The 72,089-nt window shown below is 41.6% G+C and overlaps 1 protein-coding gene across 1 annotated transcript; it reads left to right on the top strand.

Moving 5' to 3' along the window:
* Positions 1-19,269: 19,269 nt before the first annotated feature.
* Mael (maelstrom spermatogenic transposon silencer) lies at positions 19,270-53,193 on the top strand. Its single transcript, XM_055624637.1, has 12 exons — positions 19,270-19,441; positions 19,614-19,706; positions 21,054-21,153; positions 22,402-22,557; positions 23,840-23,881; positions 30,910-31,034; positions 31,702-31,756; positions 31,866-32,007; positions 44,993-45,055; positions 46,552-46,684; positions 49,674-49,749; positions 52,918-53,193. The coding sequence occupies exons 1-12, from the start codon at positions 19,310-19,312 to the stop codon at positions 53,103-53,105; spliced, it is 1,305 nt and encodes a 434-aa protein (XP_055480612.1). The 5' UTR covers positions 19,270-19,309; the 3' UTR covers positions 53,106-53,193.
* The last annotated feature ends 18,896 nt before the right edge of the window (positions 53,194-72,089 follow it).

Genomic DNA, 72,089 nt, shown 5'->3' on the forward strand with positions numbered 1-72,089 from the left:
CAGGCCACCTAGTCCAAAGTATTTGCCTCCCTCTGTCCCACGGTGAGCACCCAAACTCATCTTCCAAAAGCTTAATGCTAATCCATTGGTTCTTCTGAAAAATCTCAACAACAGATCTCCCTTCCTAGCTGGTGTGTGTGTGTGTGTGTGTGTGTGTGTGTGTTTTCATTCTAATCACTAATTAGAATGGAAAACTAATTAATGAAGAAGAATTAATTAATGAAGAAGACTGAGATTATCTCAGTTTTATCCACTGGGTGAATTATAAAAGGATGAATGGACCTGTCTCTCTTGACCTTTGATGTTCAGGTCATCAAAATTAAATGGAGAGAAAACTCAGACTCAGAATTACACAGCCAAAAGTCACCCTAGAAATCACCTACTTTACAGACTATAAGACCAAAACATAAACCTGCCCAGGGCTATGCAGCTATTTATGGAAGAGCTAGTCCTTGAACCCAACCTTCAAATCCCAGGTCAGAGATCTTTCCATCCACCAAGTTCTAGTACTAAGACTGCTAACACTAGACCAAGCACTAAGTACCTGGAATAAAACTACTAGCACATAGGAGCACAGACCTCACAATAACACAAGTAATATCCATACTCAAATCGTTGCCAATCAGCCACTCAGCAGACTCACATGTCCAAACTGTAGGCAAGTGATAAGGGTACTAAAACAGCCCCCTTCTTCAAATCCCATGAGAAGAGCCCAGGCAGGGGGATGGTGAGTATGGGGTGGCTATGATAAAGTATTGAAAGAAGTTTTGATATAAACAATGTCGCTTCTGAGGAAGGCAGAACATAGAAGGGAGGGAGTGTAGGCACTATATGGGACATGAAAGGGAATAATGGAAGTTGAGGTACCAGCAATCTCTAGGAGAGTCTTCCTTTCCCAAGATTAATAACACTTTAAGTCTCTATACCCACTATCCTGGTCATCAGACAGCAAAGTGCCCTGGGTAACAGCCTTGACGCAGTAACCTCCCTACCCCCTCCAGACTGGGTTAGGAGGTTTTCTTAGGCACTAGCTAGCACTATCATCCACAGTCCCACAACCAGTGTCTCTGCTTCTGGGTTGGGCTCCTTGAAGGCAGGGCTGTGTCTTACACATCTTACTAACCCCAGTGCAATGCCCAGGACATGGCAGTAACTCACTGATGGCATGAAAATAAACTCTCACTTCAGCCATCACTTCTTCGGGAACTTCATTTCAGAGTCAGTTTGGGCTGGGATCCCATGTTTTAGATTGAGCAGGCCCATTCCCCATGACATAGCTACCTATGTAGCTTACAGAACCATCAACCACAAAATTATCTGAGTGCTCATTTGAATCACCATCTAGACTGACCCTTCTCTGAGGGCACGGGTTGTGTCCGTTGTCGCTCTATTCTCAGCACCTCCAGGGGCACTCAGAAACCACAGGAACTGAGTACATGCCTTCAGAATGGGTTGAGAAGCAATGAAAGAGTGCCAGCAGACACACTGATGGAGCAAGCAGTCTCCACCGCAGAGACACGCTCAAGAGAGCCTCCAGGAAAACCTATGGCTAGCTCTATCAAAGCAGAGCCCTGGCATGTCTCACAGCCTCCGATGCCAGGGAAGATGAGATGTCACCTTGCTTGGAACAAAGACTGAGCAAGCCCTCCTTCGGGTCTTGTTGCTAGATGGCACCTGTTGCTGAAACAGCAGCTGGCAAGCATTTTGTTTTGCTCAAAACAACAACAAAACCAATCTACTGCAGGATGTAGCACCACAGTAACAATGAGAAATCAGGAGGCTGAATATATACAAGGAAGAAGAGGTATTGGGTTTTAGCAGTGAAAGACAAGGAAGGAGCTATTACAGCCTGAGGAAAAGAACCGGAGTGTTGATTAGAAATCGCTCAGCCTGCCTTAAAGCTGAAGCAGGAAAGTAGAATAGTGAAGAGAGAGAGAGAGCATGGGGGAGGAGGGAGCGAGGGAGGAAGAGAATGAATGTGGTTTGTTCTTGGCTGTTTCATTTTTAATCTGCTTTTTCCTCTCTCCCTCCCTTTTTTACCGTGTCTCAACAGAGAATTCATTGATTGGGCTGGGCCGAAATCTCTTACCTTTCCTCTATGGTTCCTGAGTGAGGAGTGAGTCTAAAGCCCTCTCATTCCTGGCTCTCCTCAGGCCCCCTCCCCTGGCAGCCATTGTTAGCTCCTTATACTTTGCAGAGGCTGAGAGGCAACCTGTCCATCAGCACCTCTGACAGCAGGGAGGGGGTCAGGGGATGCCAAGGGTTAGTCAGTGGCATCCCAGGGGTCACTTGTAGACCCCCCCCCCGCCATCTGACAGCTGAGACGCCCGGGTAACCTGTTGCCTGTTTCCGGGCAAAGCCAGCTCTCCAGGTGCAGGCAGCAGAAGGCACAGACAATGCAGCACCTCCCTCCAAACAAAAATAAAGCAACACAGCCTCCTACAAGAAACCCGGTGAGGCAGGTGGAGCTGATGCGGGTGAACTGGCCGGGCTCTGGGAGGCCGAGATTTCACCCCCCCCCCCCATGCACACCGGTTCTCTGCACTTCTGTTTCTATAAATGGGCTGGAGGGGCTGAAGTAGATTTCCTGTGGTCCCTCCGCTAATAGGATTCCATCTCATAAGGAACTGTTGGCCATCTAGAGAGACCATATGTTCTTCTCCCACTCTGTGAGTCCCCAAACTACTCCTCTTGGGCAGATCCAGTAGGGGGGCGGGGGTCCAAAAAAGTACCTCTGACTCATGGACCCCTCCTAAGATGACTGCCTGATTCCTGAGAAGCCACGGGCACAAGCTTCGAGCCCCAATCCCCCGCCACACAACCCCCTTGAAGATGGCAACTGAGCCATAGAGACAACTCAAACAGTTAGAATCTGTGAGGGTGGCAGTGGGAAGCACTGGGAGGCCAGAGGAGGGAAACGCTCGGATCAGCCAAGCCCTGGAATTAGATGATTCATATTTGAATAGTGTGGGAGGGATGAACTCAGAGCAGCCACGATAAGAGGCTAACTGTGCTGACGGTGCCCCCCCACCCACCCCCAGCACCGTATCCCGGCTCAGGGTTAGGGCCTATCATTTGCAATGGGGAGAGAACTCAGGCAACCGACAATTTCATTCGGAAGCTACAAGAAGATGGGGCATTTGCCTTTCTTCCTTCTTAAATTTAGTTCCTCCTGTTTCGGTGATTTGCTTCGGGTATCTGGGTATCTTAGGCTGGTTCCCATTTCCCTAGCGTCTTGATCTCCACCCAGCCCCTCCCACCCCTAACCCACCCCCAGCTGGGGGATGCCCCAGAGGACACAAAACTTTTTTTCTTCTTGCTGCTCTTTGCTCTTTTCTCTTTCGACGACGACCACCACTAGCCCCCCTCCTGTCCCCCATGACCTTTTGACACTCTGTCTCTTCGGTTGCCTCTGACCGCCCCCCCCCCAGCCATCCAGAGCCTCTTCGCCCTGCCCCATCTATCTTTCAGCAGGGCTGCTCTGAGAATGTCTCTGAGGTGCCCACCCACCCAAGGCCACTTGTTCCTTAACCCAGAAGTGGACAAAGTGTTACAAACAAGGGCCTCTCCTCAAACCAGGAGACGGGAAGAAAGTTCACAGAAGGCAGACCGGTGCTTCAGAGACACCACCAAAGTTCAGTGCCTCTGAACCGCCATACAAATTAACCTTATTGGGGGAGGGGCGTTGATCTGTTGTGGGGGTTGTCTTTTCTCTTCTCCAAATGGCTCCAGTGAGACTGATGAGGCCTTAAATTTCAGGACCAAGCATGCCTGCTCTTCATCTTCCCAAACCCTTTCTCCTTCAGCCAGAGAGCCCCCAGAGAATGTCCCTGGGTCTCCCTCCTTCTCTAGAGAAGTAGCCTGGGAGACACTCCCCAGCCCCTCGCCTCCAGAAAACGACTGTTCTTAATGAATCAACCCCTTCAGAGCTTTTCCCAGGCATTGCCCAGGACCCAGAGCCTAACAAACTCAGGGGAAAGAGCGAGGAAGAACCATTTTCTGGAGGGGAAAATAGACATCCTAAGAACAGCCTCATAGCGTTAGTGACTCAAACATCTGCATCTCTGTCCAGCTCCTAAGCAATCGGGCTTCTTTCCTGCCTTCCCCAACACACACACACACACACACACACACACACACACACACACGCAGGCTAAGCGCCTTTAACACAGTCAAAAAGGAGGAAAACGAGGGTGGAGCGTAACACCACCACTATGGGAATACATACAAAGTTACCGTTTGCTGCGACTCTTACCTGTTAACCAGAAGACAGCGGTCCACCCCAACACGACCCTATCCATCTTCCCCAACTTCCCATCCAGATCCGGAGTGGGGAAAGTAGGCAGCGGCTGGCGCGCTGGGATCCGGATGACCTCGCGGCAGCAGCAGGCAGCGGCGGCGGCGGCGGAGCGCGGGGCCCCCCGCGCGTCCCTGGCGCCGCAGCCCTCGGGGCTGGCCGCGCAGCCGGGCCCGGGCGCTGGACGCCGCCGCCCGCGAGACGCTCGCTGCCGCCGGCTCCAGAGTCCTCTCGGGCTGCGGGGGCCGTTCCCGCACGCACAGGCAGCGCGGCGCGGGGCGAGCGTCTCCCCGCAGCAGAGCTCGCCGCGCGGGGGAGCTCGGCCGCCGCGCCGCCGCCCGCGCCGCCGCCCGCCAAAGTTTCTCGGTCACGTGTGCCGCCCCTGGGGCCCGGAGGTCAGAGCCCAGGAGCGAAGTCCACCCCGGAGGGGCTGCCGTGGGGCCAGGGCTGCAGTCCGCGCTCTGCCCAGGCCACCGCTAGGGATGCTCGCGGCGGCCTTGCACCTTGCATTGAGTGACAGGGGCCGGCTGCAAGGACTTGCCATAACTTCTCAAGGGGCTTAGACTGGTGAACTCCCTTAGGCGGAACGGAACGGTGTCGTTTTCCCATCTGGTTCAAAGGACCAAGAGACCTCAGCCGAATTGGAATCCGTAGGGGTGAATCTCACTACGCAACCTTTTTTTTTTTTCCTGTTAAACCTGTGGTTTAAGGGTCCTTTAATGGAAAAAGAGTGAAAAATGGAATTATCTGTTGGAAAGGAGTTCCAGTATGTTGAGAAAGAGCCCAAAAATGTGTGCTTGGGTTAACAAATAGATACTAAGGCTCTACCAGGCCTTAAGAACGAAGGCTACTGGATGAGCCTGTATAGACTCCCTGTCCTTGAGGAGCCTCACCTTGGACCCAGGAGAGGAAGAAGGCCAGGCTATGGGAGGCATAGTGGATATTCATTGTAGAAAGTGGCCGATTTTCGGAGACATTTTAGGAGACATAGGGAAAGGACCCCGTGGACAGGGGAAGGAGTCCTTAGGGTAGGGCTGCGGACCACAGTAACGGAGACATCTGTGTTAGCACTTAAAAGATGGGACAAGATTTGGGCTGCTCAGGGCTGCTGGTCCCGGTAAAGGAGCAGGCACCATGTTCTGGCCGTTGACTTCCTGAAGCAGAAACACCCTTCCCAGAAGAATGATGTATGTGACAGCAGGGATGATGTACACAGGGACACGTGTGGAATACGGGGGATGCTGGCCTTTGGCCACAGCCTGACTTCTGAGTTCCTTTGGCCAGAAAGTGTGCTCACCTCCTGACCACCAAAGCTGGAGCATAGGCCTTGGCCCCAGCATGGCCAGAGTGACCTCTAACTCACGGTTTTCTGAACATGGACCAAGTGTCGCAAGAAGCAGGGACACTGGAGAATCTGGGGCCAGGTCCAGGGGTGGTGGAGGGAAGTCAGGTGGCCACACCGGAGGGGTGTGGACTGAGCTGCAGTCCTAATGTCCCCTCTCTGGCTTCTTACTTGCCTCCTGCAGCTGGATCTTCAGATTTCCTAGCAAGTCTTAGAACCACTCGCTACATTTTCATGAATGGTCTTTTTACTCAGTTTGAATGGTTGCTAATGCATGCCATTAAGAACCCCGAAAAATAAGCTCCATGAGATAAATTCGAGAGCTGTTTCCTTTAGCACTCAGAAAATTTCAAAATAAAAGTGTAGGTTTCTTATTAGGGTCTAGGTGTGGTTGTGGATGTTTTTCAAGATTTCTCATTTAATCCTTATGAGGAAACCTGGACATAAAGATTGTATCTAATGCTTTTAAGATCAAGAAGCCAGTGAATGGTAGAGTTAGAATTTGACCTCAGGTCTTCTGGCTCCAAAATTTATTCATTTTTCTCCTACAAGAAGTATATCAACATGAAAGGGTTGAAATATTAATGTGTTTGTAGTATACGCTGCTACTCAGTGTACGTCTATGTTCTTACATACAAGGGCTGGTTAAGAATTTGGGGCAAAACTTAAGACATAGGAACAAGTTTCTACAGAGGGGATGTTTGGGAGATGGGCTGAACTGAAAAGTGAATGCTCACAGAAGTGAGCATTGAATGTGTGTTCAGAGTATGTTCCTATGTGTATGTCAACGGAGTCATCAGGAGTCTTGCAGAAGAGCTATATCACAGTGAGTCACAGAAGGCAGGTGCCCTGTCTTCCAGCCCAGGAACTGTTTTCAGTGTATCACATTGCACGTGTACTTCGCAACTAGAGAGATATAGTGGTCTGTCTCCAATGTTCCCGAGCGGTTGGGACCCTGAGCTACATTCTAAAGTGAAGTATGTGCTCCTCCCAAATGCACATCAATATGGAGGTGAAATGGCCAATAGGAAAACACTAGGGCTACCTCCCCCTAAAACACGCAGCCTAAAGGATACAGCCAGAAGGATGCTGCTGTTATGGGATTATTTTTGTCATATTGCCGGTAGATGGTAAAATACAGTACACCCGGGATCTCATTGTCTTTATTTTTTTGGACTCAGAGCAGCAGGATTTCTGTACAGTGTCTGCTTACAAGGGAGATTCCAAGTTCAATTAAAAAGATTGAAATCAAAATCACCGCACAGCCTGGAAATCTGCATTTTATTTCCTTCCTCAAGTACTTTCAATGAAGTTTAGTTTTTAAGAAGTGGTGCTTTTTCTTTGCCTAGGAAGCTGCTGATATTTGCAAATTAGCCCATAGTATGGCTAAATTCTCACTGTCTGTTTGTACTAGCCAAGCAGAGCAGGACTTCAGGTAGAGATTGGTTGATCACAACAAAGGGAGGGACCTGATCCCCAGCACTTCACACTTCCTCCTGTAATGAGCCATGTCAAAACAAGCTCCTATGATGGACCAGAGGAGGAATTTCAGAAAGTCACGACTAGGCTTGAGTTTGGTGGTGAGAAGGGATAGACAAATAGTCCACTTTCTTCAAAGTTGCACACTTTAGAACAGAAACCAGGACACAGAGAATAGAGACGTGAGCCATCACAAGAAGACACGCTGGGAGCTGGGAGCAACACACAGTTATAAATATAATGCAGCTGAATCCTCTTTGAAACCTGATTTCATTGCAGACACACAGGCAGGCATGCACATGAATCCTGCCTAACGCGGGTCTTTTTAAAGCACACAGATAAAAAAAATCATATTTCTGCCTCTTTCTGATTTTTGTTCCAGGAGGACTAGATGATGCAGGACCTTCTATATTTAAAAACAAAAACCCTAAGTTTGGTTCATCTTTCTTTTTTTTTTTTTTCTGTGCTACCTATTGCGTTTGTTATTCCCTCCATCCTCATACTGTCCAAACCACACCCGGTGAATTCTGAGTTCAAAAATTAAAAAGTCCTAAACCGGGACTCTACTGGACATGGAAGCATTTTCCATCTAGAAGGTTCTTTTTAAATAGGAGATATGTTGTTTTATTTTTAAAAAAGCTCTAAAGACTAGCGTGGTAAAGTTCATGATGCCTCCATGTCAACTGCCAAGAACAGTGGCAAAGGACTGGGAGAGTATGCTTATAGCTCCTGAGTTTGTGTTACGTTCAATCTTAGAGCCTGCCTCTCAGACTCCCAATTCGGGTGATACTGGAGGCTGAATTAAGTGATGCTTTTGTGCTCCATCTGGGGTCAGAACCCCTTCCACGTGAATTAGCCCTCTGAACGCTTTTCCCAAAAGGGTCCACACAAGGATAATGTGCAGAAAGGAAAGAGCAGAGCAGCATGATCTCAAATACGGGGAAAAAAATCCTTTTAAAAGCAACAAAAAGATAATCTCTAGATAATACCTTAATTCTTTTATACCTTATTTATAATTTTCTGTACACTGTTATCTCTACAATGTGGAAAAGTTTCTGACTAAAGATCCCTCCCAGAATTTATTCAGTGTATGGGTCTTCTCTGAGGAAGGAGAGAGGCAGAGGAGTGGCAGGTGTTTTGTCAGGCCTGTATTTTTAGCCAGATACCAAGCTCCCAAAAGTGCACCTGCTCTCATTATGTCTCAATTGTGATCCACTAATCAAGTTAATTGTGAGGGCTGGAAGTCCTGGGAACACTTTGACTAATACTTCATTCCATAAAGTGTTTGCAATTTACAGGGCCAGGGATGAAGTAAGGCTATTTCTCTGTTATGAGCCCTGACTCTGATTTTGGCTTGTGTTTCTGTCTCTATTCCAATACTAGCATCTTTGGAAACTTGACTGACACTGGCAGCTCCCAAAATGGAGAGTAGAGTGACTCTGATCCCAAACGGTGTCTGTCAGTCCAATAGAAGAAGAAAGGGGCCTGGCCAGCTGGATGTTTCAAGACCAGAGTACCTTGAACACTAGGATCTTGACAATTAAGGTGAAAGGCTCTTACTCAGAGGCCTAAGCATTTTTCCAGAGGCCTTCCCTGACCCCAATAACAGACAGAAAGAACCCAAGGGATAGAAGTGAGCTACAAAAATTCATCATCTGATGACCTCACCCCCAGAATATGGGAAGATGCCTCATCCAACACAGCTCCAAGGTCAGACCTCACTAGGGCAGTGAGAGTATGGAAAAAAGATAGCACACAGAGACACGTGGAGAGAAATCTTGGATGGGCTGGATTGGGCTCTCAGATGGAAAAACCTCCGCACACTGGAAGTTCAGTACGTTGATGATATAGGGTTGAACATATAGGCTGGGTTCTAAAATGTAGATTAAACAAGGAGGCAGGGTTTAGGGCTTACTGCTGGATCAAGAAGACTGGCTTCGATCAAATGAGCGAGAGTGGGGCTTGCTTCCCAGAGCATGTGTTCATAAGGGCAGAGGGACAATTATGCTGAAGGTAAGCTGGGACCAGACAAGGGAAATTGGGCCACAAGGGCTGGTCTTGGTAGAAGCAGTCTCTGCCAGGGAGTGGTCCTTAGGCCGTGAATATCCATGGAGAGAAAGCTATGAGGGACATTTTCTGTACACACGGTTGATATCCACACTTGGACCAGGGGAAGGTTTCCCCATCCCTCTAAGCCTTGGCTTAGGTTGTTGGGAGAAGGCTTTGGTATTTTCCCATAAGACCGAGGCTATGGTCCTTGACACGGCCATGCCAGTGTCAACAGCACTTGCTCAGGGCTTCCTCTGTTCCCCACACACAGGGGTCAGGTGAGATGGAACACAAAGGGCAGAACACTGAGCATCGTGGAAGGAAGCAGCTGAGATGAGCAAAAGGCAGATGAGCACTCAAAGGCAGTATTATACAGCATCTACCTTGACCTTGGAGTTGTGGGGTGAGGATGCCACAATCAAGTGTGTGCACTGTGCCCATCTTCACCAGTTCTAGATGCCTTACACACAGAGAGAACCAACATACACCATCTGCTCCAGAAGAGTCACCTTCCCTTTTCCTTCTTCTTCTTCTCTTTTTCATGAAATCGTTCACTCCTTGAGTACCTACAATGTCTCGGCCTATCAAAGAACTTACAGATGTGTGGGGAGAGAGGCAAATACGATGGCATGACAGGAACTGTGCTAGGGAATGTATCAGGTAGGATGTAGGAATAAAAAGAGAGAGAATGGGCCATTTGTGTGGCTCAAAAAAACGTTCTCATTGAAAGGTAATCCCGATCTTAAATCCTGATCTCTAAGGGCAGCAGGTAGAAGCAAGAGCGGGGCTTGCTTCCCAGAGCAGGTGCTCACATGGACGGAGGAGCAATAATGCTGAGATCAGACAAGGGAAATTGGGTTTCCTGGTCTGGACCTCAAGGCAAAGGAACTCGTGAGAACTTGTAGGCAGAGCAGCATCAAGCTTCTGTTTCGGCAAACTGTCATTTCCGGCCACAGAATATAGGAAGACTTGAGGAGAGAGAGAACAGATAGAGGCACTCTCCATGGGAGAGTTTATTTAGACCAGGTAGAGACCATCCACCCAAAGTAGGCCATGGCACCCTACGAACAGGAGTTGAGAGAAATGTTACAGGGTAGTGCAAGAGCCAAAAGCCACATGACCAACGAAAGGTTATAGGTATATAGACGCAGCCTGCAGGAGGAGTTGAGCAGTTTGGGGTTCATTTACTCAAAATGTAGAAGCACATTCGGGAAATGACTAGAAGGAACCCAGAAATCCCATCTTTGTCTTGGTAAACTTTCAGATCCTATAAAAATCTTAGAGCATCAGTGATAAACTTGTTATGAGATTGTTCAAGTGTTATGTGATCTCGTTGATCTCAGTCAGGGGCAATGTCATCTGGGGAAGTCAGTTTTCCACCTCTTGGCTCCAGTCTCCCCATCTACACACAGGGCTAATCAAGGAGCCTTACAGTTGTGAGGGAACGTTAACCGCCACTACTTTATCAGAACAAGATGGAGGCTATACACAGACAGTATCGGGTATTTGACACAAACCAGCATTGGCTAAAACTCAGCCCCATTTTCCAAGAGCCTAGTATACTGTCCTTGGGTGCTTTTCAGCACATTTAGCTGAAAATTACACCTCCTATGCTCATATTAAAAATAAATAAATAAATAAATAAAACCCACTGAAATCTCCAGGGGCCTTCCCTTATTTAGACTAAAATCTACATTTTTATGGAAGCTTCCTGTAAGTCTTGCATGGCCTGGCACTCATTCACCATCTGCTATTTGATGTCCATACCTTCCACCTTATTCCAGCTGTCACAGTGGCTTTGCTGTTGTTCAGACACACCAAGCACTCCCATCTCCCCCGAGCACTTGCTGTCTCTCCTGCTGGAAATGATCTGTGCAACTTTCCTGATTTGGCTTGTCAATCGCTTCTTGTCTGTTTACCTTTTGTGGTCTTATCCAGGGACTTTTCTGGCCACCCTAAATTTCAGGCTCTGTCCCTTACTACTCCCCCATTATTCTGTTTCTCTTCCTCTGACTTTGCCAATATGATGTTCTGCCATCTAATTAGAAACATAATTGTTTATTTCCTTATTGTCTGTTTTCCTCATTATAACCTTTGTTTTATCAACCTATTCCTTTGCCTACTGGCTCTTATTAAGCCTGAATTGAGCAAATGAAGTGCTGGAGTCACTCATCCCTTGGTTAGTCACCTTTACCTGCTCTTCTATGACTTCCAAATGTTTATGTTCCTCTGTTCTCCATCTTTGGTCTTTTTTTCCTCTCTCTCTCTTTCGCCTCTCCACTCTCTCCTTGGGTTATCTCATCCATTTCCACAAATTTATATACCATATGTGGCTTACTTCCAAATTCTATCTAAAGGCCGGAACTCCAAACTTATATGGCTTCTTGCCCAACTAAATAGCTTCACTTGAATATATAACAGGCATTTAGAAATTAATGTGTCCACAATGGAACCCTGAATCTCCAGACCCCCCCTCCCCAATCAAAGTGAAATTTCTGAACAGCATAATTGATCTGGTTGAAAGGTAAATAAAGTTGTTGTGTTTATTTAGGACTTAAGAATGAAAAAATATATGTATGGAAGAATGAGCAGCTCCGCAGTGCTTTGGATCCACACACCCCAAACCCTGGCACTAGCATCGCCTCCCTTTACTACCAATTTCTCCCAAACATAATAAAAGCACTACCTGCCACTTGGTTTCTGAAGCACATACCTTTAGGTTACTCCATTTCTCTTTTTCTGACATGCAACCTGTAAGTTCTGCTTTTCCCTGAAATGTAATTCTAGCCATTCCTTGCTTTCCCTATCTGCCAGTACAGTTCTTTTCGAAGCCGCCACCCAGGTTCACTTGTGCCTAGACTTCCTTAAGTCCTCCAGGTACTGGGGACTCCATCTTCACAATCCTAAGGTCTTGCACATGCTAGGCAAGAACTTTACCATTAAGCTATATTTCCAGTCATTTCCAAATTTTGTAGTTTTGAGTCTAGGTCTCAATAAGTTATTCAGGTTGGCCTTGAGCTTGTGATCCTCTTGGCTCTTGTAGTATTCATCTGGACTCCCTTTCCCCTCCTTGTGATGCTATGGACAGCAAGCACGCTACCACGCAGACGCACCCATTGCTCTTTTCCCTCTACTCTTCAAGGAACCTCCTAACAGAGCTTACCCTGCCCATTCTTTTATTTTTTAAGTTTTAAATTTTATGTATATAGGTATTTCCCTGAATGTATGTCTGTGTAGCCTGTGTATGCCCCTGAGACCAGAAGAATTGGATTCCTTGGGACTGGAGTTACAAATGGTTGCGAGCAGCCATGTGAGTGCTGGGAATCAAACCCAGGTCCTGAAGAAGAGCCCCCAGTGGTCTTGACCACTGAGCTGTCTCTCCAGCCCTACCGTGCCTATTCTTACTGCTTATTAACATATATTTATTTAGGGGATGGGCACATGTGAAGATGAGAGAGCAAGTTTGTCAGAGTCAGTTTTCTAACACCATGTGAGGTCTGAGAGTTGAACGGTTGTCAGGCTTCTTCACACCTTTAACAAGGAGCCATGTCACATGCCCTCATTTCTCACCCCCATGAGTCATTCTCAAAAGAGTGCTAACACTGGCCTTAAATGGTAAATCATATCACGACATGTTTTTTAAAAAGCATTTCAATAATAATAGATTTCTGGTCTGGGGAGATGGCTCGGCAGGCAGAGGCATTTGCCACCGAGCCTGAAGACCTGCATTTGACCCACAGAACCCACACAGTAAGAGGAGAGAATGGATTCCTGCAAGCTGTCTTCAGACTTCCCTTACACACCACAGCACATGTGCATGCTACCAAATAAATAGATGTAATTTTAAAGAGAGGTTTAAGGTGCTCTCACCACACTCAAAACAATAAATATACAAGGTAATATATGTATTAATTAGCTCAGTTTAGCCATTTCATGGCTAAACATTTATCAAAATAGAATGTGTATACAATAAATCTATGCACTCTGTCAATAAAAATAATATAAAATAAAACCCTTAAGTGACCATTTTATTGAGAATGCAATTTGAATTTTTCATAATGGCCACACCCAAGTACCCATTCATTAATCCAAACTCAACATACACCAATCTCTACCCTTATAGAATCACCACACCACTACCAAGCAGGTTTTCACCTGTACTGAGAACATGACCAGATCTTTTTCATCTGAGTCTTTGTGTATCTATCATGTTGTCTGGAATTCTCTTCTCTCTGTTCCTTTCTATTCTTTCCATTTTAAAAGTCACCTACTTTTCAGGGTGATCTGTCCTAAACACCTATATAAAAATTTAGTAATTGAATATAATGGAATTTTTTTTTAAGCTTTAAAATGAGAGAAAGTCATTTGGATCAGAGTGGAGTAACAGAGAACACAGACTTATCCAACAGCCTGAAGCCACTACAAACCCAAATCTATGGAATAATGACCTCAGACACTAGGCATCAGGGAGCCCGGCAGCTATCACTTAAAGAACAAACACCGTGGCTACACCAATTGTTGCAGGACGGGAGATCCAGAATGCAACACCAAGAAGGGCGAACTCTCAGAGCCTTAGAGTCTCCTTGGGTTGAGAAAATGTAGCCAAGTGTCCATGTTGGCCAGAGCAAGAAGAGCTTGCCAGCAGAGTACCAGAAAAGAGGAAGCAGCATGAAGAAAAAGAAAGCCAGAAGCACCCTGGAGTTCTGGGGAGGATCTCCCTTGAAGCTTTAGCTGAATACTGATCAGTGCCTGTGTGGGAGGAAACTACACAGTGCCAGGGAAAGAACAACTTGAAAGGATTAGAAGGAACAATCCTTGGAATTCACACAGGGCTGGAAATAGTTTGTGTTCTTGTCAGCCAGAATGGAAAAGCCTCCAAATTCATGGGCCATCAGGTGGAGTGCTCAGAAGGGTGTCACATCAGTAGAGGAGAAAATTAGTCTAAGCAGTTGCTCTGCCCTGAAATAACAAAGCATAAGAGCAAGGAGCAAAAGGAGCAAGAGTGAGCATTTAACTGTTTCCAAGTAATAAATTATATCCCAGAGCAAAGCACCAGAATACAGAAATATGCATCATTTAACAAAGCAAAATGACTAGCATCCAATCAAATATTACCAAGCAAAGACATAGGACATTAACTCGTAATAAGAAAAAACTCAACCTGTTGAGACAGACCCAGAAATGACTCAGATGACAAAAGAGTAGACAAGGACAATTAGTTATTACTATAACTTCTATATATTATAACTCAGTTCTGTGTGGAGGAAAGTAAGAAAATGGCTATGTTAAGTAGCCATTTTAAATAGGAGATATTTTTAAGAGATTTAATTAACTCCTGCTGATAGAAACAGAATAATCTGGTGTGAAAATATCCTGGTAGGTCTAACATCAGATATAGAAGAAAATCTGAGTGAACATGAGGACATAGCAATGGAAGAGAAGTATGCACAAAGAGACAGAAAAAGACTGAAGGAAAAATTAGTAGAGAGCTGTGGGATCTTCATGCCATGTGAGGGGCTGACGAGAAAATGGGGATGGATATGATCTTTGTCTTATTTGCAGGCATAGATTTACAGGCGTACAAATGTCAAAACTCATCAAACTTTATATCTGAGATATGTTAAGTTTGATGTATGTTCATCCGTTATCAATATTGGTTTATTAAAACACACACACACCACCCTGAAACTGTCACAAGTGGTTGGCTATGGGCTCTTTTGCTTTACCTAAACTCAATTGCAGAGAGCAGGAGGTGGCTCTCTGATGTTGCTGGTCCTTACTTCTGGAGGCTTATGAACTAGGCTTATAATGCAGAGACAGATAGCTCCAAGCCTTGAGCCAGACAGGTATGAGTCCAAGCCTTCAATGAGAAAGGCTTACGGCTGGGGGTGCTCAAAATGAGCCCTTTTTTTGAGCTTGGAGGACTAATGCTCAGAGGCCAGCATTACAGTTTGGCTCTTTAACCTTTAGTGGATTTTTTCAGGCACTTCTAGCAACCAAGCCTTGCTGTCCTTATTGTCTTGGCTTACAGCAATGTCACCTTCCATGGACTTTACCACCCTATTTCTAACATTCTTCTGGTATTAGCTTATTGTAGCTTCAGCCCTTGATGATTATCTAGAAACTCTCAGCCACCTCTTGATAAGGCACCTCAGAGCCTAGATACCAGGGCTCTCAGCTCACAGTGGCTCGTCTGGGCCTCTTAACTGCCTCTTTTCTGCTACTGCTATTGTTGAGTCTGCTCATCATGAAACGTGTTCAGCCTATTATACCAATGATAAAGACTATATGTCGGCCAAAGACCATTCAGGGAAACCTCACTGTGTTCAATGCTGCAGTCCTGGAGACAGTACATGGAGAAAATCCTCCAAAATGAACTTGAAAGGTCTGAAAATCAGCCTGCTTATATCACCAGTAACAGGTGTAACGTGCCTACGCATAGCCTGTGACTTTACCAATCACAGCCTTACATGTGTTTCTAGTAAGCTTTACCTAAGTACCAATGGCATGACTACAATATAAGCACCAAGTTGCAACTAATTTTTTTCCTGAGTCTCCTATACCCTTTCCATTCTGAGAACAGCAGCAGGAAGAGAAGCCTTGTTCAGGCTGATTGATAGTCCTGCTACTGACGGAAGATAGCACAGCTGTGCTGAAGTGAGACCTCCTGAAGCACAAATTGTAGCCTTGGGAGCAGCCATGGTTGCAGCTGGAGTGTAGTTTCCTCAAGACGTTCTGCAGTGGGAGTACCATGATGGCCGTCCATCCCGTCAGCAAACATGAGGCTGCTTCATTAACAGCTCCCTTCAATGACTGGGCACAGGAGCCTGTAAACTGTCTGGGGGGTGGGGGTGGGGGCTGGAGAGATGGCTCAGCAGAAAGAGATGCTTGTACAAGCCTGATGACCTGAAATCAATCTCCAGATTCCACATGGTGAACTGACTCCTGAAAGTTGTCCTCTGAACCCCACACCCTATCTATGGAATGAAGAAAAACAAAACAAGTAACTTTGAAGTCGGCAGAGAAATACTGATCAATCCAACTAAAGCAGAAGCAAGAGAAATAAACCTATAAAAATAGACACTGAAAAGAATAAAATATATTATTCCAGAAACTAGAAAAAGAAATGCAAAACAGGATGAAATAAAAAGGATGAATACATTTAAAGCAGAAAGGGGTAAAAAGAAAAATGTTAAAGTTTCTCAATAGAACAAAATTCCAATTATTTAAATGATCAATAAAACAGTTAAAAATATTAAGAAAAGGCTTTGGGGACTGGAGAGATGGCTCTGTGGTTAAAAGTACTCACTACTTTTCTGGAGGTCCTGAGTTCAATTCCCAGCACCAACATGGTAGCTCACAACTGTTGATTCCCTCTTCTGGTATGCATGAAAACAGAGCACTCATATACTTAAAATAAATAAATCTTTAAAAGAAAGAAAAGGCTTGGAAAGTTTAAATAATATTAGAAAAAGAAGAAGGTATGTAATTTTTTAAATTATAAAAAAAGTGTTGCATTTGTCTTTATGCCAATCTTTAAATAAATTTTATAAAACTGTAGCGTATACAGAATGAAATGCACACAATTTAGAGGCTGGAGAGATGACTCAAGGGCTAGAAGTTCTAACTGTTGTTCCCAGAGGACCTAAGTTCAATTCCCAGCACCTACATGGCATTTACAACTATCAGCAACTCCAGTTCCAGGGCATCCAGTGTCCTCTAAGGGACATAGACATACATGCAGAAAATACACAAATGCACATAAAATACCTTTTGAAAATATGTCTGTCTCAAAATATAATTTGATGAATTTTGACATGTCCGCCTTGTAACCATTAAAACTGCAAAGCACAAAGTAGTTTGCCACCTCCAAAGTTTTCTATATAAGTTCTGTTTCTCCCCCAACCTCCAGGCCTCAGGCCACTACTGATGATCTGACGTCTCTAACTATGGTCTTACCTTTCTCAAGGGTTGGATCTACCGTGTCACAGAGAATGGACATTTTTATGTATGCTCTCCTCCACTCAGCAACATTTCAGAATTCATAGAGTGTCGAGATTAGCTCAGTTCTTTCTATTCCCCTGTAGCCCAACATGTTATATACCACAGTTTACCAATTCAACTGTTGATGACTTTGAGTTCTTCCGTGTGGGGCTTTTTCCGAACAGAGCTCTCACAAGCCTTTGCGTGCCTCCATGCCTCTGGAAGGGGTGACGTTGCTGAGTCACGCAGCTAAGTATAAGGAGATACTTTCAAGCTGCTGTCGCATCAATATTCATAAAAGTTTCAGTAGCTCCATATCCTCACCAAATTTTACACCGATATTCTTGCAGCCCCCAAATGTTAACACAGGTTTCTAAGAGAATTGGCTGAGGAAAACTGCAAAGACAACCTGTGCCAGACGCCGACCGTCCCCTGCTAACCTCCAAAGGTTGTCAGTATCAGAGTTTAAAGGAGAAAATCTACCAAATTTTCAAAGAAGCAGTAATTTTCATCTCTTATTCAATTCTAAGAAGAGAAAAAGGACGCTCACCTTATGAGACGGTAATAACCCAGATACCAATATTTAGTAAGGCAAGCTGCCCAATCATGCATGGCTTGGGTCCTGGGACCTTCCCTAAGCAGGGGCAGAGAGGGAATGAAGAAAGACTTGACGTAAGGCCACACGGCCACACTCACAGTGACTGGGACTGGGTAGGAGTCGTCTAGTCTGGAACCACAGTGTGTCTATTAGGCACAGAGGAGGGGTTGGAGTTAGGAGGAGGTCTCTGCAGGTCTTAGACTGTAAAGATCCAGGAGGAGGGAGCCACGAAGTTGTTTCCACTGCTCAGTCACTCACAAACACTGTCATGCTCTCCAAGAAAGCCTTATCGCGTCTCTTGAGCCTGGCCCATACAGAAAAAAACTTTGCCAGTTTCTCACCAGTCAGAGACCTTGGGACAAGGCCCTGCCCACGTCAGTCCACCCAGCATGGACTTTCAGGATGCCACTCACTCAGATATTCCTCTGATCCCTACAGAAAGTGCCACAAAATATAAAACAAAACATTTATTTAATTATTTATTTAGTATCAGCCATGCCTCAGGAGCAAGAAGAGTGTGAGCTATAAACGTGAGGCTGGGGTTCAATACCAGAAAAATCTAGCAACATTATTAGCAAACAAACTGTGGTTATCTGAGAAGATAAAAAAATTTCAAATGTATTTTCAACTGCCTTAAAAACAAAACAAAACACAAAAAAACATGCTACATAGACATAAACCTGGTAAACTGAAAAGGCACAGGAATTTCCCAGTGACAAAACCCAACTGAATCGAGCATTATTTAAACCAGAGTGAGAACTCCCTAACTACACAGGATTCAGCCTTGAGTCGGCAGTTAACTACGCAACTTACGAGATGAGAAAAGCATTTCACAGTGACTCCAAAAACGCCACCCAGCAATAAAACTAACCAAAATAAAAACTACCCAGGCCTCATGAGAGAGCCTGTAAAACTTTATTCAAGGATGCTATTTGGAATCTCGGCCTCTCGTGCTTCCTTCCTGTGGACCACTGTAAATCCCGCTGGAAAAATTGGGGGAAAGGGCTGAGAGCGCAGTTTGTTGGGGGAGGACTCTGATTCAACCCTCAGCTCCCCAAATGCTAATGACTAACAAAAGTTCTTAAATAGGTCGGGCTGGCTATCGCCACCATTTCCCTGTCAGGGCTCACTCTCGCCCACCCCGGCTGCGAAGCACCTAGGAGACAATCAAGCTAGCCCTCTGCCTACCAACCAGGTACATTACGCAACAATATACAAAAAAAAAGCACCAGGCCTTCCACGTGACAATCCCCGCCCACCAGGCATGGCAGCCAGCCAATCGCGGCGCTCCCCGCCTCCGCCTCGCTCCTCCCCCTCCCCGCCCTCTCCGCCTCCGCACGAGGTGGAACCTTCCAGTTTCAGGCTGTTGTTTGTTTGTTTTTTTTTTTCCTCCTACCCACCTCCAGCGGGGGGGCCAATGCGGCTGCGCGCTGCGCCCTGATTGGCTGAGCACGGGGCAGAGGCGCGCGCAGCCACCCAGCTCGGTTACTAAGGGCGGAAGCCCGGCGAGGGCGCCGGCGGCTTGCTGCGTCTCTGAAGGGCGTCGAAGCCCGACGACGCCATGCCCAACCGCAGGGCCAGCCGCAATGCCTACTATTTCTTCGTGCAGGAGAAGATTCCCGAACTGCGCCGTCGAGGCCTGCCGGTGGCCCGCGTGGCAGACGCCATCCCCTACTGCTCGGCCGACTGGGCGGTGAGGCTGCGGGGCAGTTGGGCAGCGAGGAGGGCGCGGTGGGGCCTACGGCGCCTGGAGAGGGGCCGCGGCCCTTTTTCCCTTGGGCCGGACCAACCGACAGAACCTTCCAGAACCGTGGAACGGGCGCCTCACCCGCTTCCCCCTCTTGTCTTCCCCTCTTCTCCCAAAGCTCCTGAGGGAGGATGAGAAGGAGAAATACTCAGAAATGGCGCGAGAATGGAGGGCAGCCCAGGGAAAGGATTCTGGGCCTTCAGAGAAGCAGGTAAGGGTAGCCCCTTCCCACCCGCCCTTGGGCTCCCACCCGAGGAACCGTCGGAAAGCCACCAGGGAGTCCCAAAACCCCAGGGGCTGGAGGCCTTGGTGGCCAGGGCTTACACTAAATGGCCTCCCAGAGCTCCTTTCAACTCTTTAACGGTTAGACAGCTTAAAACACAAAACAACAACAACAAAAAACCAGACTTCTGGGTACTTAAAAAGTAGCTGAGCTTGCATTTTTAAACGAGTCCTAGAAGCAAGCCTGTTACACTGAGCTTTAAATACTAGAGTAACAAGAAGTAAAAACCCGAGTTGGTGTTTGTAGAGCATATACAGACAACAACGTTAAGCAAATTCCCGTGTGGTGGGATAGTAAAGTACTGAATAGACGTCCCCCCCCCCCCCCGCGCTCATTTCTGTTAGAAAGCACAAGGTAACTGAGGTTTGTTTTTTTTTTTTTTCATTCCCTCCCTTGTGTTGTTTTATTCGATTTGTACATACTGAGATTTTTCACTCTTAAAACTAGTGACATCGGACTGAAATTCAAAAGTTTGGCAAGTTTCTGTTTTTTTTTTAAATGCGGTAGATTTATTTATGTTTTAAGTTGATGCCTTGACTCAGGTGGATGTATGAGGTTAGCTTTGTGCCTACGCGTTTTCTTGTCGTTATAATTTCTTATAAAACATTCCTCCTCAAGGGGCTGTCGATGGTTCATATGTTAAGAGAACTGGCTACTCTTCCAAAGGACCCAGGTTGGAGTCGGTGCACCCACGTGGCAGCTCAGAATCATCTGTAGCATCAGATCCAGGGGATTCTGATACCCTCCGCTGGGCCGCACTGGCACTGCGCACACGTGACACGTGACATGTGTGGCAAACACCTGTCTGTACACATTAAAAAAATTCTCAAAAATAAGTCTCAAAACTTAAGTATATATTGTGTGTGTGTCTTGTGACAGTTGGAGACAAAACCTGCTCTGGTTTTTCCTTTTAAGTGAAATCCACAAACAGTATTACCGTATTACAGAGTGTGTGGTTTTGCTCTGTTTTGACCACCAGCCCGGCTTCTGATAGTGACTTGGGGAAATGAGATGATCATTAGTGAACAGGTGGCTTTGATCTGTTGTCGTTTATTTACCACTCACCTTACTCATAATTTTTTATAGATTTGCTGTTGTCTTCCCTTAACTGCTGGTATGACTGATAAATATATTTGTTTTTGTTGGTCTTGAGGGAATGCTATCTCAGTGCACAGGATTTTTTGAGGTTACTTTGTTGTATTTAAATATGGAAAGTAAAGTATGCAGCAATAGCTGTGTTTAAAAGTGTTTGATTGGTGATTCTCTCATTTTCAGAAAATCGTATCTACACCACTGAGGAGGCCAGGCATGCTTGTACCAAAACCAAGCATTTCTCCCCCTGATATGTCAAACTTAAATATAAAAAATGATCAAGGTAGAGTATTTCTAAAATGTTGTGCTTTAATAGGATGGCAGAGTGGGTAATTTTTAAAAGTCTTCTGTATGGTATGGGAAGATGGCCATAAAGTGTTCGCCATGCAGTCCTGAAGACCAGCACTCATACAAACAGTTCCAGAGGTGCTGGTTTATAATCCCTGCTGGGGAGGGAAACGGTAGGATGGCTGGTCAGACTAGCCTCATTAGCAAGCGTCAAGTCCTGTCTTAAACAAACACGGACATACTCATGCACTTACATCCTACACTCAAAATGTGTTTTGCTCATTTTGATCTTACATTACAAAATGATTGATCATAAGGGTTTAAATATTATAGCACTAATGTAATGCAAGATGAACTAATTTGCATTTGTTGAAATAATATTAAAAAGGTTTTTGTAATAAAAATCTTTCTTGGTTTCTACTAATTCATACATTATTAAACATAATTAAACTTCTTTGTAGCTCTCACACTTAGGTTATAGACATAGACAGGAAGAATAAGAGTTTTGACCTATTACAGCTTGGTAAGAGTAGTTTTAAATTTTGGACTAAAAAAGGTTATGGATTGAAGGATATGTTAGTTAGCTTGATTTAATCATTCTACAATTTATAAACACATTGAAGCCCCATGGTAACCCATAAAGATGTGCCATTATTATTTGCCAATTAAGAATAAAGAATTTTAAAATATTCTGGGGTTGGGTAAGCATGAAGCAAGGATGAATACTACAGTGCCTTAGAAGAGAACATAGCTAATAAAAGGCCTTTTCTGGCCATACCAGCTGGTTTTGTTGTGTTGTGCCTTTGTTTAACACAAGCTTTTCACATTGGCCTTAAGTGGCCAGTTCTAGTCCCACATTTTTCTCTTGTGTTATAGTTGGTCTTCTGTATATTAACAGAAAGTATAGAAGCAGAGAAGTAAGATTTCCAAAGCGACTGTTTTATTTCATTTGTTGTGTTGGACTTTATTTCTCAAACCTGTTAGTTGCCTATGTACAACTTAGGTGGTTGCTGAAATTCAGTGCGACTCTATTGGTAAATCATAAAGAGGCTGTTGCAAGACTGAAAAATTTTGTTGCTTTATATAAAGAATGGTTGCTACTTAAATTTTTGATAAATGTGATTGTGAAGTTTTTACTTACCTGGTATTGAGTTTTTTATAATTCACTAACAAATAACAGGAACACATACTTGCACAAAAACGGTTCTAACAGTCTTGGGTGTTCTTTTGTTCTGTTTTTCAGCTCTCCTTGGAGGTATTTTTTATTTTCTGAACATTTTTAGTCATGGTGAGCTACCTCCTCATTGTGAACAGCGCTTCCTCCCTTGTGAAATTGGCTGTGTTAAATACTCCCTCCAGGAAGGTATAATGGCAGATTTCCACAGCTTTATCCATCCAGGTAAGTAGCTCGTGTTTGATCCTAGAAGTATATTTGATTTTAAAACTGGCTTTGTTTATTAGTAGTTTTCTTAAAAGCCAAAGTAAAGGGTGAGTTCCTAACAAAAGTTCCTAATATGAGTTACTAATATTATGCACATGAGCATAATACTTAAGTACCCAACGATAAGCAATTAGATGTTGGTGTGGCTGGTTGATTGACGCTTTTCCATTGCGTGAACATTAGAAGTCAGGATAGAATACCTCAAAAATGCACAACCTGCCATTTATTTACCCGTAGCCTTACATGTTGAGATTTTTCTGCGTTATGTCTTGTTTGTTTTTTTTTTTTCTTTTACTTTTTCTTTTCCTCAGTAGTCTTTAGTGTGACACTGAACTGCTTTGTAACCTTGAGAAAACCCTTGGAACCAGTTAGCTCATTCGTAAAGTGTATATAGTAACTATTGAAACAGCCTGGAGGTAGCCCAGTACTCTAAACATCTTAGCCATCTCCTTTCCACTACTCAATGTCTACTAAAAGGAGCATAGGCCAGGGGAGACTCAAGCCTGTGACCTCAGCACTTATTCAGGAGGGTGGCTGAGACAAGAAGGCTTAGGCTAAATAGTGATACCCTGTCTCAAGAAACAAAATGTAAGATTGTTTCAAAGATAAAGGATCTATTCAGTTCCCAAGAGGACAGAGAGCAGTTGAGGGGCCCATCATATCCTTGAAGTCAAGAGGGGAACGTATCAAGAAAGAGCTTTAAACTTGATTTGGATGAGTTTATTCTCAGAGAGCAGCAGAACTAATCGTCTTGCTCATGCTTATGGACGTTGCTGCTTAAGACAAGTCATACAGTTTTTAGGTTTTGTGAGGTGGGTGGGGGATGTGGATGATAAAACACTGAAAATGTAAATTTTCAAGATTTTCTTCATTCTGAAATACTTGTGCATGCTTGCAGTATCATAGGCTCCACCACCCTCAGAGCCCTTCATAGACCCCTAGTTAGAGAAGTTCTTTGGCATGAATTTTCTTTCCCTAGTATAATTTCCCTGGAAGGAACAACTGTTGTGAAAAGCAGTTTGGAAAATACATAAAAATTATTTTGAGGCATCTTTTACTTAACCACCAAGACAAAAGGATACAAAACAAAAACAAGGACACTGTGAAGTTTTAATCTTGAAATTTTGTGTTGTAACAAAATAACCCACATTGAAACTTGGTCATCATGTGATGTATGACTATAGCACAAGTAAGAGAATGTCCATATTTTTGCTTCTCAGCAAAACACTTTGTATTATAGGTGAAATTCCACGAGGATTTCGATTCCATTGCCAGGCTGCCAGTAAGTATAAAGGAATTGGGATAAGAGGGACTGAGTGTGTAAGCCCTGTTAAGACTCACTCCTTTAACTTAGAAAGTGTAAGCTTCAGGGAATGATAGGTGGAATGATCTATAAAGCTTTTAACCTACACATGCACACCTGCTGTTGGGGATTGAACTGGGGTCTCACATGCTAGGCAATCATGTGACAGAGCAGGACTCACAGCCCAAACGTTTTAAAAATCTTTACTGACTTGTATGTATGTGTGAACTCTTCTTTCCACAGCAATATAATTTTATTTTCCAATTGCTACATTTCCATTGGTTTCCAAGGTCAGCTGTTGGAATAGTGGCCAGGCTCTTAAGAAAGTCAGAAGTTCCAGGTGATGCAGACTTAGGCCCACTTATGAGCAGTGTCTATTTTAAAACACTTTTAGAATTGATGCTTCAAAAATAATACAGTTCAGAGTGGAACAGTTTTAAGGTTTGGGTGAGGAAATCAGACTTTTAAGTATTTTTGTAACCAAAAAGTTTGACTATGACTAAATTTATCTAAGATTGGAGCACAACTCATAGAAACAAGGTTTTAAGCAGCTTCCTGCATGATGAAAATGAAAATCATGGTAATTTTACATTAAATTGAGATTAATTCAATAGATTGTTTAAGGGATCATTTTATTCCTGCATATACAGTTTAACCTTAAAATATCAACTAACCTATAGAAGTATTAGAAATATTTGCCGCGCTTACTATAACAGGCATGTTGTGACTTTCATAAAGCTGCTTGTGTGAGTGCACCGTCATGTGCAGATCCAAGGACAGCTTTGGGGAGTCAGCTGCTTTCTACCTTCTTTGCCACTGTGAAGCAGGCAGCTGGGTCATGAGCTTCTGGCAGATTATCTTGCTTTGTCGAGTTTGATGAACTAAGATAACCAATATCTACTGGCACATTCGGTTTTGTTTTTTTAAAGAATGTAGGTTTTAGGGATTGAACTCGGGTTGTCATGATTACAAGGCAAATGCGTTTACCTACCTGTTGAGCTGTCTCTGGCCCTGTAATGCTGTTTTAAACACAAGTATTTTGTACTTTCCCTTAATTTGAATTTTTCTGGTCTTAGTATATTAAAAAAAAAAGTGTGGATATGTTGTTTGCCCTAGAACCAAAGTTGTAATCTGTGAATTAAGGAGTGTAAGATTTTCTAAAATGTTTTTATTGTTTTGTGTGTAGGCGTTTTGCCTTTGCATGTATATCTGTGCATCATGTGTGTGCCTCATGTGTGTGCCTGGTGCTCTCAGGCCAGAAGAGCCTGTCAGAGCCCTGGGACTGAGTTACAGGTGGTTGTGAACCGCCAAGTGGGTGCTGGGAATTGAACTCTGGTCTTCTGGAAAACAGCCATTGCTCTTAACCACTGAGCCACCTCTCAGATGGCTCAGCAGTTAAAAGCTAGGCTCACAACCAAAAATACAATAATTTTTTTCAGTTATACCTCATATTTTGAAATAGGAAAAGAAGGTTATAATACAGAAATTATATTATTTGAGGTCATTGTGCTACTAAATAGATGGTAGTTAAAAACAAGTGGAGAATCTAGAGAGGTGGGTCAGCAGTTAACACTTTCTAGAGGACAGGCCAAGTTCAGTTTCCAACATCCACACAGGCAGCTCATTGCTGTCTAATTCAGGGGATCTGATGCCTCTTCTGACTTCTAGGCACCTGTACTCAAGGTTCACGGACACATAGACATAAATAAAAGGGTTTTTTTGTTGAGTCTATAAATGAAACCAGGTACAGTATGCTTGTAATTTGATAGCTTGAAAGACTTAAGGCAGGAGGATCTCCCACACTTTGAGGCTAGCATGGGCTACAGAGAATTCATTGTCAGCCTGTGCGACAGGGCAAGACTTAATACTCAACAAACAAAAATCCCAAATACAAATTTTATGAAACCTAGTTTCTAATTTAATTTTCATGTTTTAACTTGAAAATGTGATTTCAGTTGGTTCATCATTGAATGCATTACCTTCCTCCTGTGTGTCAAATCATTCATTGAGAACATCATTGGCTTACCATTTCTGTGGTATTTTGATGATGGTAAAACCTTTTATTTAATTGCAAGTTTTTGCAGTATTTTCACATTAAACAAATTAACAGAAAGTATACTTCCTTTCTTAAAAGCTGTCTCTATCTTATCTGTGTCTTACTAAGGGCCAGAAACATTTTTTTTTCCTCATGCTGAGGATCAAACCCAGGCAGGTCCTTGTTGAGCTAGGCAAAGGCACTATGCTGAGCTGCACCCACAGCTGGGAATGACTTTCAGCTAATTGAAACAGCACAGTTTCTCATTCAGACAAACTTAAAATGTTTGAAGCTTGCCAATTTAAGCACGTTTTAAGTTGCCAATTAAACAACCCTGGGAAATGTGCCAATTAAATAAGACAAATAATGGTTAGGGTGACAGCTGTGTTGACATAGTACCTAAAAATGCCTGTGCTAATGTAATTGTACTGATTTGGAGAAGACCAGGTTTCATAGAATAACCTACCAAGCTAAATTTACATATTGATGTGTTCTGTTTAGCCAGTCGTCAATGAACAATGCACACAGATTTGTCAAGGCTAGTGAGATGGCTCATTGGTAAAAGTGCTTGCTACCAAACCTGATGATCTGAGTTTGATCCTTATGACCCAGATGGAAGTACCTCCTTCTTAAATACTTCTCAAAGACATTTTGCTACCTGGTCTTTCAGGTAGTATAAATCAAGTAACTGCTGCATGGGCGTTACAGGTTATCATGTTAAAGTAGTAAAGAATTGCAGGGCTGAAAGGCATTTTAATACAGAGTCCAGCAGTGTACTTAGGTTCCTCACAAAGAGGTGCTTCAGGCTCTGCCTGAGCTTGGCACTAAGAGGTCTGGACTCTCCTTCCTTACTTGAACAAAAGAGCTTGACTTCTGTTCGTTTCACTGGCTAATGACTTTTCTTTAGAGAAGTTCTACTTTAAAAGAAGCAAAGCTTTGAATTATTATTGCAGCTTTCTATATGAAAGATCCGTCAGCTTTACAAATGCATCTTCATCCAAAATATACAGTACTGACTTAAGTGTAGCAAATGCAGTGTACCTACCAGTCAGTTGAAAACACCATATCACCACCAGTACCACTACAGTCTCCTCCCACCCCCGCCCCACGTCTTTATAAGAGAAATATTCTGAATTTTGTGTTACTAATATTTTCTGAATAATTTTACTATGTACATATATATATATATATATTTAAATGCTTTTGTTTTTATAAGCGTGTTATTAGCATTCCTGTACCTGTATTTAAGTACATCTTATAGAACTTTTCTGTTGTTAAATTTTGTGAAAATGCCTTTTCTCAGCTTAAGCCTTGCATTATTCACTCACTATGAGGCCTGTTTTTAAGTTTTAGTACTAGGGTACTGAACCCTAGGTCTTGAATATGCTGAGCAAGTACTCTACCACTGAGCTACATCTCTAACCCTGTGTCTTGCTTTTTAATAAGCACAAGTGTTGGGTTTTAGTTTGGCAAGTCAGTCAGTTTTTATCAACTGTGAATCTTAATAGCTTTTTGCTACCTGAAAGTTAGTCACCTGTTCTAAACTTTGCAAAGTCTTTTTTTGTAACTGATGTTTATTCCATCTAGTGTTTACTTGTGTATGCTATGAAATGACAAGTTATTTTCATTGCTTTCTTCTATAGACAACAGTTTTCTTGGCATCATTTAAGTGAATAACCTGTTTTTTCCCAATATGCAGTCTTTCTTAGATCAGATCATTCTTCTTCTTGTTTTCTTTTAGTGGCCTACTAGGATTTTGGGTTTTTTGAGGGGTTTGGCTTGACTGTTGTGTTCCTTAATTAAGTATAATAGTTTGAAAATGTTTAGATAGCTCCCCTGATATTGTTCTGTAATATCATTGCGATTTTGACCCCTATTTTTCATCCACAATTTGGAATCAGTTTTTCATACTTCACCAAAAAAAGCCTTGTTGAGTGATTGGGATAACTGTAAATATTTAGGTCAGTTTGGAGAAGATAAATGCCTTCATAATGATGTCTTTCTGTGAACACGGAGCTACTTACGTCTTCAGGTCTATAATTTCATTAATAAAGTTGTTAATATTTTAATACCTTTTGTTTATTTGTATTTTTTTTTAGATAGTCTCACCTTGGCTAGCCTAGAGTTTATTTAGAATAGGTTAGCATCCTACTTGGGACAATCCTCCTGCCTTTCCCTCCTGAGTATCTACATTACCATACCACTTTTTTGTTGTTTTGTACATGCTGTTTTGTATGGTGTCTTCTGAAGTAAACACTTCATTTTGCCTTAGTTCATGGAGGCTAGGATCTCTAGTTTCCAGTGTTTGACCAACAGTAATTTGCTGTAGTTTCTTCTTCCTTGACTGCCCTTACTCTTCCTTGTGTACACTTTTATCAGAGTGAAGAATTTTTCTGTTTTCAGTTTAATTACAGATGACAGTTGAATATTTTAATAAGGATACTCTTATTAAAGTGTAAGGATACTTTTTAGTAAGTCTCTGCTGTTTATTTGTATGGTGATTTATCATCTTTTAAAATGTTTCAGCAGTGGTGGCTCACACCTTTAATCCCAGCACTCTGGAGGGAGGCAGAGGCATGTGGACAGCCAGGACTGTCCACAGAGAACCTGGTCTCAAAAAACAAAAACAAAAATTTCCAAACAAGCAAAAAACTTGTTTTTGCACTTTGCAGTAAACCCAACAAGGTAACAATAGGTCTCTTAATTACTACTCGGTTTGGCATGCTCATGCTTTGTCTTAGGCTCTGTGTATTTATGTTGCTGTTGATGTCGGATTTGGTTGTCAAGGTTACTTGCTATAATGAAAGATGGAGTTGGGGAATGTGTTTTCATTTATTTTTTTTTAAGTTTGGTTTCTGGTACTGCAAAAGTATTTAATAAAGTTATTTCTGAGGGCTAGATATTATAGTCTTATGTTGATCTGTTTTCATAGTTCCTTGGTTATCATGTTTATCAGACATCCCTCTCCTTTTGCCTCTCCCACTAGAGTGTGTAGGTGTAGCACACAGAGAAGAATCACATTAGTCATATCTAAGGAATGTTTATGGTTGTGTCTGGCAGAAAACTGGAGTCACCAGGCATCTAAGATTATCTTAACACATGGTCAGAAATTGATGTTACTTAAAGCTATGCTTCAAACTTTACAAAACTAACCCATCTCAGCTCTTTACCCAAGTCAGAAGACAATAGATTTTATTAATATTTTTATTTATAGGGTCTCTTGAAACCCAGTCCGGCCTCAAAAGAAGCCAAGCTCCAGCTTCTGCTCTTCCTGCCTCAGCCTCTCAAATGCTGATACTATAGTTAGGCACCACCACACTCAGTGTTTACAACACAGAGTAATACAAAAACATCTTAAATTTTTACTGAGTCTGCTAAGATTCTGTCTCTAGTTTATCAGCCTTTTTAATTCCTTCCTCCGTTCTCCAGTTTTTCTTCTTTTCCAAGATTCCAGGCTCCTAATTCCTTGTTGCATTATTCTCTGTAGTACTTTGAAGTAGAATTCCACTTCTTGAGCCTAGAAAGTTGCACACTAAAGAAACTTTTGGGTACTTTTCTGTGAATTTTGTTTTTGGTTCCCTTTCCAGGCTCTGTGTACCTGCTTTTCACAATAGAGTGTTTGAATAGAAGGAATGCCAGAGTTAACTTAGGGCCTTTCTTTAGAGAGGTGTATTTGCTTTTGCTAATGCACTTATTGGACTTAAAAATTTTAATCATAGGTTCTGAAAGTGTTGCTCAACCATTTAGCTGCTTGTAGAACTGACAAGTGATCTAAAAGCAGCCCTAGAGAGTTTCCTAACTTTTCTTCTTCATCAGTAAGTCTTGACTACTGTGTATGTATGTGCTGCTAATAATCTTCAAGGTCACTTATTTTTTTGTGAAGGGTTCATCTAATTACTTGATCTGTTTTGTTTGTTTGTTTGTTTGTTTGGAGTTGGGGAGTTTATCATTCCTGTCTTTAAAAAATGATTTAGTATTTAATGTTTGTGTATCATGTGTGTGCCTGGTGCCCATTGAGGGGTTTGAGTTCTCTGGAACTGGTAGTTACAAATGGTTGATAGCCCCTATATGAATGATTGCATTAGAACCTGGGTCCTCTAGAAGAACAGCTGGTGCTGCTTACCACTGAGCCGTTTCTCCAGGTCCGTGAATGGGCCGACAGTATAGTTCAGGGGAATAATGGCACTTGTTGCTAAGCTCGAATACTTGAATTCAATCCTGGAATCCACATGGTGAAAAATCAGCTTCTGTAGGTTGTCCACTGAACTCCATGTACATGCTGTGTATGGTTACACACACATACATGTGTGTATGGTTACACACACACAGTAAACAATTTTTTAGATCCCCAGAACCTACCTAAATGCCTAGTGCCTCTAATTCCAGCCTCAGGCAGAGACAGTGGATCCCCAGAGCCTAGCCATATTAGCAAGTTCGGGGTTTGTTTGAAAGACCTTGCCTCAGGAAATAAGGTGGAAGAGATCAGGTATGATTCCTGATAGCACACTCCACATCCATAGGCATACACATGCTTTTACACGTTCTATTCAGGCAAACATCCATATACACATGCACACATACACACACATACACTTACATGAAAATTTTTAAAAATTACTACTATGAAGTCATCTAGCCTTATTTAACAAAATGGTTTTGAAAAGCATCATGGGAACAGTACAGACATTGTAGACTTGATCATTAATCATGGGTTCAAGTAATCACTCCATTGGTAACTATTAACTATTTCTAGGAGTCTCTGTGGTGTTTTCTTAATTTATGTATTTCCCACCTCCTAGAGCAACCATAAGATTTTTGTTTAGAGTATGTAAAGTATCTAATGAGAACCAGGCTTGGCACAAAAGCCTACATGTGAATTATCCACTGCTCTCCTGTATTCCTCCTGTCTCACACTTACCTGATAATATTTGTCTTGTTCAGTGGTTGAATTTCACATCTTTATTTCCTTCAGGTGATTCTAGTCACAAGATTCCTATTTCAAACTTTGAATTCGGGCATGACCAAGCAACTGTGTTACAAAACCTTTATAAATTTATTCATCCAAACCCAGGGAACTGGCCACCTATTTACTGCAAGGTAATAATCCAGTTAGAAGTTCTTTTAAGATTATTCATTTAGACACTAGAATACCTGAAAAGTACTAAAAGAATTTCAGTTTTGTATTTGTTGTGTGTTTTAAAACATGCTCATTCTGATTTGATTTCTGTGCAATTAGTATGGTCTTTAAATTCCTAAATTTGAAGGCTACCAAAGCTGAGTATAGTATTTTTTTTTCAAATCCCTATTGAAATACTTTCAGTATTGTTTTATTCCAATGAATAGATTCTCCATTCTGTATACATACAAGATTACATGCTCCACAAGATTACTTTCTATTAAAAGCTCTCTTTTTGTCAGATTCTCTTACCCATTGTTTTGTCGTATTTAGAAAAGACCCTTTTTGCTTTATCTAAATTCCCTAGGAGAGTAGTCAGGAATTGGGTCCTAAACTTGCTGTTATATTACTACGGCCATATCACATTATCTGAACATTGACTTCTTTATTGGTCTACTCTAAGTCCCACTTGTCTTTCATAAAGTGTATTAACACACACATCCCCAGTTAATAAGAGCAATAGTATATGCTATTTTTATAGATTTCAGTTAGTGTCTGTCTTTCCGATACACACCCCAATTTGAAAGGACACTATTAAAGTAATTCAAAATAGGTGAAAAATAACAAGTAATAATTTTCCTTCCACAGTCTGATGATAGAGCCAGAGTTAACTGGTGTTTGAAGCGTATGGAGCGGACATCAGGTGAGTAGAACTTGCATCATTGCGGAAGTGCACTGTACACTTTGTTCTGATAATATGTGTTCTGAATGCCCAGATTCACTCATTGTATTTTTCTGTTCACTAACGGAAGAAATCAGGCAAGATCTAAAACTTCTCACTGTAGAGGACCTTGTAGTGGGAATCTACCAGCAAAAATTCCTCAAGGAGCCCTCTAAGACCTGGGTTCGAAGCCTCCTAGATGTGGCCATGTGGGACTACTCTAGCAACACAAGGTATGGATAATGATTTTGTAATTCACTGATGTTGATTCTTTTTCTCAACTATGTCTGAGAAAATAGGTTTGGACTAGGTTTGGGGCTTTGTGGTTTGTTTCGTTTTGAAGTACTTTTCAGTTAAACATCTAAACTTGTAAACATCTAAAACTATTTTTTATGAGTATGAGCGTTTGTCTATGTGCACATCACATGAGTTCCTAGTGATCCTGGAGGCCAGGCAAAAGGTGTCAGGTCCTCTACAGGCAACTCTTTACCACTAGAGCCAGCTCTCTAGCTAGGGAAGCTTACTTTCTTTAGATGTTGTTTTTCATACTATGTTTCTTAGCATACAATAAGTGATGAAAAGATACATTGCTGTTTTTATACTAAAAACAAAAATACTGCTAAGTAAAATGACTGGTCTTTACAAGTTAGAATTTCTGTACTGATGAAAAAAGAAAGTTTCTGATTTATTTAGAGTTTTTATTAGTTTTTAAAATTTCTTTTTAGGTTTTTTTTTTGTTTTTTTTTTGTTTTTTTTTTTGAAACAGGATTTCTCTGTGTAGCCTTGCCTGTCCTGGACTCTGTAGACCAGTCTGGCCTCGAACTCACAAAGATACACCTACCTCTGTCTCCCCTAGTGTTGGGATTAAAAGCAAATGCCACCATGCCTGGCTTTAGACTTTTATTAAATTGTTTTCATCGTGTATAATTTATGCAAAGTGGTTCATAAGTGAATTAAGTTGGCAAAAGTGTTTATTTTTTATTTTGAAATGATCTTAGCTTTACTGAAAAGTTAAAAGATTAATACAAAATAAACATTACTCTCTTGGTTTCCTTAATTAACATTAATACATTTTTGTTATAATTTGTTTCTAAATACATGCACACTTTTTTTTTTTAAAGCCACTTGAGAGTAAAGTCACCCTGCTTGTTTGTGTTTAGGTACTCGGATATTTCCTAAGAATAACATTTCTCTTACAAATAGTGTAATTAATTACCAAAGTCAGAACATTGCCACTGACACACAGTACTATTTCCTACGTTGAAGTTCATAGATTGCCAGTTTTTCCACGGTAAATAATGTCTTTTATAGATAAAACACTATGTCGAGTTCAATCCTGAATCACATATTTCATGGTCTTCATGTCTCTTACAAGTGCTTTGATCTGTAACAATTGTTGGTCATGTATGTGCATGTGTATTGCTAGGGCTGACCTGGAATTCATGATCATACTACTTTGCTTCCCAATTGCTGGCATTACAGGCATAAACCACCACTCCTGGGTCCTTGCTTTCTTACAGTTTTGACATTTCCTTAAAGAGTGAAGTTCAGTTAGTTCATAAAGTGTTTCTCAGTTTGAGTTGGTTTATATTTCCTCATTGACTACACTAAGGTTACACACTTGAGGAATACCATAAAAATCCTGTGTCTCCTCAGTATGTCACATTTGGAAGTATCTTATGTCAGTCGGTCCCATTCCTCATACTGAGAACTTGGCCACTTATCTAAGATCTGTTAAGAGATACCTTTGAACAGTTACTTTTGTGTGCCTACCTCGAGGGTTGTCAGGCAGCTCAGCAGTAGAGTGCTTTGTAGATAGCATAAGGCCCTGGGCTCAAGCTCCAAAGAATGGAAAGTGTTTTTGCAGAGAAATTTAATTCTTTAAATTCCAGTTCTGGCATCCAGTGATGATTTAGTTTGAAGAGTTCTTGCCATGCTTATGAAGGCATGGTTTTTAATTGTTCCTTCAGTACTTACTAGTTAGAATTCGACAATAAAGTTTTCTCCTTCACACAGACTTGTGTTTCATTCAGTGAATTGTGTTGTTAGCAGAGCTTGTTTTTAATCTCTAATAACATGTGGCCTGCAGAAAATTCCTTCAAGCTGTGATTTCTGTCTCCTTTTCACAGCACCTGGTCACTCTTGAGTGCTTTTTGCTCTGTGGTACATACCTGCGTCATCTTCCATTGCTCCATCCTACCCTAGATGCAGTTTCTCTAATAGGTCCTTGATCTTTTCAATGCTGGATGATGCTGACAGTAGAAATCTGTTCTGTATGTGTCTTACTCTTTTAACAGTCTTAGTGTGTGCTGAATGAACTTGGATTGTTGTTGGAACTATGGCAGTTCAGGACTCATTTTTAGTTGACTTCATTCTGAGGGATAGAGTCACAGGAATTTTTTCAAAAGTGACTTGGGTTTTGGTTTTTGTTTTTTTGTTTTTTACTCCTTCATAATAGTGCTTGTTCATATTCTGTGTTGGTTCCCTTCCACTTTGTTGGTTGTATAAAGCCACTAGCATTGTTTTAAAAGTGTATATTCAAAAGTGTCACTTCACTGAAACCCCACAAAAGTTTAGACATTAACTCAGGGAGAACTGAATCTTTATAGTGTTGTGTCTGAGGACAAAGGTTATTTTCCTGTTGTAAAAATCAACATTGTCTTTGTGATAATGTCTTTCACACAGGTTTTTGGGTCTAGTATTAGTGGATTGTTGAGGGGAAGTTTCTTTAATAAATTTCATTTCTATGGAAACTGGTTTAATTAAGCTGTGTAGTCTAGGGGAGTAAATTTGGTAATTGTATATTGGTGAACATAGTGAAATAGGTTTAAATGTTTTTAGGTATCTGTTAGGAAGGCAGCTTCAAAATTTTTATTTCTAAAGTTTCAGGTTTTTTTTTTTTACATCTTATAGATTCTGAAATGTCATTTTGAACAAGTACTGTTTAATTCATTCTCTAATCTAATAAAATTAAATGTAAAGCTTTTAAATGAGCAGATTAAAGGCCTTCATGGATTGTTTTTCATAAATTATAGGTCTTTGAACTAAGACCAAACTGTGTTGATTGTTAAAAGCTTTAGGTAGTTACTTAATATTTATGGATTTTTTTGATAACTTAGTATATAATCAATTTTATGAACTGTCTTACAAGCATATGAGAATATTCTGTTCCCTTTGTGGCTGTAGGATTTGAATCTATGGACAAAATCAACACTGATTGTTGTTGACTAGTCAGTTTTCTGTTAAGTAATTAACACCCAAGATAATCAGTCCATATAGAGAAAGTGATGGTTTTGATTGTGGAGGCTCAACTCTGTGACCAGTTGGCCACTTTTGCTTTTGTGGTTGTGTTCAGGCAGAACCTTGCAGTGGGGAGTGTTAAGTGGTAAAGCAAACTGCCTTATCTCATCACTGGGAAGTTACAGAGGAGGGGACTGGTGTTCAACAGTTGTCTCAACAGACACACCCTAACCCTACTACCTGAAGACCTCCCACTCACCTCCCTCGTTTTTAAGATAAGGTCTCACTGGGTAAACCAGACTGTCTGGAACTCTGCTGTGTCAAGGCTTCAAACTTAAGAGATCTGCCTGTCTCTGCCTCTGCCTCCAAGTGCTAAAATTAAAGGTGTGAGCCACCACACCTTACACCCAGATTCCAACCTGAGACTATCATCTCCCAGGAACACTATGTTGAAGACCTTTGGCAAATGGGTCTTAGCAGGAAAAGCTGAACTACAGTGATTACTTGTGTTGGTTCACTGTATAGCCATGAGCTCATCATCATCCCTCCTGCTTCTCCTTGAGAGTAGAGACCATGTCTGCCCATGTCTGCAGACCATGTTACCATGTCTGCAGATTCTCTTACTCTCCAGTTAACTTTGTCCCCTCAGCAGAGCATCTGAGAGTAGTGTTTTGCCGTGTTTCCATACCTCCTTGCATACTTGTTGCTCTTAAAAGGTGTCTGTTAAAAAGATTGGTGAAAGGAGACGTAAAAGGTATTTCCTGTTTTTTTGCATGGTTGAGATTTCCACAGTCAAAGCTTTGTGTCCATGAATTCCTGGAAAATACAACTCCATTGTGTTGTATATTTCTTTTGCAAAGCTTATAATTTTCTTCGTTCTAACTCTGTGGCCTTTTAACTTAGAGACTTTAAAGACTTGACTGTTTTCCCATCCTTCATGGCTCCTCTCGGTTTGTTTAAGCACCACTTCATGAGGTGTCTGATAAACCATTTCAGTATGCAAAAATTGGTAGCTGTTTCTATAGTTTTTTTTCAGGTAGAAATGTTTGTTCCACTCTTGATTTATGTTAAGGAAATCTATAATACATGATGCTTTATTACTTTTCACTTTAGCTATTTTCTTTATACTCTTTTTTTTTTTTTTTTTTTTTCAGAAGAAGAAAGTTTATTATTGCCAGTAGGGAGGAAGGAGGAGGAAGGGAACAGGGGAGAGAGGGAGAGAATAAGTATCAGGTACCCTGGTGGACTTCTGGGCGGGTTTAAAACCTTCAATTTGACAGCATAATAGCTCATAAGTCTTTCATAGATACAGGTAGGGTTTCCTCTTACTTGATAATGTTCACAAACAGTTCTTACAGGTTACAGTCCTACCATCTGTCAAGTTAAAAAACAAAACAGCAAAATGTCCCTCATATAAAAGGGTATTAGAAAGTTCGTCTTTGATCTTTCCCATACATTTTAATACATGAACTTAAAATTTTAAAAAGATATCCTATTCTTTACTTTGAAAATTATCACAATGGATTTTTCCAAATTACAAATAGCTTTATGAAGATACATGAAGCATGAAGATACATATACAGTCAGGATTGACAACCATCAGCTAGAACAGTTCCTCTATGAAAGCGGGCTGGTCAAAAAGGCCCTTCTTGCAGAGCGCCTGAAACCCTCCGATGCTGTCATCAGGAACGCCTTGTTGGCTTCCTCCAGGGCAGGGGACACCCCAGCCGCCTCAGCGCTGCTGTCCAGGAACCATCCAACCATCCGACTTATCACCCTCCATGTCAGCCTCCAGTCTTGGCGAGCGGGCCTTGCTGGGCATGGGTGGCGGGCAGCTCCTCTTCCATGGGACCCTCCTCTGGGCTGCTGCACTTCCATCTGCAGCTTTCTTCCTACAGCTCACAGAGCTCTGCCATCTCCACCATGGTAGAAATGATTGTGCCTCTCGTTTTATTCCTTAATCATGTATTCTCATGGCAGTTTCCTGGTTTCCTTAGTTTCTTTTTCAAAATGACTCTTTCTTTGGGTAGTTTGTACACTACTTATGATTTTATTCTGTTTTGATTTCTGAGTCTAGTCAATCCTATTTCTCATTTTAAGAATTGCTTTTACTTCTAAATTTTTCTTATTCAGAGTATGTTTCCAAGTCCTCACATACTTGTGTGAGAACATTTAATTCTATATGGAATATTATTTTAGAATTTTCCAAGGTTTTTTTTTTTTTTTTTTTTTAAGTTACAGGTGTTTTCCTATTTTCTTGTATGTTCTAATAGCTTTCTGTGGCTGAGACTTGCTGTTTCTTTTGTCTCTTGGATGGTAATTTTGACAAGTTCAGTTCAAGAGCTCCCTCTTCTGTCAGTGTAGGAACCAGCATACAGACAGTTTCACTAACATGACCTGGGTGGAAGGTAGCTGATTTTCCTTTTTTTTTTTTTTTTTTTTGGTCCTACAGGATGTTAAGTTTATTCCTTTGGCTCCTCACCATCACCCAAGTCTAAAGTGTTCTTCTTCCACCTTCCACCTACACAGGTGCTTTCTTAGAAGCAACAGGTTTGTTCTCACAAGTCTCTAGTTCAGTTTGTACCTGGAGTGTTCTACCTTTTTGTGGGGATGATTTAAATTTAGTCTCAGGTGCTCCTGTATCTTTTCTCTCTTCTCTGCAGTTTTTTTTTTTTCTGGACTCCACAGTTGTGATATATAGACTGGGAATGAGAGACTGAGAAATTTCTCTATTGCGATATAAAGCTTTCTCTTTATAACTGGGTTTTTAGTGTTCTATCCTCTGTACTATCAGTGTAAAATCTCGTCTATTGTTTGTTGTTATTCTTGTTGACCTGTAAAATGTGCAGATGATGTCTTAGGATAGACTCAATACAGTTACTTCAGTTACTGACCAAAGTGTTTCTGAAACTACATTCAGAAGACTTTGGTATCTATATTTATTTTCAGTATTATCCTCTGTGCCATTGATAATATTGGTAAAGCAGTACTCTTATTTTAAACAATTACCAATGTTGTCAGGTATTTTCTTCTAAACACTGACCTTTGGTGCATATTTCTGTGCTGCCATTTTCTTTACCTTGCCAGAAGAGATCAACAGTTTTTTTCAGAGACAAAATATATCCTAAAATTCTTAAATGATTGGCCAAAATATTGAAAGACTGCAACCATATACTTTAAAATATTTTTTTAAAACTATGTAAGCTTAGGCCATGGTATATTCCCATACATTTTAATGACAACTATATACTATCTTTCTGTGTAAGATGAATTTCAGCATCAGTTAAGGTTCTTTATAATAGAAGAAATGCATGTTGAGTAAATAAATACAGACTCAGCAAGACTAAGATAGCTTTACTGAAGGACGTTTTTGGAGGCCTGTGCTAAAGGGTTGGTTCAGAGAGAGACTGATGAAGTAGTAATGCGGCCAGCTTAGTGAGGAAGCACTGGGACCACATGCCTCTTTTCTTTCACTGAGTATTTCAAAAGAAGTAATTTTGAGGAAGTTGAGGGCTTGTAAACTATAGAAAACAGTTAGAAACTGTTAATATAAGTAATAGGACTCATTTTAAACCTACTTAAAGTACCTACTTTAGAACCTACTAAAAGACATAGTAGTAAATGGCTGATAATACATTATCTTAAAGTTTAGGAAAAAATGTGTAGGTTTTATATTGATGCAGCTTAGTACTTAAGCAATAAGGTAGTAAGTATCATGCTATTTTAGAAGCACAAGTATTTAAATTTCAGTTTCTATCCTGTTCTAATGTTTCTTGGCAGGTTGTCTGTGGGTCAACATAGAGTCTGTGACCTGCTGACTAAAAGGAGTATAACCATTATCTAATCAGCAAATACTGACCCAGGCATAGTTGCACACACCTCTAACCTCAGCACTCAGTCAGAGGCAGGAGTGCAAGGCTATCCTGATCTTCTATATAGGGATTTCCAGGCTAGCTAGGACTCCATCAAAGCAAAACAAAACTTACTGCACATCTTTTCTGTGCCAGGCATTTATGCTGAAGGCACACAGCAAAATTAATGTGCTTCTGCCCTCATGAAGCTAACATAGGAAAGATACGTGCAGTAAATATTAAGAAAATTGACATTTTAGTTTGTAATGCATGCTAAAGTAACCAACTGAGAAGTGCATTCAAGGGGATACTTTAAAAATGGTCAAAAAGACTAATTGTAGTATGAAAGCTAGGAACTGCAGCAGAAGGAAGATAAAATGAAGAGAGCCTTGTTAGAACTAGTAATTTTACCAAGTAGGAAAACAGTAGATTAGGTTCCTTAAAGCTGTCTTAGGTTTTTTACAGATGTGTTGAACGGAGATAAGAAACGGGGTGTGGAGCCTATACTTATTGGATGAGCCAGCAGCAAATGGCTTGAGACTAGGGTGCTGACAATAGAGAGAGAGGAGTAGATGGTTTTAGATTGGTAAAAAGGAGTAGACCTTGCTTAAGGACTGGAGCTAGAGAGAAAAAGGAAGCAGAATGACAAAGCATAAAGAATTGAGTATAGAATATTCTGAGAACCTGATGAAGCATATGATGAGCCCACAAAGTGTAGATGAGATCATTTACAGAGGCTGATCAAGAAGACTCAATGCAGAACCCTCACTGATAGGCTTTGTCTTTACTGTAAGAAATCGTGGGCAGAGCTGTGGCTTTGGATATGTCAGAACTCCCATCCTATAGATGCTACATTACACAAAATGTCAGTGTCTGTGATGAAGGCTAGTAAAGTAAGGAATGAAGCCATGTCTTGTGCAGTAATCTCACAGTCCACCACGAGCCACTTTCTGGGTTAGGGCCATGTCTTTGCTTTTTTTTCCCCTTGGTGTATCTCATTTTTTGGAAATCTAGATTATCCTTTTTGGTCTTTTTCATGTCGCAGGCTTTCTTTAATGCCTGGTTCTCCTTGGTTATGTTTCTATTTAGAAATGAGGCTTCAGAACCAAGTCCATCTTATTTAGTGGGCACTATCTGCTAGTCAGGCTTTGCTGCAGGGAAAACCACCAAAGAAGCTTGGTAAGTTGGAGGCAGAATTGTAATGTCAAGAATAGTCAGGTCATTCCCTTGTATGGTGTTGGAGAAACTGATGCTCTTTGAACAGAAATTCAGCCTCATAACCTATATAAGCTCATTCTTAATTTGTTGTTCTGTGTGCATATGGGGTGTGGATGTGCCATGTGGGGAGATAAAAGGACAGTAGGAGTGTCTCTTTCCCTTCTACTGTGAGGTCTAGGGATTGAGCAAAGGTTGTCAAGTGTACATGGTAAATGCTTCATCCAGTGTCTACTTTTTGGTATGGGCATGTCCTTGACTCCAGCACCTCTCTAAAGTTCTGATAGTCATATACAGGTAGATCTTTTCTCTCGTTCGTGTTCTGTGAGGCACAAAGGCAGTGACTTAAGGCTCCATTTCTTCATTTATTCCTACAATACTGAGAGAACCCTGTTTGTGTGTATTATTTGTGTGTCCATCTAGTTATTTTAACTATGATTTTAAAAGACTGGGGATAAGAAATAAGTACATGCATGTACTTAATTCTCCTTCTTAACCAAAGCCTTGGCAATAGAAGTATTCAGAGGTGAGGTTTTATGTTGTGACATCACTTTAGAATTAACCTACTTAGTTCAATTAAATGAGATTTTTATATTTAACAAAAATTTGAGCAGATATTGTGTAATACAAGAGTAGGTTCTGTGAGAAATGTGGAAAAGAATGACACGATGGTCCTTACCCTGTTTTCCTGTTCAGTAACAAGAGTAAGATGTGTGAAGGTGATAGAGTCTGTATAAGGTAACTTCTAAGAAGCCTTACAAAGTTTCAGAGAGTGATGTTTTATCAGATTAGAGGCAAATAACATCAGATTACTTCACTGTGGTGGCTTTAAAAATCATGAAATACTTTATGGGGTCAATATTTTGTCTGATATTTTGGAAAGACAGAATTTGTATGGGCAGTGATGTGGGCTGAATAGAGGACATTTCCAGTAGAAAGCAGCCTCCGCAGTGATTCAGGAATGAGGGGGTACATGGACTGTAAGAAAAGCCAGTGAGTGAATCTGACTAGAACAGCTGTAGGATGATGAAAGTCCTAACGGTAGTTTTCCTTGGAAGGAAGAATCTAATCTGAAATAGGGGCAGAAGCAATCACCAGAACTTTTTGAAATAAAAAGGAGTGTAAATAGCTTTATGCTGTATATATATGGGTGAGGCAGCATCATAAATAGCTTCATGCTGTATATATGAGGCAGCATCAGGAGCTTGGGGAATAGATAGTATTGTCAAAGACCAACTTCAACATTCAGTGGAGGCAAACTGATGCAGGGCATAGGTCCCACAGCTGGCTGCTTGGCTGGAGACCGGGCAGACTTTTTCTGAGGGTAATTTTCCAGGGCTAGAACTGATAGTGGCAAACTGAGGGGCCAGAATTAAACTGTAGTGGCAGGCCAGTGATGATAACTTCCTGGCAGGGGCTTAACAGCTACCATGTGAGTTGGGGCTGGGGCTGTTGGCTTGGGTCTTCCACTGATTGTGGCAAGCATCTAGAAAGAAAAAGATCACACAGACAAACACACTCTTGATAAGACAGACTCCAGCGGGTAGGTTCTAATAAGCTTCTTTCTTTACCTTTTCTAATTTAGTTTCTCTTACAGGTGTCTTTTATTTTACACATACATACATACATACGTGCGTACATATTCACATATTGGGTGGATGAAGCAAACTCCAAAGAGTGGGTCCAACCCAACCTTACATACATACGTCTTGGTGGATGAAACAAACTGAAGAGTGAGTTCCAAACCACACCTTTACTCTTTCTCCCACAGAGCATATATCCCAGCAAGATCTTTCAGGCAGTATAAAAAAAGAAAATCACAATGTGGTCACATTCTATTTTTCTTAAAGTGAATGATTACAATGAGTATATGTAAGAAAAACATGTGTCCCAATACCTTCACATGTATGAATGTTTTATTATGGGTGAAAAACAACTGTGAAAAACAAGTTATTTCCAAGAATCCATTTACATTTGTAACTAAGCAACCTGTCTATATATTAACAAGGTGAGCAAGCAAAGTAACTTCTCAGCCAGGTTTTCTTTACTGCTAGGCTGTAGTTTGCTGTTACAAAGAAAGAATCAATTATCTTTTAAAAATCTTAGAAGAATCACAAATTTTACATTAAAATATCAGCCATTTCTACGTAAAATCTTTAAGGTACACATCTACTCATTAATAATTTTTATTAAATCATAACAGGAAGCTGAGGGCAAAAATGGGTATAAGAAATCACCGTGAAGCCTGTTTCAGTGAGAGAGTGATGTCAGCTAATTGGGGTCTTGTTCTCAATCACCAATCTCAACAGGTCCCTAGCTTTACAAAGACTGTACTTTCCTGAATTTTAAATTGTGCTCTTAAGATTTTCTACATCAGAGCCCCTAGCAAAAACATCTTTACTTACTTACCCTTGCTAAACAATCTCTTTTTCCCTAAGATTTTCTACGTCAGAGCCTCTAGTACAAACATCTTTACCTAACCTTGCTATAAACAATCTTATTTTTCCACATTCTTTCTAAAGTAGTGGCTATTGCTAACCTGCATCTGTAGGATCTTTTCAAAGGTGATGGTTAAATCATTAATCTGCTTTAGCAGTGCCTGATAGAGATCAAGCATTGTTAATTGTGCCAGATAAGTGCCATATAAACTGCCCCGTGAGGGGCAGGACTCCCCTTAGAGTTTTCATAAACTCATAGTATGAGGGATGTGGTGATCAAAGGGCAACAAGCAGAGCTGTGCTCCATGACAGCATGAAGTCCTCAGGACACATAGTCCTTGGGGTTATACCCCTCCAAGACAAACTCATTGTGATTGTGCCAACCAGTGAGCCGCACTCCATGAGGTCTAGAGCTGTTTTGCTGTTATTCCTGCATGGCTCCCGACATGGTAGGTAAATTGACCCCAGTATACAACAGAGGAGCACCTACAGAGGTGGCACATACTGCTCTTCCAAAGGACAGAGCCCATGTTGGGCAACTCATAGCTGCCTGTAACTACAATTCCAGAGAGTCTAAGGTCTCTGGGCTCCATAGGCACCTACACTGTATATAGGTATTCACACAGAATTAAATCTTTTTTTAAATAAATACACAAGCCAGGTCTGATATTTGACATATTTACAGAAAGGCACTTTAAAAAAAAAACTGTGAAAAGAACAATTTTTTAGGAGTATTGGTATGATTTAGTGGAATAAGATTAGTAAGTGAATAAAAACAGATTTAACAGTACCACTTTAAATAAGGTAACTTACCCTTAGATTTAGAAGCTTTTCCGGGGGTGGATTTTTGTCCTAACACTTGCATATATTATTTAAGGTTAAGTTGTGTTGTTTTTTAATTATGTATCTGTGTGTGGCTTTGTGCACATGGATGCTTGTGCATTCAGAGGCCAAAAGAGGACATCGGAACCCCCTGGAGATGGAATTGTAGGCAGAGTTGTAAGCTGTCTGACATGAGTGCTGGAAACTGAACTTGTGTACTCTAGAAGAGCATTTTGTACTCTTAACCCCTGAGGCATTTCTCCCACTCCTTGAGTGGATCTTAAATTTGATCTATAATGGAAAGCATGTATCTGGGTATGTCCTCTTGACCTGAAATCTAGATAAGGAACAAAACTAATAACCAAAACTAAAACTTACTAATTCTATACTGTTGTCTAAAAACTCAATTTAGTTCTTAAGTCCTCAATTTAGAGCTTTATAAATCATGTTTATTGGATCACCAGTCTTTGGAAATACAGGGGGAATTTTTAGATTGAGTTTAGATAGTCTACACTTAACTGTCACTTGGCACAAATAACTTTATAGTTACTGTATAGCTTGTTTGTGGTTTCAGATGAAGATTCTTGTTAAATTTAGGCAAGCTTCATATTGTTAGTTAATACTGTTCAGAATCTTAGTAGATGGCTCTCGGTAGGAAAACACAAGTATGTTGTTCCTGTGTATGTAACTCTGGATTGAATCATTTGACTTTTATTTCCTGTCTAACCTTTCCTCTTGTCTTTGTTCAGGTGTGTGTGTGTGTGTGTGTGTGTGTGTGTGTGTGTGTGTGTGTGTGTTTGTCCATGTGTCCATCTGTCCGTCTGTCTGTGTCTCTCCTCCCCACAACTTTTTGGAGACAGGGTTTCTGGGCATGCACCACCGCACCCAGCTAAACATCAGTTTCTCAATGGTGCCATTGCTGGTCACTCCCTACAAACTGTTGCTACTGCTGCATAGTTGATGTCATCATTTTTAGAACTTTTCTCTAAGTATGCTTGTATGTCTTTTGATCTGCCTTTCCCACTACAAAGAAAGTGTTGTAACATTATTTCATTCAGTACTGTGTCCTTCATGCCTAGATCAGTACCTGGTAAAGTGTGTACAATCTACGTTAGGAACTGAGTATATGTTAACTGTAGTTACTGCAGTGCCTCTAGCACTCTTGATTTTAAGGTAAAATTTAATTGTATGGTTATATGTAGTTTCACATTAAGAATTTTTACTGAGGGGGTTAACACATAACTCTTACTTCAAAATCTGCACTAAGTAAACCTTTTAAGTATCAGACACCTGAATGGTAAGGGTGCTTGCCCATCAGAGTTGATCCTGTAAAGAGCCATGAAGCAGAGGGAGAGAACCAACTCTGCAAGTTTCCCTCTGACTGCCACATAAACATTCTCAATATTAAATAAGCACAAACAGTAAATAAGTGTAACAGGTGTACAAAATTTTGAGTAATAGTATCAGTTTGTATTAAATGATCTCAGCTAAGTGACTTGAAAATCCAGCATATAAAGCTCCTTAAACTGTTTATTTAGTTTGGCTACTACAGTTAGTGCAGTTTTCTTCCATGGGGATGGAACTTGGGACTTTCATAAGCTCTATCCTCAACCACTTGTTAGAATATTAAAAATTTTCTTTTTCTTGTACAGGTGCAAGTGGCATGAAGAAAATGATATTCTCTTCTGTGCTTTAGCTGTTTGCAAGAAAATCGCGTAAGTGTGGGTTCTGTGCTGTGCTCTGTAGGAGTCCTTCCTGCTAGTTGTGCTTGCTCTAGTCTGTCATTGGGGAGAATGTCTGTTCATCTTCTTTTCTTCCACATCACTACTTACTGAACAATTTGGGTGAATCTTCAGAAGCATTTATTGAGTTTTTTTTTTTTTTTTTTCTTACTGGGCCCCTTAAGGACAGTTCCCTGCTAGCATTAGAATATTACTCTCTATGAAAGAAGGGGAGTTAGTATGATATGGAAAGGATAGGAGCTCTACAAGGACCAAATATATCCGGGCACAGGGTCTTTTCTGAGACTGACACTCAACCAAGGACCATCTATGGATATAACCTAGAACTTCTGCTCGGATGTGGCCCGTGGTAGCTCAGTAACCAAGTAGTTTTCCAAAGTAAGGAGAACAAGGACTATTTCTAACAGGATCTCAAGGGCAGGCTCTTTGACCACCCCCCCAGGGGAGGAGCAGTCCTGTTAGGCCACAGAGGAGGACTTTGCAGCCAGCCCTGAAGATACCTGATAAAACAGGGTCAAATGAAAGGGGAGGAGGTCCTCCCCTATCAGTGGATGTGGAAAGGGGCAGGGAAGAGACCAGGGAGGGAATGAGGGAGCAGGATACAGCTGGGACACGGAGTTAACAAAATGTAACTAAAAAGAAAAATAAAATGAAAAAAAAATAAAATTCCATTAAATATGAAAAAAAAAAGAATATCACTCTCTAGTAATGGGGCCCTAAAACTGTAAACCAGTTGTTGTTATGGAGTGAAAGCACCTACATCCCTGTTGTAGTTTGCTTTCCACTTGCTGTGGCAAGCATAAAACCAAAAGCAACTTAAGGGAGGACACTTCCAGGTCACAGTCCATCACTGAGGGAACTCAAACAGCAAACAGGAACCGTGGAAGAATGCTGCTTGCTGGCTCACCCTACACTCATATTTAACTGGGTGTCTTATGCAGCCTAGGGTTGGTGCTGCCGATGGTAGTCTGGCCTTGTGGGTTGATTAACAACAGACAGTGCCCACAGACCTATAACTAGGCAATTCCTCCATCTAGGCTTTCTTCTCAGGTGACTCCAGGCTATGTCAAGTTGACAACTGAAGCCAACTAGGACAAGCCCCAAGTCTCTGGGTGCTCTGGCAGCATCTTTCCATTCAAATGCTTCTCAGCTCTGAAAATTATGGTTGTTTATTTCTGCTTTTGCCTTCTTAAACATTGGAAAATCCTACTGACCCTTACCCTCATTCCCATCCCCTGTAGCAAACCTCAGATTTTATCTAGTGATCAGGATATTGCTTCCCAGCAATAATACCCATGACTTGAATGTTGCCTGTTCGTTCCTATCTCTTATCTCTGACTCTCTTGATTTTTTTCCCAAGTTAGGATAATACCTTCAAGATGCTTTCTTTAGTGGAAAATTTAACCTGAAGGCTTTTACAGTGAACCAGGTAAAGTTGCTCTAGTGAGATCTGTCATCTTTTTTTAAAGGTACTGCATCAGTAATTCTCTAGCCACACTCTTTGGAATCCAGCTCACTGGAGCTCATGTACCACTACAAGACTATGAAGCCAGCAATAGTGTGACACCCAAAATGGTTGTATTGGATGCAGGGCGTTACCAGGTAAGAAAATCTCTGTTGTTAGCAGAACTTGGATGTATCTAACCTCTTTGAGGGAAAAATCTGTTTCTTTTCTGTTTCTAGTTTGATGCTAAGCAATATCTCTTTGGTTGGTTGGTTTTAAACTTCTAGACTTCCTTCAGACCTTTTTCCTAAAATTCCCAGGTCTTTCAGCTCATACCATCCAGGCAGCAGTACCTGGTCACTCAGTTGGGGAATCAATAGGCACTATAGTTTGGGTTCCTCACTATAGTGACACTGAACCAGGGGAGCAAGCAGTTTTCCAATTAAAAAAATATATATTTTCACTTTTCCACTAAGTAATCCAGCTCTCTGTTCTATCAGCTTTTTTTTTTTACTTCTTTCTTCCATACCACATAAGTCCCCACTCCTATGATCACATCCTATACCTAGTGCTACTGTTTCTAATTGCAACTTCTAATAGACTATTTTCTGACTTTCATAATCTTCCTCTAGCAACCCAGTACCAGCAGTTCTATGACCTCTGCTGTGACCTTTGTATTGACTTACAGCTCTACAGTCTTAACGCTCCCTTATTGAGCTACTGCATTGAACAACCCAGGACACCATTTGCATGTATAAAGTTGTGATCTCTTGTTCATATTTTTTTATTATTTTTAATATTAGTTACAGGTTGTTAACTTTGTATCCCTGCTGTATCCCACTCCCTCTTTCCCTCCCAATCCCACCCTCCCACCCTCATTTCCTCCCTGCCCCTTTCCAGTCCATCTCCTCCCCCTTCCATCTGATACTGGTTTATCAGGTGTCTTCAGGACTGGCTGCAAAGTCCTCATGTGGCCTAGCAGGGCTGCTCCTCCCTGGGGGTGGAGGGTAGATGGGGGACAAAGAGCCTGCCATCGAGTTCATGTCAGAAACAGTTCCTGTTCCCTTTATGGGTACCCACTTGGATACTGAGCTACCAAGGGCTCCATCTGAGCAGAGGCTCTAGGATGCATCCATACATGGTCCTTGTTTGGAGAAACAGTCTCATAAAAGACCCCTGTGCCCAGATATATTTGGTCCTTGTGGAACTCCTGTCCTCTCCAGGTCATATTAACTGCCCCCCCCTTATTTTTTTTTGATTCCCTGCACTCTGCCGAAGGTTTGGTTATGAGTCTTAATATCTGCTTTGATACACTGCTAGGTAGAGTCTTTCAGAGGCCCTCTGTGGTAGGCTTCTGTCCTGTTACTTGTTTGCTCCTACATCCAATGTCCATCCCATTTGTCTTTCTAAGTGAGGATTGATCATCGTACCCTGGGTCCTCTTTCTTGTTTATCTTCTTTAGGAATATAGATTTCAGTATGTTTGTCCTATCTTATAGGTCTATATAAGTGAGTATATACCATGTGACCCTGAGATATCATCTTACACCCACCAGAATGGCTAAGATCAAAAACTCAAGTGACAACACATATTGGAGAGGATGTGGAGAAAGGGGAACCCTCCTCCATTGCTGGTGGGGATGTAAACTTGTACAACCACTTTGGAAATCAGTCTGGTGCTTTCTCAGACAATTAGAAATAGTGCTTCCTCAAGATCCAGCTATACCACTCCTAGGCATATATCCAAAATATGCTCAAGTACACAACAAGGACTTTTGCTGAACCATGTTTGTAGCAGCTTTATTCGTGATAGCCAGAATCTTGAAACAACCCAGATGTCCCTCAACGGAGGAATGGATACAGGAATTGTGGTACATTTACACAATGGAATACTACTCAGCAATTAAAAACAAGGAAATCATGAAATTTGCAAGCAAATGGTGGGGCCTAGAAACGATCATCCTGAGTGAAGTATCCCAGAAGAAGAAAGACACACCTGATAAAAACTCATATTTTCTTTTTACCACCTCTATCCTTACCCCTTACTGTAAGCCTTCCCTCCCAACTTAGAATTTTTAGTCTACCTTTTCTTCTGCCTGATCTAAATTTCATTGGTCCTCTTGTGTTTTTCAAATTTTGTTGATAGACTAATCCTGATTAAATCTAACTCTACACCCAATCAGTTCCTAATACTTGTGAATTGAAATGAATTTAGAAACTACAATGCTGGCAGATATGGTAGTAAATAGCTATAATCTCAGCCACTCTAGAGGCTAGGGGGAAAAAAGAGCACAAGTGTGTGGCCAACCTGGCCTGCATAGCAAATTTGAAGTAGCCTAGGCAGTTGAGTGAAGACTGTTCAGTCTCAAATAAAATAAGGGATAGGGTATACTTACGTGATATGTGAAAATAAGTCCCTGTGTTTATTCACCGCAAGTGCGCTCGCGCGCGCGCACACACACACACACACACATCTACATCTATACAGAGGTGGGGAGAGGAGGAACTTCCATCATTTCTATAGTCTAATTTCTCTTTCAGTTTCTATCATATCTCCCACACCCTTGCTATTGCTACTATTCCAGGAAAACAGAAGGAATTGCAGATTTTCTATATTCCTACCACCTCACCCATCAGCTTCTACTTATTCTCTGCTTTTATTGACATTAATGAATGAATGTTGCCTATTCCTATCTAAAATGTATGTATTAGCACTCATTCTTTCACCAACCAAAGACTTCACTTTCTTGAAACTTAAGTTGAGTCATTCTTTTTTGCATTTTCCCCTCCTCTTCTGTCTCTTGCAGGAGTTGGTTTTCTCCTTCTACTGTGTAGGTTCCAGGAATTAAGCACAGGTCATCAAGCTTGACACAAGCACGTGTGTCAGTCTTGTTCTGTAATCACTCTGACCTAAATAAATATGCCATAATCTAACCTTTATAACACAAACAAGCAAACCCTTAAACCTGTGACTCTGGAGTCTCCAGAGGCCATCTTCTCTCCTCCCTTAAAGAAAAAAAAAAGGCTAAATATTGGGGAAATACTTATTTTAATGTTTGCCTTTTTTAGTAATTTAGAATTAAAGTAGGCCATTTAATAATTGATAAAGAGTAAACACTTTTTCTTGGCATTTTCCTGTCCTTTACAGAAGCTAAGAGTTGAGAGCCCAGGATTCTGTCATTTCAACTCTTATAATCAGGAACAAAGATCAAACACATCTACTGGTAAGTAGATGTTTTTTTTTGTTTTGTTTTTAAACATCTTGCCTCAGGTTTATTTGTAAAAACAACACAGGACACTGATCATCTGTAAATAGTGTGTAGGTGGGTGTGTCACACCAATCCGTCTGTCTTTACATTAGCAGCAGCCTTTCCTATGGGGCCTTCACAGGGGCCTGGGCCCCTTTGGGAGCCTGACCTGGAACTGAAGCATTGGCTTTAGCTAGAGTTGTGGCCTCTGCCTTGGTGTGAACACTGGGCTTTGGTTGACTACAACCCTTGGCCATGTAGCTTTGAATCTGCTTCCCAAGCCTGGGGTGAGCAATGAAAGCTAGATGGCTGAGTTTGGCTGGGGACCTTTGGCATCTTGGGCTTCACAAGGACTTTGATGGCCTTTGCTTGCACACTCATTGCCTTTGCATTGTTTGCATCTTCCTCAGGCCTCTTTCTTTTCCTTCTTTCCTTCCTTCCCTCCCTCCCTCCTTCCTTCCTTCTTTCTTTCTTTTCTTTCTTTCTTCTTTCTTTTTTTCTTTCCTTCCTTCCTTCCTTCTTTCCCTCCTTCCTTCCTTTCTTTTTAATTTTATTACAATTTTTGTTTTACAATTTATTCACTTGGTATCCCAGCTATAGCCTCCTCCCTTGTCCCCTCCCAATTCCACCCTCCCTCCCTCATCTCCTCCCATGCTCCTCTCCAAGTCCACTGATAGGGGAGGTCCTCCTCCACTTCTGTCTGACCCTTGCCTACCAGATCTGGCTGGTAGGACTGGCTGCATTGTTTTCCTCTGTGGCCTGGTAAGGCCGCTCCCTCCTCAGTGATCAAAGAGCCAGCCACTGAGTTCATGTCAGAGAAAGCCCTTGTTCCCTTTACTAGGGAATCCACTTGGAGACCAAGCTGCCATGGGCTACATCTGTGCAGGGGTTCTAGGTTATATCCATGCATGGTCCTGGGTTGGAGTATCAGTGTCAGAAAAGACCCCTGGGCCCAGGTATTTTGGTTCTGTTGATCTCCTTGTAGAGTTCCTGTCCCCTCCAGGTCTTTCTATGTCCCCCTTCTTTCATAAAATTCCCTACACTCTGCCCAAAGTTTGGCTATGAGTCTCAGTATCTGCTTTAATACCCTGCTGGGTAGAGTCTTTCAAATGCCCTCGATGGTAGGCTCCTGTCCTGTTCCCTATTCTCTCCCTCTTCTGATGGCTGTCCCATTTGCCTTTCTGAATGAGGATTGAGCATCTTACCCAGAGTCGTCCTCCTTGCTTAGCTTATTTAGGTGTACAGATTTTAGTATGATTTTCTTATATGTCTAATATCCACTTATAAGTGACTGTACACTGTGTGTGTCTTTCTGCTTTTGGGATACCTCACTCAGGATGGTCTTTTCTAGTTCCATTTTCCTGCAAATTTCATGATTTTCTTGTTTTTAATTGCTGAGTAGTATTCCATTGTGTAAATGTACCACAATTCCTGTATCCATTCCTCCGTTGAGGGACATCTGGGTTGTTTCAAGATTCTGGCTATTACGAATAAAGCTGCTACAAACATGGTTCAGCAAATGTCCTTGTTGTGTACTTGAGCATATTTTGGATATGTGCCTAGAAGTGGTATAGGTGGATCTTGAGGAAGCACTATTTCTAATTGTCTGAGAAAGCACCAGATTGATTTCCAAAGTGGTTGTACAAGTTTACATTCCCACCAGCAATGGAAGAGGGTTCCCCTTTCTCCACAACCTCTCCAGCATGTATTGTCACCTGAGTTTTTCATCTTAGCCATTCTAATGGATGTAAGGTGAAATCTCAGGGTCGTTTTCATTTGCATTTCCCTGATGACTAAGGATGTTGAGCATTTAAGTGTTTCTCTGCCATTTGATATTCCTCTATTGAGAATTCTCTGTTTAGCTCTGTGCCCCATTTTTAAATTGGATTTCTTCGTTTGTTGGTGTTTAACTTCAGTTCTTTATATATTCTGGATATTAACCCTCTGTCAGATATAAGGTTGGTGAAGATCCTTTCCCAGTCTGTAGGCTGTTGTTTTGTTCTGACTAGTGTCCTTTGCTTACAGAAGCTTTTCAGTTTCATGAGGTACCATTTATTGACTGTTGATTTTAGAGCCTGTGCTGTTGGTGTTCTGTTCAGGAAGTTGTCTCCTGTGCCAATGAGGTCAAGTCTCTTCCCCGCTTTTTCTTCTAACTAATTTAGTGTGTCTGGTTTTATGTTGAGGTTTTATGTCTTTCATCCACTTGGACTAGTTTTGTGCAGTAATAGTATGGGTATATTTGCATTTTTCTACATGTAGATACCCAGTTAGATGAGCACCATTTGTTGAAGATGCTATCTTTTTTCCATTGTATGGTTTTGGCTTCTTTGTAAAAAATCAGGTGTCCATAAGTGTGTGGGTTTATTTCTGGGTCTTCTATTCAATTCCTTTGATCCACGAGCCTGTTTCTATGCTTCAGGTTTTTCTTGTTGTGCTTTCTTGGCAAAGCACATGTTCCTCAAGAACTTGGGGTCCACCCCCGTTAGAGATTTGTGTTTTTGTGATCCAGGTTTCCTGATGCCATTTCTGTGTCATTTGCAGGACTGGTTGTGTGTGATGTGGTTCTTGGACTTGACCATGTCTGCACGGTAACAAGCAGCTTCCCACAGTGTCTGGGACCAGAAGAGAAAGGCGCACCTTCAGTTTTTTTTTAAGAATGGAGTTACACCTTAAACCTTACAAAAAGATTCTAGGGTGTTTCTGGGTGGCCATGAGGATAATAAAAGGAGCTTGTTGAATTGAGTTTTGTTTGAAATTAGCAGTTCAAACAGTTTGAATTTACATATTATTATCACTAGTGTAATGTAGCATTCCTCAGACTTTTGTGTAGTATATTTCTAAGAAACCCTGTTTTTCTTGTAACTATAGTTAGTTTCAGTGTGATATATGACACCATTTTGGGACAGGAGAATTTTCAAAAGCTATTTGCGTGAAATATCCAGAGGTACCTAAAGAACTTTAGTTAGGGTTTCTTGTCCTAAATAAAAAAAGAATCATTTTTCTTTACCCACTTGCCTTCTGCTCATGATCTTTTCCTTGTGGCTTAGTGAGAGTCCTACAGTAGTGGGAATTTAAGTGAAATGCCTCTTTATAATGCAGATGTAAAATTGCTATGTCTGTTTTACTGTCTTTTCAATACCTTAGGTTATTACCCATCTGGGGTAAAAATTTCGGGGCCCAGCAGCAGTGTTCGAGGAAGAGGAATAACCCGCTTACTGGAGAGCATCTCAAGCTCCTCCAACAACATTCACAGATTCTCCAATTGTGAGACTTCACTCTCACCTTACATGTCCCAAAAAGATGGGTACAAATCTTTCTCCTCCTTTTCTTAATGATGGTACTTTTTGCAATTTCTGGAAAAATAACAAGCCCAACTTCCTTTCTGACTACAGTCATTAAACAGACCACATCAGCAGAAAATGTCACTCCTAAAAACTACTTAATTTGTAAGAAAACTATTTCATAGATTAAAAATAATTGTGGTTGGAGAAGATCTTGGCATTCTTGTTTGTGGTTTTTCTTTGAAGACTTATACTTCCTAGTGGTATGATGAGTAGGTTCTTAAGGTTTGCATAATAGAACAAAATTGGCAGTTTCAGAGCATTTGAAAATGTTATACCATTCTCTCCCCCTGACAGCAAAGGTATTAAGTACCTGTTACAAAAGACATGAAAATAGTATTAACTTAATTCTTTCCAGTATGAAGTGGAAGCCTTATAGTGAGACCTATGGTTGTTTACATTTCAAATAACTAAGAAAATTAGCCTGTAGCAAAAATAATGATTTGCTATTTTAAATACTCTTTGAAGTAATTTTTGTCTTTGCCAAAAGAAACCGGTTAGCATGAAAGGCCAAAATGAGAGATGAGAGAGCTTATGTTACTCCCAGTCATGTGTACAAATACAAATAATCATAGGCCTCCAAGACTTATTTTCATAGAATAGCTTGGTCTTTCAGAGAAGAAAACCCAAACCATATTATTAATATAATTCAAGTTCTTTACCTCTTCAAAAAAAATCTTCATGCATTGAACTAAAAAATGTTAATTTTCTTAAAAAAACAAAACAAAAAGCCCAAAAACCAAAACTAAATTATCAGCTAATGACTTTGACTGAGCATCTGGTGAAGAGGTCTCTCTCTGCTCCTGACTCCTGCAGTAGCCATAATGAAGGACAGTGACTTTTACAAGGTCATACGCAGTTACTGTTGTTATGAGACCACGTGTCCTAGAACTTATGTGGCCCATACTGGCCTGAAACTCACATTCTGGTTTTGCTCCTGAAACTGGAATTTGAAGCATGTACCCACAAAAGTACATGTGCCCAGGGACACTTACTGCTTTCACTTATAACTGTTTGGGTTCATGACTTACCACTCTACTTTAAGGTGCCAGTTCTTATGCTCAGTAGGCGTCAGAACCAATAGTAACTATTGTTGGTAGAGAAAGCATGCAGAATTTCTGGGCCGCCTCAGAAGGTGAAGCACTCTAGTTAAGAGGACCAATCACCACCATTCTTTTTTTTTTTTTTTTTCCAATCACCATTCTTACCCTGATTAATTTTATTTGTGTGATGAACATGCTTTAAGAGTCTGGTTAATACTGGGTTTAGAATACTAAAATGAAGAAAAGACAGCTCCAGATGAGGAGTTCACTGTAATAAACAGTTGGGTGAATTAGTAAAACTGCTCTTCAGTGTGAGAGGAGATGGACACACACGAATGGGAATCCAGAAATGCATCCTTGGAATGGCTTTTCACAGAATGCGCAAATCACTAAGTAGGCAAAAGAACTGTCTCTTCAACCAGCAATCTGTTGGACAGAGCAAGTAAAAAGACACTCACTATCATTAGCCATTAGAAGGTGGAAGTGAAAAAAGTCAGATTATTCTAAACACTTGGAACCTGTGCTTGTGGGAAAAAAAATCAATGTTTTCTGATCTGTGGGCACTCCATTTCTCTCAAGGGGGGCTAGAGTGCTTTAGGATGAAGGCTGAGTACGCTAAGGCTAAGGCGTGATGTGGAAAAGGTTTTCCATGGAGTGTTAGTTACAGTTTAGCTCTTTTAGAATGAGGTCACGGTGGTAGTGGAAACTCTGATGTTCTAAAGCCTATGGTGATAATAAAGTGTGACAGTTCTTGGTTAAGCTGCTATGCTGAACAGGGCAGAGGTGCAGGCAAAAGCCCATGCCTAGTCGGCTTACCGGGTGAAGTCTAGACCTGGCGAGGCCCAGGCCCTGTGAATCGCAAGATGACTGTGCTAGAAGGCTGCTGGTATCGTGCAGCACACAGTCCCATCAGCATGCATGCACCCCCAGCACATATATTTGAAATCAGGGATTTATAAACCTTGGGCAGTGGGAGGGATTTCTAGGGTGAATGTGTTTGATTCGATGGGGTCAGGGATACTTGATTTACATGTGCCTCATTTTCCATGCAGTAGCATGGTCCTACACAAGAAGGAGAATACAATATTTAATTATCCTATGGGGGGGGGGATCTCCAAGTACAATTGAAGGCCAGTGCTGAAGACTGAGATCCTTGTAGGGTGGGCTATTTCCAGAATAAATAGCTAGCTGAACCCATTTTCTTATCAGTAAAGGGTCTGGCCTGTAATACTAACTGAAAGATATGTGACTCTCCTTACAAGACCTGGGGTCACCCAGATCAGAGGGTGAGGGGGATTTTTAGGGCCTCGCTGAGAAAAGGGAGTCCACCCTCACAGACCAAGCACAAATAAATGGCTGTCTGGAGATGTCAAACTTGAACCTAATCTAGCAAAGCCCCACAAATCAGGATTCATACATTGTTGTTAAATTTTTAAATGGTGCAGCTGCTGTGGAAACCTATTTGATAACTTCTTAAACATCCAACTACCATAATACAATACTGTATTCTCCTCCTTGTGTCTACTTAAGAGGACCAATTACAATTCCCATAGACACTTGAATATGCACTTATAGTAGCCGCCAAAATAAAATGCAGATGTCCATCAACTGATAGACAAGATGTATATTCATACAATGCCATAATATTAATGTTACATATATACATGTATGAATAAAATGCATACTGCAACATAGAGGCCATGTATTATACACAATTTTTAGAAAAGACATGCATAGATAGTAGATCAGTGGTTACCTGGATTTCTTTTGGTTATGATGGTAACATTCTTCAGTTAATAGTGATGGTTTTTAAGGTCTTATATTAAAAACAAACACTAAGTTGTGCACTTAGCGGTGCACACTACTAAAAGGCACAATTTTAGTGTTAACTTTTTCCAAAAGGTACCTTAGACAAAGGGATGATTCATCTTTGTGGAAAAAGAATCAACAGAGGTCTGGAATTACTTTAAAGAGATACCACAGCTGTAAAGAGTGCAAAAAAATTAAAATAGTGAGGAAAGATACATAAACAATATGTTAAAGGATAGGTGAAATGAACTGGTGTATCTGAGGGAGTTATTTTATGTGTGTGATTGAAAACCGAGTTTTTTTTTAACCTTTTAATCAAAATATATCATTCCTCCTCCCTCTTATGCCTCCATATCCACACACCGCCTAAATTCGGGGCCTCCTCTTTGCTACTGTTGTCAGATACATGTAAGTGAATAAAACCTAAATACAGCATGCTGAGTACTTCCAATGATGCCTGAATTGTGTATGTGTCTAGGGCTGACTGTTTGGTATAGGATAACCGATTGGGAGTCATCTCCAGAGAATTTTCCCTCTCACAGTAGTTCTTAATTGCTTATAATTCATCTGGGATAGAATCCTGTGAGATTTACCCCATCTGTGTTAGACTATAAGCTGGTTTTGGAATTATTCAGGCCTTATTTATTGGTGAGATTTCATGGGTATAGCTTCCCTTGTCACAGCCAGAACAATCTCTCAGCAGACTTCCTGCTCCTCTGGCTTTTACAGTCTTTCTAAACCCCTTTCCATGATGTTTCCAAGCCTTGGGTACAGGAATAAAATTGTAGATGTATTCATTTGGTTTGGGCACTCTGTGGTCAGTTGTCTGAAGTTTGACTAGCTGTGACCTTCATAATGGTCTAAAGAGAAGCCTCTTTGATGAGGAGTGTTATCTACATTTCTCTGTGAGTATAAGTATTTAGAATGCACTTAGAATAAGTATGCTAATCTGGTAAAGAGGCAATAATAGATTCTCTAAGATCCATGACCTCACTAGCCCCAGGTAATTGTAGGTTTACAGTACCAGACATGATTTTCCTCCTGCTGAGGGGGTCTTAAATCCAATTAGATAGTTCTTTGTTACTATAAAGATGTATATGCCACTTTTGCACCTTTAGAAATACCTTGCCATTGCTGGTTGTGAATATGGTTGAACAAGTGTTTGTGGAGTAGGCTATCAAGTCATTTGGCCGTATGCCAAAAAGTAGTATAGCTGGCTCATATACTAGCTTAGTGTTAGCTTTCTGAGAAGTCTCCATAGTGTTTTCCAGAGTGGCTGCACCAGTTTGCAATACCATTAACAGTGAATAAAGGTTCTGCCTTCCCCTCATCCCCATCAACATTTGTTGGTTTTCTTGATCTAAATCATTCTTACCAGGGTGAGATGAGGTTTTGAAGTTGTTTTAATATGCATTTCCCTAAAGATATTTTCCTAGCCATTTTATTGTTTCTTTTTAAAACCTCTGTTCAAATCCACAGCCAGTTCCATGAGGAATAAAGGTGAAATAAAGCTAGAACAGCCTCCATAGAGAAGTAATATGGTGAGGGAGGGACTTAGCTCACCAGACCTTCATCTGTGTATTACAACATTTATGATACTAAGATTCTTAATTACCTAAGTAAAGATAGACAAATTAACCATAGTAACAGAATCAAAAGTCCCACCCACCTGTAGGATAGTGATACATGACAGAAGTGGCATTTCGGAACAATGTGGCTATTCAGATGATTATCCAGGAGCAATTGATGTATGCATTAAAGTAAAACCTAAATTTCATTTCTCCACACTATTTAAGAACAGTTCCATTTTGTTTAAGAACTTTGTATGTGAAAAAAGAAACCTTTACAACCTTTAAAGAAAACACCTCCTAATCTCAGACTTTTAAGGATTTTAAAAACATAATAACAGAAGAGTTCTCTACAAAAGAAACCATTGCTGTCTTCAGCTATATTCGGTTTAAGAAATTGCATTCATTAGAAAATTATCTACAACTACATTATATTTAAGAAACCACATTCAGTTTTAAAAGTTGTCTAACTGGAGAGAATATGGAAATTACAATTATAGGCATGTTCACCACAACCAGTAGAAATTATGCAGTCTTCATCCTAAAGACAGCTTCTCCTACTTCATATGCTAAGGGCTGCAATTAATGAGTTACCAGAGACTTTAAAAATAAAATGAGAGTTCTTCATGTGCTTTTTCAAGAAATGGGGTGTCCTTGGTTACTGAACTGCAACTTTGTCCTTGATAATTTTTGGAAGGAAAACAAATAGCCTGAAGCTTAGAATTTGGTGTAAGCTGAATGCCACCTGGGGATTTTATTCACCCACCACATCGCCACTAGAGGATGCTAAATATGTCCATTTCACCATTTAAGTGGACAGGGATGGCAATTTAGATAGGTTGGGCTTCCCAGGAACTGAAAGGCAGATCTGCCAGCAGGACCCTGGGAGCATCTACCATTTGTATGAGAACTTGCTAAAAATAAAACACATTGTCTCCTGCCAGCACTCCACGGTGTTAACCACAACTGCTTTCATGATGGAGCAGGTCATAAAGGAGAGCAATGAGCACTTTAAAAGCCTTTCATTAGTAACATTAGAGCCTTGACTTTTACCAGCTGCAATCAATGCCCTTTTGGAGTTCTTTAAATTTTCTTTCTGGGTTCTGTTTTTAACCAGAACTCTTCCCAGAAGCTAAAATCTGGCTCTGCATGCCTGACTTGGAGATGAGAGGGTTTGCTCCAGTTGCACTGAAACCACATCTACACGGTCACTGTCCAGCCCAACTCCCAGCCACATCCAGTCATCTCTGCCTTGCTGATGTCATGGAACACTTTCCATGCTGTAGTATTTTGTCTCCCAATTTGAGGACAAAAGGTTTTAAAATTTAGTATCATCAACTGTCAGCAGAGGTAGATTACACCCTTGCAGATTTCTGGGCTCATTGAGTTTAAATACCAGCTCAGAAGGATCTGGGGGATCATCTGTTGGTTAGGGAGTGGGGGACAGTGCCCTGAGTGTCAGGGGAAGGAGATAGAGGGAGAAGTAGAAAGGCACAGTTTTAATAGATCAGAAGTCAAATGATGACATGAAGGAGAATAGGTGGGCACAATGGGAAGGAATACATTCACCAGCCACCTAAGCCTTTGCTCCTTGCAGTCTGCTGAACAGGTCACACACTCCAGGTTGATGTGTGCTTTGAGTATGATAGCAGTCCTCAACCTCTCAGATCAGATCAGAAATATTTAATCATTAAACATTACTTGGTTTAAGCTTGCGGTTCCTTTTTGTGGCGTGGAATTCAAGAAGTGTTTTAAGATAGAAATAGCAATTGTATTTTTGTCATCGGTTTACCTTTTGTTAGCTTTAGGCCAGGAAGGAATAGCTGGTTGTATTTACTGTTAACAGTAAATACATCTTAGCATTGTGATTAGCGGAAAGCTCATACCATTGGTTGTTCTTGAGCCTTGCAACTAGTTCTAAGCACTTCCTGGGTCTTCACCACTGAAAGACCAGTGATGGTTTTATTGTTAATTGACCCATAGAAGGCCAGCACTTAAAAAGAATGAGTCACAAGCAGCTTATAGCTTTAGTTACACATGTAAAATATACCTCCTTTTTAAATTTTGTTAATTCCCAACAGTCATGGATTGATTAATAGTTAAGGTTTTTTGTTTTGTTTTGTTTTGTTTTGTTTTAAGTAGATCTCACTTTGTAACTCATGTGAGCTTGTGATCCTCCTACCTCAGCTTGCCAAGTAAATTGGCAGGTGTTACCAACCACTGATCACAGCTGCCACTTTACTCAGAGGAAACTGATATATTCTACCTGTCTGAGAAGCAAAAAGCTGCAGAGGACCCTTCATTCCCTCTCTTCCCTTGTAGTATATACCCTGTCATTACTGTTTGGAGTGCATACTATATGTAGTTCATATTCAAAAGAAGCATGATCCCTAGGTCTGACCATTGTCCCATATATTCACTTCTTCGTTCTAGGCAATCGGAGTGGTCAGTTTCTTGGATATGTGCCATTCTGCACAGCCATACATTTTATTTTCCCTTTCAGAAACCAGAAAAGAATCTTCTAATGATCTTGAGTTCGTGGCTAAGGTCCTGCAACAGTAGACAGATTGCAAGAGAAAAGCATACAAATGGTAAATTCTGCATAATTTGGGAAATTTATTATGGAAACAATGATGGATGGTGGTTTGTTGAGGACTGAAGAGCTCCAGGAAGTTTGATAGGGCAAACAGGGTCTGATCCAGGTAATAAGTATTCAGTTCTCGCACACTGGTCTCATGGCCTGCTTCAGAGTAAGACAGAAAATCCTTCCTAGGTCATATGGCCTCCAGAGGAGATCAGAAAGCCTTTTTGCCCCTGCTGCTTCTTGCATCTCCCTCAGCTTAGAATAGCTAGTGTGCAGAAGTGCTGGATTTTTTACTAGCACCCCCTCAACCCTATCTCTGCCCACACTATGTTGACACTGTATACACGGCTTTGAATTTTACATGGCTCGTCTTGCCTGATGGATCTAGGACCTCATTTCATATCATTCATGTTCTTGTTCTTTTTAATGACTGTGTGTCAGGTAATCTGATAGGCATGGGTGAGGGGTTGCATGGTGGCTGGAGACTGAGGCCATCACAGGGTTGTAAGACTTACCTGAAGCTGACTGGGACTAACATGGCCAACCCTGGCTACTACTAACTGTCTTTTGCCTCATTAATGCCATCTCTATACCATTAATCTTGCGAAACTCCCTGCTTCTCTCAGGCACCTGATATTTTTGCCATATAAGAAAACCTCACATAAAAATAGACAAGGAGGGTGAACCCTTTCGCAAAGGAGCTCTCAGTTCATTCCTAGTGTTCCTCACTGTAGCTCATGACTAATCCCCTCCATTAAATTTTACCCTTAAAACAAGCTATTATTGTTGCTGCCATCCAACTGCACATCTCTCCCACGCAGTCGCTGATAGTATGATTCTGCTCACTGCTATGCTCTTTAATGCTACCTCCACTATGATGGTTTCAGTCTCCATGGAGATGATCTTTGCAAATCCTGATGACTCCTCTCCTCAGTGAACTTGTCATTCACCCACTTTTGTCCACAGTCTTATTCATATACTAGTCTTCATTATCTGTAACACATCTCTCCATGCACTCCACTGCAAGCACGATGCACCCAGCTAAGCACCATTGGTATTTATTTATTTTTACATAGGGTCTCATTGTGTAGCCTTGGCTGGCCTTTATAGCCCACTATGAGACCAGGCTGGCTGTGAACTCAAAGAGATCCTTATGCCTCTGCCTCCTGAATGCTGGGATTAAAAGCAGGCGCCACTATGGCAGGCCTCATTGCTGGGTTTTTGAGCTTCTTTTAACATCCCAAGTTCAACAACTCTTTTATTGCACATGGGACTTAGAACCTGCTGATTTCCTCACTTATTCCTGTGTCTTTCTGTATACTCACTGTTTTACCATGTTAAAAGTCCAAGAGGGAGTGATACACTCACTTGCCTACATACATTCCTACCTCCTTATTCATCTTTTTCTTTAATTGCTTGACACAACACAAAGTTTTTCTAAATGTAATGCTGGGGAAGCTGAGACATTCAGCTGGAGTTCCCAGATGAGAGTCCCAGGTAGAGCGTGCCCCTTCTGCCATCTCCACAAATGATCATGGCTTCTCTTTCACTGTAGACACATTTTTTTTTTCTTGTTGGATAAACAATAGCAACTTCAATTAGAAACACATTGCCTGCTAGTTGTTCTCAAGCACACAATATTTTAATATCCTTAATTATCTGCTATTTTATGTTCTCTTTGTTAGAGGGTCAGCCTGCTTCTGAACAGAGGGTTTGGAAGAGAAAAGGGAAGTCCTCTTCAATCCAGAGCCCACTTTTAACAAGGTTAAGCAACACATGACAACTTACCATTATAGAACTTACACATTTATTTTATATTTTGTTGTCTTAGAAATGTTTGAGTCTTGCTTTTTGTTTTGTAATGTATTAGTCTAAACTGGGATGTAACAAAGTATCAGAAACTAATTTGTTGATGTCTCATTTAGTCTGTAGGTTGCCATTTGTACTGGCTCATTTTGTGTGTCAACTTGACACAGTAGAGTCATCAGAGAGGAAGGAGCCTCAGCTGAGGAAATGCCTCCATGAGATCCAGCTGTAAGATACTTTCTCTATTACTGATCAGTGGGAAAGGGCCCAGCCCATTGTGGGTGGTGCCATCCCTGGACTGGTGGTCCTGGGTTCTGTAAGAAAGCAGGCTGAGCAAGCCATGGGGAGCAAGCCAGTAAGCAGCACCCCTCCATGGCCTCTGCACTTGCTCCTGCCCCCAGCTTCTTGCCCCTAGCTCCTATCCTGACTTCCTCCAGTGATGAACAGTGATCTGGAAGTTTAAGCCAAATAAAACCTTTCCTCCCCAATTTGCTTTTTGTTCATGGTGTTTGATTGCAGCAATAGAAACCCTAAGACACCAATTTATAGTCTAAATTTAAGGTTTTGGTTGAAAATCAAACTCTGTAGTTCAGCACAATATTGATTTTGCTGACTGCCTTCACAGATCATTTAACATACTTATCACCTATAACACCATAAACTGAAAGTTATACCCAGATGCTGGATCATATTTTTATTTTTCACTCTCCTCTTTGCATGTGGTATTTATACTGTAATGAGAGGAGTGTTTTGTTGCTTTAAGGAATGGCTCCCTGGACACACACAAAAACAGCCCGTTCACTTTTCCTTTCTTTTTCAAAGCTGAAGTACTCTTACAAAGAAAAGTCCCTCTGTCTCCACCTACATCATCTCCTTTCTCTAGTAATTTAGGAAAGAGAAAAGAAGTACTTTACCTGTTTTTAAGTTGATCATGTGGGCTGTTGTAGCATCTTTTCAAGAGACCAATGACTTGTGGTGTTTATATTTGTATGGTCATAAATACACATTTTTAAGAGTGTATATAGGTATACTGGTGGACTGCATTGCTTCTAGGTCAGTTTGCAGTAAATTCAAATGGACTGCGTTTGCAAACCTGAAAATTCCAAAGAGAATTCTGACCCTTTTCCAACTCTTGGAAAATACCTCTAAGTCTTGGGATATCCTTGCCAGTAAGAATCTCTTTTTTTCTGGGACCTTGGACTTCACTGGGTAGTCTGTGTTAACAACATTATGGCAGGAGTCCAGGCCACACAGTGTCAGCTGACCTATAGAGGGTCATGTTTATGTGACCAAACTTGTGACAGCAAACCTTCTGTGGTTAGCCCTTCTTCCTGCGTGTTGCCACCCACCTGAAAACTCCGTGACTGTCCAGGAGGGGACAACTGAAAACCTGCTTCTGGCTCCTGGGTGTCTTATGTGTCTTTTCCACGCTGAGCTGACTTTTTATCCTTTCATGTGTAAACTGTAACCAGGAGAGTAGCCAGTTTTCTGAGTTCTGTCAGTGCACTCTAGAGATCTTTTCATTGTAAAAATAACTCATCTAGGTAGAGGGCTGACTCTTCTGACCCCAGGGCATTGCTTTTGAAACTCAGATCCTGTTGACTCGGGCTTTATTAGTTTTTTGCTGTTACACATAATGCCATCATAGCACTTTTGTGCATTTGTCTTGTTCGTACTTTTTGCAGACATGTGTTTTGGACAGTGTTCGGGAAATCTAGATTCCCAAATGACAAATATCGGGTGTGATTTCTAGATCAAATGGTAAATGCTTATAGAATTTCTCCAAATACTGCCAAAATTTCTCTAAATTACGCTGCTTTTTATTTCTGCCAATAATCTGGGACAAAGTTTTTATTTTATCATAGCAGCACAAGTATGTGGCCAAATTTTGGAGGTTTTCCAGCCTCATTGGTGAGAAATAGTTCGATTTAAATTCATCTTACAATAAGGTAAATGCGTGTTAATAAGTGTTATTTCACAGAAGTAAGACTAATTTTCACTTTTTCCTTGTGAATTGTCAGCTCACATCTCATGAGGATTTTCCTTGCTTCAAATTTTCTTTGTATAAATTAAGACAGGCTCAAATGATAGCAAGTATAGGAAATGTCAAAAGGACCTCAGGTCCTATGCAGTTAGGTTAAGAGAGTGGGGGGGGGGGGACCATGGAGTATCACAGGGCTCTGACACGTGCACAAAAGCAAAAGTCATTTTCATTGATTATAGTTTTTAATTATAAGACAAACATACTGGTAGCCAGTCATGAGGGCGTGTGCATATAATCTCAACACTGGTTGAGAATCAAAGACAAGAGAATCAAAAGCTCAAGGCCAGCCTGTGCTACGTAGTGAGACCCTATCTTAAGACAGTAGAAAGAAAAGTTAGATATCTTGGGTGTTTGGGTTTGTTTCATTCATCAAACATCTAATAATTGCTGTGTGCTCACTATGGCACTAGAAATACAACCATAAATGGACTCTCCCTTCTTCAAGAGGAATAGAGAAGACAATGGCATTCGTCTTCTGATCTGAGCCAAAACATAAGGCCTAAAAGAATATGTTCACATTCTGTCCCCTGTTCCTATATATCTATATTCTTAACTGGGGTTAGTCACCCATTGGTACTAGAGAGTTCAGAACAGCACTAATGGTCCTGGTTCCCACCATGAAAATATCTGGTTGCCCTGGAAGAGGCTCTTCAGCCTCATTTATCTCATCATCAATAGAGGGGGCAAATCCAGAGATCTTGCCACTTACACAAGTCTGGTGGCTTATTTTCAGGTCTTCCTGAGCTATTTCTACAGGATCAGCCTTTGAGAAGCTGAAAGAGAACAGCAGCTAGAACCCTAGCCCTCAGCCTGGACCCTGAGCCCAGCCTGGTAAGTGTGCAGTAAGCAGGGTTTGGTGGCATTGTTCCTGCCTGACTGTTCCTGGGCCAAGCCACAGAACTGTTCAGGGTCATGGAACAAGTTCAAAGGACTACAGGATGTTTTCAGTGTGACAATGAAAGTTTCTCAGAGAAAAGTCGGAGAAGGAAGATAAAGTGGTATGCTGGGGACAGGAAGGCTGCTCTGGGCTGATAAATTATATAAATTGTTGCTTACTAAGGGGAACTGAGGCTTGTGATATGAAATAGTATATATAAGCAATTAACATTTGTTTAAGGCTTCTGCTCCCACCCCTGCCCTGAGAAGAAAGGGTCCTATAGGAAGCCAAACCTTAGTTAGACCTGCTACTAAACCTTTCATGGCCCCTGAGAAGTCACTTCAGATTCTGAGCCTCAGCTTATCTACAAATTAAAAAGAAAATGACATTGTTAGAAAGTTGGGATGGGTCAAGTTTTTTTTTTTTCCACTCTGCTTTATAAGTTCCACATTTCTTTCATCTCACATGCTGCCTTTTTTCCTGCTCATTTCCCACCTTTTGAAGTGTGAAGCTTGAGAGTGCATATGCCAATGGTTTAGGCAGGGAGACTGACAAGCTGGAGTGTGCTAAGGTTGCTTTCCCCAGAAAGCTGCTTTTTAGTGTTTCAGGAGGGTCTGAGGCCTCTTCATGGATGCCCAGAGAGAAGAGGCTCTCAGAATCCACCTCACAAAACATCTGCTCCAAGACAGCTGCTGCCTCTGCTCCTTCGAGAGCGATGGGAGGTGATTGCCCATCAGCCTGAGAGCTCGCCTCCTCTCTGGCAGAAAAGAATCCAAAGGCTCTCGCTGCTCAGGTTTTGATTGCTAAGTAAGGCAGGGAGAGTAAGCAGCCTAACTTAAGAGTCCAGGTGTCTCCCTGCAGAAACTCTCTCCTGCCTCCCTGCTATCCTGGACATGCTAAGTGGACAATGGTGTCACTTTGGGCCTCCATTGCTTGAGAGCTATATCATTGGAAGGTCATCCACCTGCAGTCCAGGACACATTCTCAGCCTGAAAGTGCTGAAAAGCTCGCCTTACCTGGGTGCACACAAGACTGATAGGGGTAAGGCTGATGAGAACTTGGGGAGTGAACCTCACCTGAGGACAGAAAAGCTTATTGCTGTGTAGAGACTACACTGACTTTATGCCACACACAATCCTTCTGGTTGCTTTTATGACGAGTAGAATAGAAGCATAAAGACTTTTAAAAATAATTTAAAGGGAGAGAATACTATATTCTGTTGCCTTATGGACCATCTTGCCTTGGGCTTTCCTCAAGCCTTATCTGCTCCTCTGCGTTCCCTTCCTCCATCTGCTCTTAAGCATGTCCTTAGAATGTGTCCTTAGCTCCTTTCCAATCACACATACTAATCAAGATATCTCTTCCACACCCAGGACTACTTCACCCTTCTTTTTGTTTTGTTTTCATTCTGTCTTGGACAGGGAGAAGACTGGTTCTTTTTCTGAAACAAGGTCTCACCCTGTCATCTGGGTTGTTCTGTGCCAACCAGGGTAGCCTAGAACTTGTGGTGATTTTCCTGCTTATGCTTCTAGAGTTTTAGGTCCCAGGATGCCACTGTGCCTGCTCTCTTTGATGCCTGTAACCCCAAAGCTCAAAATCAGCCACAGCTCTCCAGAGCCCCATATACTGAACCTCATCCCCCAAAACTGTTACTAACCTTCATTGCTAATTCAGCCCTGCCTTCTTTGACAAAGATTGTGAGGTAGATTCAATAAATGCAAAAGGTGAAAACTAAGGAAAGATAACATCAATGGGATGATGAAGAGAGGGAAAAAAAGATGAAACTACAGACAAAATTTGTTCAACTCCATTTTGAAAAATTCTGTATAGTTCAATTTTCACTCTGAGTTTCTTAGCAACCATTGCAAAAAAGAAAAAAACAACAGTGTGAGGTGTCTCCTAAAAAATACATAGCAAATCCATTGTTTGTGAGTAGCAGTGACCTTCCAGCAGGCAGATTTGAGGGGAATTTTCCAGGTGGAGTCTTTTCAACAAATAACTTGCAATGTACTAAACCATGCCTTTGACAACATCCTAACTATAAATACAAAGGTGGAGGCTTCGTGCTACTTCTGACAACTTCCTACAACACCCAGTGGCACAATGCCAAACATTTATGTAAAGTAATTCCCGAGTCAAGATGGTACAACCACGTCTATAGCTTTGAGTGCTTGCCTCGAGAACAGGGAAAAGTAGCTGTTGCTGGCTTCATGCTCTTCACTCTAAGTAGTATTTCTTCAGCTGGGTTTTGGAATTATTGTTTGGCAGTGAGCCCAAAGTTAGTCTCTTGAAGTTTTGGGAGTGAAATACTATGTGCCCAGTTTAGATGTAGATGTTCTCTCCAGCCAAGGCAGGAAGGAGGGAAGGGTGTATTGTGTCCTCTTATGGGAGCTAAGATGCCTAATGTTAAATACTGCCCAAGTAGAGGCAACTCTGCATGGTGCTCTGTGGGGTTTCCTGAGGGACCACTGATGAACAGAACACAATGCAAGGTTTCCTGCAAACCAAGGGCATCAGCAGGTGAAGTCCCAGGTAACTGTGCAAAGGTAGAACTGTGCTGCTGCAGCCAGAAGAGTGGAGAGGGCTCTGCTGCTGCAGGCAGGAAAACTGAGAGGACTCACTGGCAAAAAAGTGGACCCGTTGGAGGCTTCAGAATTGGCTGCTGCTTTACCTGAAGAGACTGAGGTGTAGGCCTCTCAAACTGGAAAAACTTTTGTACCCTTTCTCCTCAGTGTGTTACCTCGGGCAGATCATTCCCTATCCAGTCACAACTGAGAAGGGAGGCTGCTATAGCCCAGCACTGCAAGCCTGTAAGACAAGGTTGGGCCTGCTCTGGGTTACTCTTGATGAGTTGAATAATTACCCCATTTTGTAAAGCAATGGCTTTGACCCAGGTTATCTCATTTTGTGCCTAAGCACCTTGTTTACACAACTGCCATTTGCCAGCCCACCAGGAGGCACAAACTGATAATTATCTGTGCCAGTAAATGATAATACCTATAAATATGCCATGTCAGAAACACCAGACACTGGGGCTTATCAGTCGCACAGATGTAGTCCTAAGGCTGAACTTGGCAAGCAGACTGACTAGTAACTCAGTCATTTGCCATGAGCCTCTTGCAGGGAAACTGTCACAGTGAATGGACCTCTGCCTTTGTCCCCAAGCTCTAGCTCTAGCTTAGTTTCTCCTGCCTTGTCAGCCCTTTGCCTCCAACTTCAGGACAGTTTTTGAGGGCCATGGCCACTTTAACCCTTTCTTAGCCATCCTGTAATTTGCAAGTGTGTGTGGAAATTGTTTTAAATATAGTATGTGTTCTAAGAGTTGATGCAGGCCTTGAAAGAAAAGAATCTGTGATTGCCAACAGCCAGCTATCAGGCAAAGTCAACACTAACTGATAAACTGCAGCTAACTAAACTGATAGATACATCTTTGAAATTTTTATTATTCAGACATTGTGGAAAGATGCAATCATCTAGTCTCTTCTGGACATGGACATGGGTGCATGACACACTGGCCTCAGGCATCAAGGAGGTGCTAAGCTAAGTAAGAGAGAACCCTTGACTGGGCTCCCAGCCTCTGCACTCTGCAGGCCTCTGTTATTGCAGTCAGGAGAGGAACTGCAGATGCCCTTGTCTGGGGATCAGGGTTTCCTGGACCTAGGGTAGCCTTGTAGTCTCAGGTCCTAAGCAAACATTTGTGGATTCTTAGACATCATTTTCTTGGCCACCGGATTTAAGTGCAAATGTCATGGACAGGTAGGTGTCCAGGCATTACTCCTTTATAGCTACTCCAATGCACTCCATTCTCTCTCTCTCTCTCTCTCTCTCTCTCTCTCTCTCTCTCCCTCTCCCTCTCCCTCTGCATGAGAATGCCACCTCCCTATACAGGAGTATATAGGAAGTATTAGGAAAATGACAGCCACAGAAAAACCCGCTTAGACAATCGAAACAAATCTAGTTTTGCAGTCTTAATTGGGTTTTATTTGCAATCCTAGAATCTGGCAGCAAAGCAGACTATCAACACATTTGCAGATTACATTTATAGCGAGAGAAAAGGAAGTGACATACAGAGAATAAAAGCAGACACAAAGATAGTTTTCCTGGTGATCCTTGTTGGCTTTATCTGGATGTAGTCTGAACAGTTGGCCACCTTTGATTGGCTGAAGTGTGTGGCTGTGAATGGCCGGGATCCAGCTACTTACAAGGACCAGTTAGTTCCTCAGTTGGGTTTTTTTGTTTGTTTACCTATTGAGTTAGACTGTAGCTCCTTACATAAGGACTCAGGCCAACTTTAGTTTAATTTCGTCTGCAGCCAATAGAATTCCAGTAGAATTCCTTGTTACAGAATGGTGGTTGGTAGTTAAATGCTCTGCTTATCCATCCCTTAGTGGGACCAACAGCCCAAAGCACATTTTAAGTTTCTCAGTGTTTTCCTGAGGGGTTGGGCCTTTCAGCTTCCACCTTCGGGAAAGGGAAGGGGAGTTGAGTGGTGTGGGATGCTGCCTGAGTTTGTGTCACTTCCCTTGTCTCTGGGTGATCAAAGGCAGCACGCTGCTCTGACATCTGCTGTGTGACAAATACCTAAAGAGAAGCAATTTAAAAGGAGGAGAGATTTGGAGCACAGTTTTAGAGGTTGTGGTGCATGGCTGGTGGACTCCATCGCTCTTAGGCCTGTGCTGAGAATATTATAGCAGATATAGTGGAGGAAAAAGTCTCCTCACCTTGCGGTGGGTAGGAAGCAGGGGTGGGGCTTGGGGGATGGTATGCCCTGAAGGGGCATGCTCCCTGCCAGTGCACTGCTGCTTCTTCCAGCTGAGTCTCACCTCCTATAGTTTACACCAAGGATGCTGTCAAATATGAATCTAATAGATGAATCCATTGGTTAGATCAGAGGCTCTCATGACCCAGTCACTTCCCCCAAAGCCTATCAGGTGACCAGTGGTTCTTTTGAGAGGCTTTTAGGGGATGCCTTGTATCCAAAGGCAGTCAGACCTCTGTCTGAACTGGCTGCCTCCTGTCCATGACCCTAAGTCACTGGTCTATTTGGCCAAGTCGCTTTCTCAGTGCTGAGGGTAGAGCCCAGGCCTCAGCACATACTCTACTTCTATGCATCCCCAGGGCAAGCTCTTTAAGACCTGGCATGTAACTTGTCTTAACAACAGCTCATAGTCACCTTGAGGAACGCCCTTCTAACAGTAAAGATGAAAAGTGGTTAGACTCTCCAACTGTGAAAGGAAGAGGAGCTTCTGTGGGCTGCATGCTTCACACATGTGACCCATAGCAGACCAGGGAGGACAACTGTGGCCTTGCTGCTCAGAGTTACAGTAGCCAAATGAGTTTACAAAGTCCAGTGTTCACCCTGGTAGCCCCTTAGACCCAACATCACACACTTCTCCATCTCCCCCTCTTTCCAGTGTTGTAGTTTGCTCTGTAGCTTTGAATGAATGCTCCCTAGCGTGAAATGTCAAGTGACTTCATGGCTAGTAACTGAGAACCAAACAGAATCGTCTCTTCATTTTTCTTTTCTCTCCCCTCCCTCCCTCCCATCTTCCCTTCCTCTCTCCCTCCCACCCCCCTCCTTCTCCTCCACCTTTCCTTCTTGGTTCAGAGCAGGGTCAGGGGAAGATTACTGAAAAATCAGTTCAGGAACTTTCTGCTTTTGTATTTACGATGGCAGATTGTTTCTATACCTCTTTCAGCCCTGGAAAGATTTTTACTTTTAAGTCTTTTATAGGCTTTTCAACAGAACTGTCCATTGTAGCTTGGAGATGAGGCCCCCTCTAGACACTATTCTGGGAGGTACTGGAAACTTCAGGAGGGATTGTCTGGCTCTATTAGGTTAGTGGATGTGCATGTCCATGGGACAGTATCTTGTCCTGGGCTCTATTGTGTCTTGCTCTCTGCCCTGTCCTCCACGAGGTGAGTCCCTTACCTCCACCACATGCTCCCCACAGGGATGCTCTGTCTCACCATGCATGAGCCCAGAATCAGCAAAGCCAAGTGATAACAGACTAAAACCTAGGAAACCACGAGCTAAAAATAAAGCCTTCCTTTCAAATTACCTCTCTCGGATATTTGGTCAGAGACAAAAGTATGACTCACATGTATCCAAAGTACAAAAACTTCACAAGCTTCTCCTGTCTGCAGTAGTCTCAAGACCTTCATTGGGGTCTTTGTGATATTAATATGTTCTGCTTCCCTGATAGGAAAAACAAAGCTGGGGATAACTAATGATATGCTGAGTATATACTAACTCACAAATACAACATACGTACATACACACACACACATGCACACATGTACATGCATGCATACATATACACACATGCACAAGTGTGCACACACATAAATATATATACACACATGCATTACCTCTAGCCCAGCACAGGGGTTTAAATGTTTTCAAATATCTCATTAGCACAACGGAAAGGAATAAAAGAGAATCACGAAAGAACAAATGACAAAATAATAGGCTTTAAACCAGTGATGCCACTACTTTTGCTACATGTAAATTCTCTAGCTGGAGGTGGTGGCGCACACCTTTAATCTCAGGCAGGTGGATCTCCATGAGTTTGGGGCCAGCCTGGTGTACAAAGGGAGTCCGGGAGAGCCAGGGCTACACAGACAAACCCTGTCTCAAAAAAAAGTAAATAAAATCAATAAATAAGCTCTCAAAACAGAAGAGATTGAATCCAGGCACTGTGGTATGTGCACTCCCAGCTCCCTAGAGGCAAAGGTAGGCAGATCCTGACTTCAAGGCCAGTGTGGGTCCCATAGTGAGATCTTGTCCCTGAACCAAGAGAGTGTCAGCATAGATTAGAAAAGGGAAGTCTAATTTAAATACAGTGACAGAAATGCAGTGAATGTGAAACTATGAAAACAGATGTATCATAAAGACAAGGAGCATGAAATGTTTTTATCATGCAGAGGACCTGAGTTCACTTCCAAGCATGCACCTGGGGAGGATCACAACTCCTCCTCCTGGCCTCTGCAGGTACCTGTGCACTTGGGAAAATACATATAGACACATACACACACATAAATTTTAAAAGTGTAAAGTTGTTGTATTAATTACAGTCTCTACTTCATCATAGGTATATGTCTCACATATTTATGGCATCTTAATATATGTTATTAATGTCAAAACAAGCAATGATAGCAATGGCTTCTAATCTATAAACATATTAATTTATGTTTAACATTTATTAATACAAACCTCAAGGCAAATAGTATTACCACAGCTA

Source organism: Psammomys obesus, unplaced genomic scaffold (assembly GCF_907164565.1).
Source record: "Psammomys obesus unplaced genomic scaffold, mPsaObe1.curated_primary_1811, whole genome shotgun sequence".
In the NCBI taxonomy this organism is placed as follows: Eukaryota; Metazoa; Chordata; class Mammalia; order Rodentia; family Muridae; genus Psammomys; species Psammomys obesus.

Bases quoted from the DNA above. Each gene is read 5' to 3' on its own strand.
- Mael (XM_055624637.1), top strand. From the start codon at position 19,310: ATGCCCAACCGCAGGGCCAGCCGCAATGCCTACTATTTCTTCGTGCAG. The intron at 23,882-30,909 runs GTAAGTATAAAG...TATTTCCTTCAG, and splicing joins ATTCCATTGCCAGGCTGCCA to GTGATTCTAGTCACAAGATT. The intron at 46,685-49,673 runs GTAAGAAAATCT...TGTCCTTTACAG, and splicing joins TGGATGCAGGGCGTTACCAG to AAGCTAAGAGTTGAGAGCCC.